At 58.5% G+C, this 68,260-nt stretch overlaps 3 protein-coding genes and 1 pseudogene across 12 annotated transcripts in view; 3 read left to right on the top strand and 1 right to left on the bottom strand.

The window, feature by feature from the left end:
* The window catches only part of ZFP41 (ZFP41 zinc finger protein), a 3,977-nt gene extending 3,650 nt beyond the window's left edge, over window positions 1-327 (top strand). For all 4 annotated transcript variants that reach the window (XM_047842133.1, XM_047842131.1, XM_047842132.1 and 1 more), the window contains one exon: window positions 1-327. This exon is cut by the window's left edge. In XM_047842133.1, coding sequence (XP_047698089.1) covers window positions 1-327 — 327 coding nt within the window.
* A 6,936-nt stretch (window positions 328-7,263) lies between these two features.
* Window positions 7,264-18,755, top strand: GLI4 (GLI family zinc finger 4). 7 transcript variants are annotated; one of them, XM_047842126.1, is made up of 6 exons: window positions 7,264-7,399; window positions 7,759-7,904; window positions 13,389-13,550; window positions 16,240-16,331; window positions 16,817-16,940; window positions 17,655-18,755. In XM_047842126.1, the coding sequence occupies exons 2-6, from the start codon at window positions 7,850-7,852 to the stop codon at window positions 18,584-18,586; spliced, it is 1,365 nt and encodes a 454-aa protein (XP_047698082.1). In that variant the 5' UTR covers window positions 7,264-7,399; window positions 7,759-7,849; the 3' UTR covers window positions 18,587-18,755. The 7 variants fall into 7 exon arrangements, with proteins under 7 accessions (XP_047698082.1, XP_047698080.1, XP_047698084.1 ...); XM_047842124.1 differs by lacking the exon at window positions 16,240-16,331; XM_047842128.1 differs by lacking the exon at window positions 16,240-16,331 and having other exon boundaries at window positions 16,817-16,936.
* A 3,429-nt stretch (window positions 18,756-22,184) lies between these two features.
* Window positions 22,185-38,876, top strand: LOC125156226 (basic proline-rich protein-like). The gene is made up of 9 exons (XM_047841980.1): window positions 22,185-22,318; window positions 23,101-23,836; window positions 27,848-27,886; window positions 28,239-28,511; window positions 29,452-29,739; window positions 30,444-30,517; window positions 30,980-31,636; window positions 33,339-33,445; window positions 36,048-38,876. Exons 1-9 carry the CDS (start codon window positions 22,185-22,187, stop codon window positions 37,115-37,117), a joined length of 3,378 nt encoding a protein of 1,125 aa, XP_047697936.1. The 3' UTR covers window positions 37,118-38,876.
* Window positions 38,877-44,095: 5,219 nt separating this feature from the next.
* Window positions 44,096-53,655, bottom strand: LOC125156227 (claudin-7-like; annotated as a pseudogene).
* Between the last annotated feature and the right edge of the window lie 14,605 nt (window positions 53,656-68,260).

The following is a 68,260-nucleotide window of genomic DNA, read 5'->3' on the forward strand; positions in this document are numbered from 1 at the left end:
GAGTGTGGACGCATCTTTAAGCATAAGACAGACCACCTCCGCCACCAGCGGGTTCACACTGGAGAGAAGCCCTTCCAATGTGATAGGTGTGGGAAGCTGTTCAGGCACAGCTCTGACGTCACCAAGCACCAGAGAATCCACACCGGAGAGAAGCCCTTTAAATGCAGTGAATGTGGGAAGGCCTTTAACTGCAGTTCGAATCTCCTAAAACATCAGAAAACGCACACTGGGGAGAAGCCGTACGAATGCAAGGAATGTGGGAAAGCCTTCGCCTACAGCTCCTGTCTCATTCGCCATCGGAAACGCCACCCGCGGAAGAAGCACTGAGTGTGGGGAAGCCGTCTGCCGAGAGTCGGCGTTCGCGCCCGTGAGAACCATCCAGGGCGGGCCTGTCCCGCCGTCCCCCATCCGACGTCTGATGGAGGCCGGGGGCCTGCGGGCCGTGCGCTCAGTGCACCTGTGCTTGTGGGTCTCCACCACCATCGGGACGGTCAGCCCAACCCGGTACACACGTGCTGGAGTGGGGTACAGGCCATCTCCAGGTCGAGACACCGTGATAACATGGGAGACGCGTGCAGCTGCGTCACCAGAGACGGTGAGTGTGATTGTGTCACGGCCGTCTGGGCGGGAGGGACAGCTGGAGCTTGCGAGCGGCCCAGCACCTCCCCCTGCGGCCTCCCTGTGGCACCCGCTCTGGTCTCTGGCTTTTCACCTGCTCCTTCGAAGACTTCAGGCTGCAGACTGCTGACCTGCTGGGTCCCGAGCCCATCCCCGCACAGCCTGGCAGGAGGCCTGCGGTCAGGTCCCCACGGCGCTGCACCAGACACCTGCTGTCCCCACTCGGCTGGCCGTGGTGACAGTCCTGTGGTTTGTGTCTGGCTTCCCTCCTTGGGCTGGAGCACCAGTCCTGGGACTCAGCTTCCCCTTCCCCCACTGCATCCCCAGGAACTGGACCCCCTGGCCCAGCCCCCAATCCCGGGTGAGCAGCCCGACTCACCCAGATGGACCACTCAGGACCTAGATGCTGCCACCGTGGGAGATTCCTGCCCTGGACGCGTGGTGGGGGCCCCAAGGATGTGAGGGCAGCTTCGAGCCAGCCTGCATCTGCCGTGGGGGTCTTCAGACATGAGGCAGTGTGTGTGCCCTGCCCTCCCGGGATCAGCTCTCCAGGTTAGTTTCACTTCTTAATGCCTGCCCTCCAAGTTCCATCTTATCCCCCGGCCAAGTCCACATGCTGTGCCCACCCTCCGTTTTCCTCCAGGAATGGTCTGGATGGGGTTCCATGCTCTGCAGAGCGGGGTGCGGTTTGTCCCAGAATTTCTTGACAGCACAGGGGGAGTGAGGTGACTGTCGTCCAGGCGGTAATACAGCTTTTTACTAGGAAAATGTTGATACCTACACTTGCAACTATTTGGACCCCCAAAATGGGGATTCTGTCCTGGAAGAAGGTCCTGAATTCGGATGCAGACGCGTTTCCCAAACAGGTGGTCCCAGACGCCAGAGCGCAGGTGCTCACGGAGGGAAGGTTTCTCCAGGTTAGGTGTTTGCTCCTGTTCTCTGTAAAAGCTATGATGTTGTACACGCGCCTTCCTGAGCTGAGCCCCCCACGCAGCAGGCCCTCCCACACCTGACCCAGCTCGCCCCTGGTGGGACAGGATGTAGAGGGGAGACACAGCGTATGAGCCTGGGCTGGAAGGGCAGCTGTAAAGGACACGCGTGGGACGTCTGTGAGACCTGTGTCCACACTGTCCACTGGGCAGCAGTGCCCTCGGTTTCAAGGCTCCCCGTGTTGGTGTGGCTTGTGGCCCATCTCAGACATCGTCCTTGTAAAAGGTGCACGCTAAGGTTTCAGGGGCACGGGGTCATGATGCCTTGAGTACACTCTCAAGTTCAAAGAAACAGACAAGTAAGACACGTATGTGTGCTGAGAGCAAGGAAGCAAATCGCTTGAGTGTCGGTCTGTCCTGAAGCCAGAGCAAGGCCGGCGGGTGTTTTCTGTTGAGAGCCGGATAGTAACCGTGCTTGGCTGTGGGGCCCCACGGGCTCTGTGTGCACTCAGCTCAGCTGTGACATGCGGCAGCACTCACAGACAACACAGGCGTGAACGTGTGCCAGCGGAGCTTTATTTACAGAGACCGGCGGCAGCCAGTTTGAGCCTGTTCTGGATGGAAAGTGTGTGAGGGCCACCCGTCGGTGCATGTCGCCGCCCTTCAGAACTGGGTGCTGGCAGGGGAAGCTGGGCGCAGAAGGTGGAAAGAAACCCTGTGGGGGGAGCCCATCTTGGTGTACTGGAAGGCAGGGTGTGGACACACGGACGTCAGCCATGGCCATGGCAGCGCCCACGCACGTCCAAGGGTGTCTGAGGCCACTTCACTTTAGTTTGGTTTTTATTTACTACAGTATTATAACACCGTGGGATGTGTATGTTAATACGTAACGTATCGTTACGTAACGTGTATGTTACAACACGTGACGTACGAGGGAGCGAAACCACCGCTTTCTCTGTTATCCTGAAGGCCGCAGCCACTAGCACACCTTACTTGTACCGCTGCCTAATGGTGCGTTGACGAGAAGGGTTAACGGTTTCCTAAGAAGGGCACGTAGGCTGTTTCTGGTTTAGGGCACTGTAAATCACGCTGAGATAAATATCTCGTCTGCATTTAGGGCCAGCAGGACAGATCCCCAGAAAGGGAATCGACAGGTGGAGACCATTCTGGCAAATCCCCTCCTCCTGGCCGTGCCGGATAGGCGCCCCCACAGCCCAAGGACGGCAGGCTTGCCCCGGCCTCTCCAGCAGCAGGCAGGTGGGTGTCCATAAAGAAACATACTCTGATTCTCTGGCTTTGATTTCTTGTTTTTTTTTTTTTTTTTTTTTTTTTTTTTGTTAATGTTTTTATTTATTTTGAAGGAGAGAGAGCATGAGCAGGGGAGGAACAGAGAGAGAGGGAGACACAGAATCCGAAGCAGGTTCCATGGAGACTCTGAGCTGTCAGCACAGAGCCCAATGCAAGGCTCGAACCCACGAACTGTGAGATCATGACCTGAGCCAAAGTCGGACGCTTAACCGACTGAGCCACCCAGGCGCCCCTCTCTGGCTTTGATTTCTGGAGAGGAAGCGAGTGGTGAAGGGCTCGGGCTCTCGGGCCAGGGACTGCCGTCCTGAGCCGGCACTGGCACCGTGGAGATAGGAGACCCTGGGCACATCACTTAACCTCCTTGTGCTGCCTCGGTTTCCTCAGAGACGACACAGGGATGCTGATGGTGCTTCACCTGATCCAGTGAGTTAGGACGGGACGTCCCGAGCGCAGGGCCGGCGCCCCCTAACTGTTGTAAGAACGTCAGCCCTTAGCGTGCCTGGCTGGCTCAGGCGGTAGATGGTACATTGTGCAACTCTCCCTCTCGGGGTCCTGAGTTCAGCCCCACGTTGGGCGTAGAGCTTCCCGTCACGTGTTGTGTTCTTAGCGAGGTGGATGTTAGCTCCCGTGCGTGAGCGGTGCCCGTGCCGCTGGCCCTTGGGGCCCCTCCCGGTAGGACCGCGGCTGATTTCAACAGCATCAGCCTGGAGAACAACAACAGAAAAACACTTAAAAAAAAATAGACTTGGAAATGTTTTTTAAATACAGCTTACAATCACGAGAAAAATCACGAAGTCAAACTCAACTCGGTTAGTGGCCACTTTTGCCTCCTGGCGCTCTGGTGAGGCAGATGGGCTGTTTCTTCTGCGTTTGCCACCGTGGTATCACACCGCCGCCAGGCCCCAGAGCCAGATCTCCCAGATTAATCTCTGCCTTGATGGTTTTTCTGTTGTTGTTCAAACGAAACTCATATCCTAGGGAAAAAACCCTCTCAATAACCTGACTCAAAAGAAAAAAAATACATAATGAAAGTTATAAAGTCCTCCAGCCTCCAGGACGCTGAAACAGGACCTGCCAGACCTCTGGGAGCCACTGCAGCCAGCATTGGGGACGCCAGCGGGCGAGCTAGGAGTCGGCTAGCTGGGCCTCTGGCTTCATAAGAACAGCAGCAGAAGGGGGCAAGTAACACGCCCGAAAGTGTCAAAACCAGTGGGAGTGGAGGCTGTCGAGAGAATTGCACAGGCAGAAGTTGGTTGTTTGAAAGGACTGTTGTGGCTTCTGGGCGCAGCTTGGTCAGCTGAGTGTCCGACTCTTGATTTCAGCTCAGGTCCTGGTCCCAGGGGCATGGGATCGAGCCCCGCCTCGGACTCCGTGCTGAGCGTGGAACCTGCTTGAAATTCCCCCCCCCATCTCTCTCTCTCGCTCTCTCTCTCGCTCTCTTCCCCTCTCTCAGCTCCTCCATCCCACTTGCACTCTCTCTATAATAAAATTTTAAAAAGGAAAAACGGATTGTTAAAGCTGGCATCATGTGACAATAGAGTCCAGGAAAAGGGAAGGAGCCGGTAAACTGTTATGGATGCAGAGGGAAGGTGACAGCAGGTCGTCGGAGGAAAAGACAGCGCACCGAGCCAGTGGATGTGAGCGCGTACGAGGCGGGTTTTAGGAGAAAGGGCAGGTGGTGAAGCCAGCACGAGAGGGCGCCGCCCAAAGACCCTGTCACTGCTGCACAGAGTGTGTCCCCAAAGAATTCAAGTCAGGTAGTGTGAGTTCAAGAAACAGAAAATTCTAGTCTTGTGTGGACTCAGACACTGGAAAGAAGAACCAGCTCACCTTTTATGAGCTAGTAGAGCCGTGACGTCAGCGCCACAGCCAGCGCCGCCTGCTCCCAGACGGGATAGCGACAGGCCGCGTCCAGCACAGCGGGGAAACGTCGTGGAGCATGACCAGACTGGGTTGTTTCAGGAAGGCCAATGTGGCTTAAAGCGGCTATCATTTCTCACACTAACAGATATTATTATCTTAACAGCTGCAGAAATATTTGCTAAAATCCAACATCCGCAAATAAGGAATACAATAGAATTTTCTAAAGTCGATGCAGAATATCTCCCCAAACCGTAGCAGCGCTGTGCCCTAGGGCTCCGTGGGGCCAGTGCCCCTCCCCCCCCCCCCCCCCCCCCCCGCCCTCGGGGTTTCCCCTTGGCACCACCTGGAGCCAGGCCAGGAGTAACGTGTGCGCACGGCCTGGAATGGGAAACCCCTCCTGGGCGTGTAGCAGGCGATGCTGCTGTCTCCGTGGCATCTGACAACAGTCCCAAGTAAGGCGTCAGCGAGGGTGTAGCCCGTTGTCACGTTGAAGGTCGGCGGAGTTCACTGCACTGTGTATGCAGAATCAAGCAGGTGCGTGGAGGCCCGGGGCAGCGTCGTTCGCGGTGGCCGTCAGCGGACATGCCCCGGGAGTCTCCCCAGATGAAACAGATCCACGAGACGTGGTGTAGCCGCACGACGAAATGCTACTCGGCCGAAAGAGGAACGAGCCCCCACGCCCGCCGCCACACTGCGGAAACGGTGCCGAGTGAGAGAAGCCGGACGTGGCCCTGCCGGCTGCTGTGCGGCGCGCAGACAGAACAGCAGAGTGGAGGTTACCAGGGGCGGGGACGGGAGACCTTCATGGGTGCAGCGTTTCTGACGGGCACGGTAACCAGGTTAGGGGTGTAGATGGCGGTGGTGGGTACACAGCGTCGTGGGTACTTGATGCCGCTGAATCGTGCGCTTCCGATGGCTGAAGTAATCAACACCATGTCGATTTTACCACGGGGACAGAAGCCCATTCATTGGGTTTGATGTGCTGGTAACAATATGCAGTTTTAAGAAGCTATCTATCTGTTCAGCACCAAAAAGAGCACGTCCTAGCAAGTTAAAGATGTGCCCTGTCGTGTTCATGTAGAAATTTCACTTCTTAAAATATCTGACAGAACTTTTGTGTGGGTGCCCAGAAAGCCACGTGCAGCGACGTCTAGCACGCGGACCGTCAGAAAAGTTGGAAATAACTCAAATGTGCATCAACAGTGGGCAGACCCTCACCACCACCCGTGCATCTCAGAACGCTGAGCGAAGTCAGTCGGTCACAGGAGGTCATTATTGTAAAGGCAGAACTGAACAGCATGTCGTTTGGAAACATCAGTGCAGCAAAACGAGACAGAGACGAAAGAACGGCTCACACCAAACTCAAGACAACGGCTCCTCGGGCAGGCGAGGCCACGTGGGCTCGGGTTTTTGGGTGGCAGCTAGTTCCTGAGCCGTGTGGATGGTAAGCAGGTGTCTGAGCTCTGTCCCGCGCCACATCACGTACGCTGCAAGTTTACGTGTGCTTGACACAGTTAAACCTTGGTTTGCAAGCATAACTTGTTCCAAAAACATGCGTGTAATCCAAAGCGAGTGTCCCCATAAGAAACGATGGAAACTCAGGTGATTGATTCCACAACCCAAAAACATCGGTATAAAAATGATTACAATATTGTAACATAATACAAAATAGAAAAATAACCTGCACTTGCCTTTGAAAACCTTTGTGCCTGGTATGAGGGAGACAAGACAGAGGAGGGTTGCTGTGTAGGACCCCTTTCACCATCACTAACGGAATCACTGCCACCTATTGGCTCAATGGGATCTTTCTTTTTGTGCCACTTTATTTTCTTTAATTTTTATTTTTTAATGTTTGTTTCTTTTTGAGAGAGACCAGAGTATGAGCGCGGGAGGGGCAGAGAGAGTGGGAGACACAGAATCGGAAGCAGGCTCCAGACTCCGAGCTGTCAGCACAGAGCCCGACGCGGGGCTCGAACCCCCAAACCATGAGATCGTGACCTGAGCCGAAGGCGGATGCTTAACCGACTGAGCCACCCAGGCGCCCCTTTTGGTGCAACTTTAACAAGGAACCTATCCAATGACACTCGCTTTCGCCTCCTTTTGAGGATTTCGCGGAAATGTGACATTGCATTCGTAACAGTCCCTCAGACAGAGAGAGAGAGGGAAGAACCATTGGCTCCGTTGTGATCATGTGATGTTCGGTGCCACTTGTGACCCTATTGCGAGACATCGCTCGTTTATCAAGTTAAAATTTATTGGAAATGTTGGCTCATCTTGCAGAACAAGTTCCTCACAACCCAAGGTTTTACTGTATTTTATCTTCTAACTTTCTTAGCTTTTTGAGAAACAGGGGGCACTTTTCCCCCGGTTCTGTCGCCTTCCAGGTCTGGGGCCCATCCCCCTGACGGCGTTGGCGAACACCAGCTTCCATGTGACGGAAGCCAGCTCCTTACTTGGGTAGTTGTGGCTTCCCGACAGCGAACCAGGTAATAATTGCATTTCTTTGTTCAGAAGGTTTTCCTTGTCCGTTTCCAGTTGTGAGAGCAGATCATCCCCAGTCAAGAAGGTCCTGATGCAATACGCCTAAACATGAACCTCAGGCCTGACAGAATTCCGGTCATTCCCGAGCTCCGAGGACGGACGGACGGAGATCTGTATGGAAGAGGAGAGGAAACCCCCGGGTGAGCAGAAAGAAAACGTCTAAGGGACAGGTGGGGACACGGGGCACAGACAGGACGGGCAGCTTGGCGGCGGAAAACCCACACCGGGAGATGCCTGCCAATGAGTGGGCGAACTCCCTGAGGCGGGGGGCGCCTTCACCTGGTTCCGAACCTGGACCCAGAAGGCCACAGAGTTCACCCCTCCGGCCCCGCCCCCCCAGGAGGCCAGTGCTGACACCACCGGCCTTCTAGGACTGTGCTGCAGGCAAAGTCCAGGACTCCCCAGCGCTCTGCTCCTGGAAAGTCCCAGAGAAAGGCCTTTTCCAAGTGTGAAAGCGCTGGGGTGGGGGGAGGGGCGCTGAGCACGGTTCCCGTGGCAGGAGGAGCAGTTAGAGGGCCCTGCCCTGAACGGAGGAGGGCTCTGCGACAGCAGGGGCGCCATGGAGGCCTTCAAATGGAACAGACACGGGGATGGCTGCGGATGTCCCGGGGACGCAACACCGATCGTCCTTACCACTGGCATCCCGTGAGTTGGGCCGGCATCTGTCCCTCCCAGCCTCGTCTGGCCTCAATCTGAGGGAAGGTGGGAGCCAGCACCGTGGGAGAGTGAGCAGTGAGGGCCACTGGTACTGCTCTGTGTGTTCAGGTGTTCACACGGTGGGGGGGGGGGGGGGGTCTGCTCCCTCTCCCCACAGATCGGGGGGCTGACCCGTGGCTCCAGACTCTAGTCTCTGCCAGGTCCCCTGCCTTCCTGGGGAGCCTGTAGGCACCGGGATGTCACCTGGGCTTGATTTCTAGTGACCTCTTGTGTCCATCCCTAGTCTGGACACCAAAGTGTCATTCCTTCCCCTGCAGGTGAGCTAGGCCCCCAGACATGCCACAGAGCGAGGCAGGACTGGAGGTGGTCCTGTGCTCGTGGCAGAAGCCTGTGGCACAGGGACACTTGGGACATGTGCTCTGGACCGGGGCAGGCGAGGGTAGGGTTCTCAGCAGGGTGGAGGGGTCGTCCAGGGAAGGGAAGGGAAACAGGATTGGGACCAGAAAGGGCCAGTTCAGGGCGGGAGTGGCCAGGACAGTGGTGGCCAGGCTCCGGGTCTGTGGCCTGAGGACATGGCTTTGCTCTGGGGCGGCCCAGGCCTTCGGGGACCTCTGTGCAGGGAGCTTAGAGTTCGTGGTCTCCTGGTGTCGTCCTTACAGACTCCAGCCGGCTGTTCCACAGACCACGAGCTGGTGGTCCCCCCCACCCCCACCCCCGAGCCCCGGGCCCAGAGTCCTGCCAGGGGGCAGAGCTCGGGGGCAGCCTGGCGCTGCTGCCCGGGGACTCTGCGGGTGTCCGAGGCCTGCAGGGGGAGTACCTGGGGGGCTTCAGCCCCAGTGCACACGTGATCCGGCGCTGGGGGCCCCACACGCCCCCTGTCCCAGCCCGTGTGCCCCAGGTCACTACAGCCTTCCCCGCGTGGCATTCCGGTGTGAACACGTGTTTGTTTCCTGGTGAGCTTGAGCACTGGGTGTACCGGGGTTCTCCTTACACCGCTGCTGAGGTGCGTGGCCCTGTCCACACGTGGCCAGGCGAGGTGGCCGCTGGACTGTTCGCACACAGGCTCGCACAGCTGGTGCCGGTGGGCCCGTGAAATGTAAATTTCCAACTAGTCACGTCTGTTGAACTTCCCTTCGGTCCTCGGTGAGTGTGTTCGACGTCTGGAGACCTGTTCTGTCTTGTTTTTATCCTGCTTCCTATGGTCTACACTTCACGCGCTTTCTTAATCCAGAAGGGTGTTGCCTGGGTTCTGTACTCCTTGCCGGCCGCTTCCCATTCATCCCAAAACGCTTCTGTGTCCTATTTCCTGTGGATACTCTGTTTCCCTGTAATAAACCTCAGTTCTGACCCATTCACTGGGTCCCGTTCATCTCCCTGCAGTTTGGGGGTGCAGTCGAGACTCCCCAGGGAGGCGCCGCCTCACATTCACCAGACTTGTAAGAGACTGACGCGTCAATCAGAGGAGGATTTGTGGACTTAGCAGGAGAGTGGCCCCTCGTGTGACAATGTACTGTGTCCCTCAATAGACACGGTCTTCTCGGCCCCAGATTCTGGGAAACTACCCGTTCCTTGGTGGCCTGATGCCTGCGGTCGTAGCCCTGGGGGGGGTCTGGGAGGTGCCCCGCCTGGGATCACCCCCTTCAGGCCCTAAGTCCTGAAGAGCTCAGGCTGGCCCACCCCCCACGCCCTCATTCACGTTGCCTTGCGTGGAACAGCCATCCTCCCGAGGGCAGTCCTGCCCCCAGAAGGGGATATGGTAGTATCTGGAGACGTTTTTGGTTGTCCCAGCTGAGGGGAGGTGCTATACATGTGGGTGGGGGCAGGGAAGCTGCCCAGCGCCCCGCAGAGCACAGGATGCCAGGTGGCAAAGGACCCAGCCAAGGACAAGACTCGAGTTAGACCCGAAGTCAGGCGATGGGCCGGGGTACAGACAGGGCTGTGGACGAGGCTTATGGGCTGGAAAGCAAGGTGAGGCAGCTTTGAGCAGAAACCTGAACACCGACAGGATGCTGTTGGGGCTGAGGAGGCTGGTGGGACCGCAGGACCGGGGCCGAGTCCCCGGAAAGTGGGGCAGGGGCAGGTGGGAAGCGTGATTGGCCAAAAGGCTCAGTAGCAGTACCCCCCCCCCCCCCCCCCCCCCGCCGCAGCTCCCCATCCTCCTAGGGAACAGGAGTGTGCCTGCCCCACTTTGAAACTAAACCGGCAGGGCCACACACGGCTGGCCAGGAGAGGAAGAGGGACAGACTGAGAGGGGAGCAGGGAGAGGTGAGCCCCCAGCCACCACTGGGTCACACGTGGGCCACACGTCCGAAACAGAACTTGGCTTGTGGCCAGCGACCCATCTCAGCAGACCTGTGGCCATACTCTGGACTGAACCCCGAGTCGCCATGCCCCACACCCCACCTAACTGCAGGTGCTGTCAGAATCTGATCCCCAACACGGGTCCTACCCAGCCTGGTCTCCATCTAAACCACCGGTCTCCTCCCACCTCCCTGCTGCCCCAAACCAATCTTAAAATGCACCTAAGATCTCACTCCCCTGCCCAGGACCTTCGGTACCTCCTGGTTCCTAATCGTGGCTTCCAGACTACTCATCCACCTGGATCCAGCTCCCAGCCTGCCTGGGCTCTTCCAAACCTTTGGCGACACTCGTGTCTCAGGACCTTTCACGTGCCCTTCTGCTTTGAATGCTCGTCCCTCCAGCCTTTGTGTGACCAGCTTGCCCTACTCTCTCTCTCCCTCCGTCCCCCCCCCCCCCCGTGATGTCACTTCCTTGGTGAGCTCTCCTTGGACCACAGAGCCCTCGTGTGCTTCCTTAAAGCTTTTACACCTGTGGTGTGGGTGTGTTTGCCAATTTGTTGTTTCTCTCCCACACGCACTAGAATGTGAGCTCCACTGAGCCCAGGAGCTGGCCTGTCCCAGGTATACCCCAGGGCCTGGCATTAGATCAGGCGGAGGGGAGCCGCAGGGGATTTTTACAGGGCCTGGCGGTTGGAACCCTGCGCGTGTGTGGGGAGTGAGGCTGGCGGAGCTGGGAGCAGGCAGCAGCTGTTCGCACCTTCTACGTTTTGGCAGGAGTCAACTGCTGAGGGCCGGTACCGGCCTGTCTCCCCCACCCCACCCCCACCCCCACACAGTGAGTCCTTCACAAGCCCCTGGTCTTCCAGCTTCTCTCCTGCCTGCGGCCAGTGTCCAGATGCTTGGGCTTGGTCTCCCCTCCCTCCGCCCCGAGCATCCCCGCAGCTGGGGGCTCCCTGGCTGTGGGTCTTCCCTTCCTGCCTTCATGCTGTCCACCCGCCGGGACTCAGGGCCAGCGCGGCAAGCAAATGCCTGGACGTCCATCCCTGCTGGGTTGGTTCACAGAAGCTATTTCCAGCTATTTGCTTTTCCTAACAAGAAGGAGACTGACGCCTAAATTTCTTTGGGGGGGATGTAAGAACGGGGCTGAAAAAGACTTCGGAGGAACAGCAGGAAGAATTCCATGTTAAGTTTGGGGAAATTTTGTAACAGCCGCTCCTCAGGCCCTAGGGTTTGGGAACATTTTGGTGGTAGGCAGTTTAGAGGGGCCCTTGAGACAGTCCAAAAAAGGAGAGTCTGTTTTCAGCCAGCTCCCCAGCAACCGGTGGCCGTCCAGAAGGAACACCGCGAGGGAAGAGGTGCCACTGAGGATGCTTTGGGTGCAGCTCTTCGGTGGACTAGGGGCTGTTGCCGCCGGGAGGGCTCGGGGACGGCGAGATCGCTGCGGGGCTGGGGGCGCCCGTCCCGCCCGGGTCAGCCGGGCCCTCCCCGCGCCACGGAGGCGCAGGTCCTCCGGAGCCCAGAGCGTCCCGGAAGTGCACGCGCGAGGCCGGGGCGGGGCGAGGGCGCACTTCCGGCCGGCGCGCGGGCGGCCGCCTCCCGCTCGGAAGGTGAGTGGGCGCCGGGTGGCGGCGGCGGCGGCGGCGGCGGCGGGGATGCTCGGCCCGGCCGCCCGCTCGCGCTCGCGTGTCGTCCCCGCGGGCCCCGCCCCGGGTGTCCCCGCGCCGCCGTGACCGGGGCCCGGGCTCGGCCGGTGGGGCGCGGGTGACCGCCCAGCCGGAGCGGAGGCCTCCGCGGGGTAGCGGGCCGCAGCGGGCTCACTGGCCCCTGGCGATCGCGAGGGTCCGCTTGCTGGGCGCCTCCCCACGCCCCCGGAACCCCGGCGACGGGGGTCGTCGCGGTGCCCACTTTGCAGGTGGGGAACGGAGGCTCCGAGAAGTCCGCAGTCGCGAGTGTGAGCGCCGGACCTCAGCCGGGGCGGGCGGCGCTCCGCCGCCTAGCGCCCCGAGAGCGGGCCCTTCCCCGCGGGGCGCGGGCTCCAGGCCGGGAGGAGAGCGGAGGCGGGGAGGCGGGGAGGCGGGGGGGGGCGGGGAAGGTCAGCCGCTGGCCGGGGCATCTCCGTCTCCTCCGCCTCCAGTCGGTTGCGGCAGTGTGGCCCCAGAGTTTGTGCTCGCGTCCGGTGGGCGTCCCTGTGTGAGCGCCACCTCCGCGCAGACGGCGCGGCGCGGGGGGGGGGGGGGGGGGGGGGGTGCGTGCCCTGTCCCAGACGAGTCCCAGCAGGTTAGCCGAGTAACAAGATGAGAGTTAGGAGCGTGGGGACCTGCACCCAGATGTCATGCCTGCAGCCCCACCCTGTGTCCGCTTATGGCCACTTCCCTGAGTGTCTGTGGCCCTTCCCATCGCCAGGGACGGAGGGCGGCCCAGGAGGCGGGGGCTGACCGGGATGGCCCAGGCGCCGCTGAGGAGCCCTGTTGGGGCTGCCTCCCCACTTCCTGGAAGCAGATACTGTTTGCAACTATTGCTTACTGTACTTTAACTTTTGTTCTTCCCATGCCCTCTTCACACCCCAGTAAGCAGTCCTGCTCCACCACAGTGTGAAAGCAAAGTTCTTCTCACGTGGGACCGAACCACTCTTGCAAACCACACCAAAGCAGAGTACCTTCCACCGCAAAGGAGGCTCGGGCAGTCAGATGTGGTTGGCAGCCTGCAGCCCCTGAGGGCTCTTCAGGGTCCGAGGAGGACGGTTTTCCTCCCAGGAATTGTGTTAAGATTTAATCTAGAATGTTTGTGCTCCAGCAGGCAGAGTTCAGTTTCCCACCCTCCTCCTCCTCCTCCTGCGGTTCAGTACACCCGCAGCCCGCTGCTGTAGTGTGGGAGGTTTTCAGGAAGGTGCAGCGTGCCTTAGGGTGTGGGCTGGGAGGACACTGAGGCCATCGCCGCGACGAGGGCTCAGGTCCCCACACGTGTGCTGGTGCCGCCCCGCGGTGGGGTAGACGAACCGGGGGCCCAGCTGCCTCTCACCCCGGGTCCCACACGGCACCCCTTGACACCCTTGCCCCTCTCCGCCAGCGAAGGAGCCCCCCCCCTCCCCATGGCTGATCGGCAGCCGGCATCGCCCCACCCTCCACACACCCCTCCGACCCCCGTCATCCTGCCATGGTTTTCATTTCCCCAGGTCCCAGGTGTGCATGCCTTCAGCAGGCCTTGGGGAAGATGGCGACCCTGGGGGACGGTCAGGAGCCCCCTCGTGTCCCGTCCCCTGTCAATCTTGCGTCACCAGGGACGCCTGGAACCCACCGCCTCGAGGCCCGGCTTCACCTCCACGGTCATCGACACGGTACTCACCCTGCGCTGCGCTCCCTCCGCCTCCCTGCACCACCCGCCCACCCCGCACCACTGGCGGCGCGGCCAGAAACAAGGCGGCTCACGGCTGCTGGGGCTCCTGCACCCTTGCACTTGGGTCGGGACACGGGCAGCCGAGGTCGAGGCCGGAGACTGAGCCTTGCGGGCAACGGCTCCCTAGGGGACAGTCCCCCAGGACCATGTTGGGCAGGCAGGGCCCTGTGTCCTCTTGTCTCCCTTTATGAGCCTTTGCTCCCACACCAAGAAAATAGAGCACCCTGAGTTCCGGGCCGGCTGGTCTGGGTTGGGGCCCCCAGGGACCTGCAGGGATGCAGCTGCCAGCCTTGTGCTACCCTCCTGGCGGAGCCTCGGGATATCAAGTCACGGAAGTAGCCAATGACTAGTCAGGCGGCCGGTGCAGAGGGGGTGTCCACGCCCCGTGGCATGCGGTGCCCCCTGGGTCTTGCTCCTGCTCAGCCGTCAGAAGTCCCGGGGTTCTGTCCACGCCCATGTTCCACAGGAGGCCTGGCCTTACAGCTCAGGACACACATGAGCTGATGACAGCCAGGTCAGGGTCAGCATGCGTTTCATCCCACCTCTGTCCTAGAGTGCGGGCACTGAGCCCAGGGGCGTGGCTTGGGGCATGGCTTGCCGCGTGCCCGGAGCCCTCCTTGTCGGGTCTCAGCGTCACAGTGAGCAATGGGGTGACGGTTGAGACATGCCAGGCTCTGTGCCAAGGGCTGTGGGTCATCTCGAGGTCCAGTGACCACACTCTCTGGTGGCCATTAACAGATGAGGACAGTGAGGTCCACAGAGGTCACGGGGTGGCATGAGGTCACACACAGCTAGGGAACGTGTCATTCACCCCCCAGGTCGGTCCAAGGCCGGAAGGGCAGCAGCGCCTAGCTGGCCCCTGCCCATCCCCGGGGTGGGCCGGACTGGCGGTGTGGGGTGGGTACGGAGCTAGGTGCTGCGCAGAAGGAGCCGGGACAGCACCCAGCACATGCGCCGCAGGCCTTCGCCGGGGCGGCCGCCTCCCCCCGCACGATGGTTCAGGGCCTTGGGCCGGGGCTCCCCCGTGGCTGTGCTCCTGCCCCGTGCGGTCGGGACTCTGAGGCCCCACCCTTAGCCTCCACATTTTCCCGCCACCCTCACCACCCCCTGCAAGGCAGGACCTATCCCCATGTTCCGGACAGGGACATGGGGGCCCAGACGGGAGCCAATGGAGGCCAGTGGGACTGAGAACACATCAGGCTGACTCAAGCCCATGCCCTCAACTCCCTCCCCTCACCGGGCCCAGCAAGCCGTGGCTCACGGCTCACTGCTCCTAAGTGGCATGGACGCGGGACCGGGGCGGGGCTGTCCTGGAAGCCATGCTGACCACATTGGCTCTGCGGGATGAGAAGGCTGGTGCCCAGGATGCAGGCCCTCGAGCCCACGCGGCTTGGGGCTGCCCCTGGTCCAGTCTCCAGGTAGCAAGAGCCCGGAGGGGCCCGCTTGGCCCCCTGAATCACATCCAAGTGCCTTGTGTGCCTGGGACTTTGCCCAGTGAGAGGCAGTGTTGGCCGCAACAGCAGCCTCAGCGCTCCCTGGACTGTCCAGGGGCAAGTGGGCAGGGCCTGCCGGCCAGGGAACGAACCGGGGTTGACCCTAAAGAAGAGAGAGGCAGGGCCTCCAGCAGGCCCTCCTTGCAGGCTCTGAGGGGTGTGGTCACTGAAGGAGGGGGCGTGGCTGGAGGGGATGCTTTCCTCCCTCCTGGAAACTGACCCAGCGTCGTCCGAGAACTGGGCCCCGCCACCAGTCGGTTATCCGGGGCAGGATCTACCCCTCGTGGTCTCGAGCTCATTTCCTCTGTTGGGGCGGTTCCTCGGTGCTCCAGTGTCTTCCCTGGAGAGACCCCAGCATTTCAGGAACCTGCCCAGGGCCCGCCAGCCAGGGGGGCTGGGACTTCTGGAGCCCCAGCTTCCCAACTCCCAGGCCGGAGTTGGTGAGGTGGGCCAGAAAGCACATTGGGGGTGGGGTCCACCCTGTGAAGCCTGGGGCCCCTCACACTCCCCCTCCCCCCCCCCCCCCCCCCGCCACGGGACTGGATCCCATTAGTCTCCCACGTCCTTACACAAGAGCCAGTTTCTAACTCTGGCTGAGCACAGTGCTGGCGGGCTGTGAGGGTGTCGGGCAAGCCGTTGGTCCGCCAGAGCAGGTGAAGGGAGCCACATGCGCACAGGGCACTTGGCTGGGCCCTGGGGGTGGTGTGGGCATAAAGTCGCCGAGGCTGCCCCTCCCTGTGCCTCCAGAGCAGGGAGCTGGGCAGGAGGGGTGCAGACACATTAGGAGCCAGATCTGTGCTGAACCAGCCAAGGGGCCTGCCACAACAAGGCTGTGCTTCCAGAATGCGTTCTGGAAGGTATGGTCTGGAGCCCTGCAGCTGGAGGGACAGTCTGTGGGCAGGAGCAAGTGACAGAGAAAGACACGTGGCCCCAGGGTGGGCGGGACGAGCTGTGTAGCGGGGGCAGTGCCACCCCCGCCCCCCAGCCAGGGGCTGGCCTTCCAGACCAGGCCCCTGGCTTTGGCACCTGAGACCTGAACTCTGGCTACCCCCCACCCCACTCACTCCTCCCCTCGTCCACACCCGAGCATGGACTTCCTGTACCACTTTATGAACAAGGAGCACCCCTTCCTTCTAGAAAAGTTCCTGTTGCTCCGTGGCCCCAGAGCCCCACCCACAGCCTCCCTCGCCCCCGGAAGGCCGGCCCCAGGCCTGGGCGCCTCCGCTGAGGTAGAGCAAGCCTCTCCGTGGTGCAGGTGCCGTGTCACAGCCTCCCCAGAGGCGGCCGGTGTCGGGGGACACGGCACTGAGCAGCGTGGGAGGGTGCTTCAGAATGGGGCCCCATGAGCAGGAACCAGCATGTCCACCTGGTGGGACGCAGCCCGGCCAGAGCCCGGGCCCTTCACGGAGGGTGGGGGGCGGTTGGGGGCCCAGGGAGGGGAACGTGTGGCCGGTTGCACCCCAGGAAGGCCCAGGCGGCTTTGGTTAGGGCACACACCCTTGCCCCTACTCCAGAGCAACCAAGCAGTGCCTCGGGACCCTCACGCTCGGGAGAGGGGTGTCACGTGGCTGCAGCATCTACCCAAATGGCTCTTGGAGAGCACCAGCTCCACGGGGGCACCACCCAGGAGCAGGTGGCACCTGCAGGCAGCTGATCGAGGCCTAGGCTAGATTGGAGAGGAGGGGGAGATGAGCCCCGTCCCCTGTGCCCCCAGACTCCCCTGGCTGCAGCCCTGAGGTGCTCTCCCAGCCACCGCAGGAGGAGGAGGAGCGGTCCCACCTGGATCTCCGAGATGTGGAGGAGGTCCGGATCGGCCGAGGTACCTGCTGGCCGGGTGGGTGAGCAGAACCCCGATCCCGGCCCTGCCCACGGGTGCGTCTCCCCACGGCTGCCCCGTGCCAGGCTCTGTGCCGCACCCGTCGCCGCCAGGACACTGGGTCCCACCTGTCCCTGGCTCGGCGTTCACTTCTGTCCCCAGTGGCCCCTACCCCGTTCCGTCCCGGCGTGTCGCTGACATTGCCCCAGGTTGTGAGTGCGGTCCAGAGCCCGTAGTCAGTCGGCGTCTTCCGCTCAACTGCGCTCCCATCCCCCTGCCAGCAGCCGGGGTGTCGCCCTGGGCCCCCTCTTTCCCCTGTGTAGTGCCCTCAGCCTCCACTTGTCCGCTGCTCTGGTCCCTCAGCCCTTTGCCACCCCCCACCCCGTGTGAAGCCGGCAAAATGCCTCCTCGGGGGCTCTGTCCCGTACCCTGAGCTCTCCGGAGACGCCGGAGGCTTCAGAGCTTGGATCCCTAGGAAGCCGATCCTCCCTGCCTCAGTGTCAAGAGGGGCGTGGAGGAGACAGCTGCCCCCCGAAGTGCTCCGGAGGGGCACGGGCCTGCGGAGCCTCGGGAGGGGGCGAACCCCGCATTTCTGCCGGGACCCTGGGCAGTACTTTTGGGAGCGGGGGAGGGGGGGTGGGGCTTGGCTGCCTCACTCTGGATCTGCCCTCGCCCTGGTCCCCAGCACTGTGGCGCCCCCTGCTGGTGCCATCCCGCTCTCCGTTTCTGATTCCAGATTCCGAGGCGGAGCCGGAGCCGGCTCCCTCCTCTCCCCACCCCCGCGACCCTGAAGAGGAGGTGCACCAGGACAGGGGGCCCCTGAGGACCCTTCTCAGGAGCCTTCCCCGTAGACCCAAGTGTGGGGACAGCTTTGGGCAGGAGTCCAGCTCGGAGCGGCCCACGGGCCAGCCGCAGGGGACCGGGCCCTGCCCCCAGAAGAGGGGCACCTGGCGCGTGACGCCGCCGCCGCAGGGAGCCTCCGGGACCGAGGGGGACCCCGAGCGGGCCGCCGAGCCGGAGGGCGGCTTCGGCAGGGGCCCGGGCCCCGGGGTCCGGCAGGGCGGCCCGCGGGCCGGGAAGCCGCACAGGTGCGAGGCCTGCGGCAAGAGCTTCAAGTACAAGTCGCTGCTGCTCAAGCACCAGCGCATCCACACGGGCGAGAAGCCGTACGCCTGCCACGAGTGCGGCAAGCGCTTCCGCGGCTGGTCGGGCTTCATCCAGCACCACCGCATCCACACGGGCGAGAAGCCGTACGAGTGCGGCCAGTGCGGCCGCGCCTTCAGCCACAGCTCGCACTTCACGCAGCACCTGCGCGTCCACAACGGCGAGAAGCCCTACGAGTGCGGCGAGTGCGGCCAGGCCTTCAGCCAGAGCTCCAACCTGGTGCGGCACCAGCGGCTGCACACGGGCGAGAAGCCGTACGCCTGCAGCCAGTGCGGCAAGGCCTTCATCTGGAGCTCCGTGCTCATCGAGCACCAGCGCATCCACACGGGCGAGAAGCCGTACGAGTGCCCCGACTGCGGCAAGGCCTTCCGCGGCCGCTCGCACTTCTTTCGGCACCTGCGGACCCACACGGGCGAGAAGCCCTTTGCCTGCGGCGCCTGCGGCAAGGCCTTCGGCCAGAGCTCGCAGCTCATCCAGCACCAGCGGGTGCACTACCGGGAGTAGCGCGCGGCAGGCGGCCTGCGGCCCCGGGTGGGGGTGGGGGGCGGCGGGTCGGCCCCCGATGGAGGGGGAGGCTCCGGAGAGAGGGCCCCCGCCTCCTGCCCCCGTCCTGCTCGGCGCCGGCAGCCCCGCGGGCCGAGTGGCCCGAATAAATTCTTTTTGATTGACGGAAGTAGGAGTCGCCCCTGCCTGTCCCTGGAGAGGAGTGTCCCGCGTCTGGTCTCCTGGGACCTCCTGGCGGTCCTAACTGACCTGGGCCTGGAGGCCTCATGACTGACCTGGAGCCACAGCCGGGTGTTTCCAGACGCAGAGAGCCAAGGCGGGGCGGGCGAGGTCGGGGCTCACCCTGCCTCTGCCCCAGACGGGGTGCCTCCTGTCGGTTCCCGCAGCCGCAGCCACGCGCCAAGTGCTCCAGACACCAGAAGGTGGGGCCCGGACCGTGCACCTCCAGACAGGCCTAGGCCTCTGCAGCGGCAGCCGGGCCTTGCCTTCGGACTTCCAGTAGGTACAGAGCTCAGCCGGGTGGGGAAGCAGGCACCTGCCCCCTCCTGACCACTTGCGACCCCGCTCCGTCCCCACACTGAGGGGCTGCCTGGCCCTTCCCCCAGCTCAACTCCGAGCCTCACCTCCCCAGCTCCAAGCCTTTCGGCCGGGACCCTGTCCTGAGGGCCCTGCGGTTGGGCTGCCTCACCTCTCTGGGCCCCACTCCCAGGGCCCCGTGGCCACCAAGCACTTTGGACTCTCACCATGCGCCCCCGCTCCAGGGGAGAGCAGCTCTAGGGGAGAGGAGTAGACGTCAGTCTCAGGACATCAGCTTGAGGCGCCTCTGCTGGTGGCACTGTGGCCTGAGAGAGGAGGGACGGCGACCTTCTTCGCACTCTTTGCCCTCCCTAATACCACAAGGGTTTTCGGGGCCTCTGCCCTCCAGCAACCAGGCCGCAGAGCCTGCACGCATAGACCCCAGGGCATCCCGGGGAGCAGTGGCATCACGCCGAGCACTGGAAGGGTCATCCTGCAGCCTCTATGTGGAGAGTGCACTTGGACACTAGCACCAGGACCCGGCCCGGCAGGCAGCCCCCAAGAGCAGAGCCTGGCGGTCCTCCACACCACCCTAGACTATCCCACAGACACCTGTGCCCTGCACACCTGTCTAGAAGGACTGGATGGGGCAGCGCCTGCATGAGTCAAACCGGACCTTTTTGTTCTAGTCAGGCTTTCAACTGATTAAATGAGGCCCACCCACACTGAGAGGCAGCCTGTTTTACTCAGTCTACTAAATGAAATGTTAATCTCATCCAGAAACAGCTTCACAGACATACCCAGAATAACGCTTGACCAAATTTCTAAGCACCCCGTGGCTTAGTCAAGTTGACACACAGAATTCACCGCCACAAGCAAGGATAAGAATTGCACCTGATGCCATAGCGTTGGCCCAATGCCTCCTGCTACAGGTGTGCTCTCTCACCAGGACACAGAGCAGAGCTTAAAGCAGGCCCAGATCCAACTCCTTCCCTTGTAGCCACCAGAGGGGCAAGGGCTATTCCCAGCCCCAGGCACCTCGGAACCATCCTGAGGAGGGGGCTCTCCTGGGGGCCCTGCCATTCACCATCCATCCCCGGGGCCAGTGGCTGTGACCAGGGAGATGGGCCTTAGACACTGCCTTCAGCCTGACTCCTCAGTCACGCCACCTGCCTGGGCGGAGCTGCCGGGATGGGCAGAGGGAACCAGAAGCGTCCCCTGCACGTTTCCAATGCCAGTGTCATCCAGACACTTGTCTTTTTCGGTTGATGTGCAACATCCCGTATTGGGCTACCTCAGATCCCCGGGGGTTTCAGTCTGAGAGACCCTGATTCATGGGGGAGAGCCCAGAGGCAAAACCAACACGTGGTCTGTGGAGCCATCTGCTGTGTGCCACGTGCCCCTCAGCAGGCGGGGAGGGATCTCCCAGCATCCAGCTTCTAAGGACATTCGATCTACTTTGTAGCCCAGCTCTGCCACTCGCCCTGGGCCATCTTGGGCAAGGTACATATGGGTTGCACAGGTCTATTGGGGGTGACTCCACGTCACAAGGTTTCTGTGAGCACTAAATGAGATTGTGTGAAGAAGCGGCAGACACAGGCCAGAGTCAGAAGTTAACAAGTATGGGTTCCTAACCCTCATGGCCTACCATCTGCCAAATAATTATCTTCTCTCCCATGATGGTTTGTCGCATTGTGTTCCTGATTCATTCATTCAAGAAACCTTTCTTGGGCCCCTGCACTGTGCTGGGCGTGTCCCCACCTGGGAGACTGAGTACGACACGGCAAGTTTCATCCAACTCGGTCCTCAGGGTGCAGCAGCACAGTGGTGGCTCTGTGCCTCTGCTGCACGACTGAACAGTCACTAGGAGTCACCCAAGTGTGTCAGCGGTCGGATCCCCCGGCTCTATCTCCTAAACCCAAGGCTCTCCACTAAAGCACATGTGGCAGGATCCCGTTAGTGAAAACCAGGCAAACTGTTCTTCCGGAGACCCCTGTAGAGGAGTACTTCTGGCCGGGATCTGGGGGCTGGAGGAGGGCCGAGCTGGGTACAGACCCCGCCGAGAGGGTTTCTCCGGCCGGGGTCTCGGGAGCTGGGGAAGGGCCGGGCTGGGCCCAGACCCCCTCGCGGGGTCTCCATTATACTAGTTGCGACGCTGGAAAAACTGCAAGCCAGACAGGCAGTTGCGGAGAGGAGCGCCTCCGCCAAGCCAAAAAGCGGCGCCCGGACGCCACCGAACCGGACGTCGCGAAGAGCAAGCCGGAAGTGCACCGGAAGGAGCGCGTCCCTACCTCCTCCCCGCGCCGCCCGCCGCGTCCCGCGCCCCTAGCGGCGGAGCCTCGCAGGGCGGCACCGGCGAGAGGAACCGGGGCGTGCGGGACCGGGGCGGGTGGAGGGGGCTCGTTTGGGAGCTCGGGTGGAGCTGAGGGACCAACTCTAACGTCTGGTGCCACGGGGCACAGAGGCCTCCTGCATTTGAGTGTTATTCACAAGATAGATTCTAAAGGCCACAATCCACTCAGTGCTCAGATGGCCTCAGCCAAGATTTTGCGGAAATCCTCACCCACACGCAGCCAGCGTTTCACAAGTCCCGCCGGTGTTCATAAGACCCGGGGCCGTGGATGCAGACAGCCCGTCGCTCAGAGCTGGAAACCGTGGGGCGCTCGACAAGGGGATGTGGTGACCGTGGAGGGCACGGGCGGAGCTCTGGCGTCATGAAGCACTATGTAAGTAAGCACGTGTAACCAAGGTGGACGGAACCTTCGATGTAACAAAACGTTAGAGCTGGGGGGCGAAGACCTCTGGAACGTCGTGACTGTGGGAGGGTTCGGCACAGTCAGGCCAGGTTCAGCATCGGAGAATCTACACTGCAGAGAAGCCAATGAGTGGACTAGACCTGGCACAGCCTTGGGTAGAGGGTCAAGTTGTCGGGGTCAGAGTTCACATGGAGCGAGACCCTGTGAATGTAGTGAGTGTGGAAAAGCCCGCTGGGCGCGCACCGGAGTCAGGAGGGGATTATGGAGGCAGGCCAGGTGGACACATCATGTAATCCGGGCTGGAGAGGTACCTTGTCACGGTCACCATGCAGGATACCACGGTCACTGAGCACGTCCAGCATCCGAGAAATACCACCGACAGGACCCCACCCCGCGGCAGTGCAGCGGCACAGCAAAGCCCTGAGGCAGAGATCTTCCTCGGAAACGGCACCTTCACCAGGCGGGCAGCAGGAGGGGAAACTCTCCTTCTCTCTGTTCACACCAAAGCCACAGCCAGGGCATTCACTCCACAGTGAGCGGGTGGGAGAGGACTCTGCAGGCCAGAGGGTTTCCTTGGGGTCATGGTCTAGAAAGGGGGCACATTCCTTGGACACTTGGGTCTGTAGGGTGTTTTTGGAGCAGCTTCTGAGACATCGTGTGCACACAGTGCGTTGACAAGGTCACAGAGATCTCCACACGCACACAGCCTGCAAGTGTGCCCGTTGCGGGGAAAACCCATTTCGGGGACTCAAGATCGAGAATGGAGCCCGTTCCATCCTCACACCCTGGAAGTGCCATGTGCCGGACCCATGTGCTGAGTCCAGTAAACCTTGTTTGGAGGGGCTCAGAACTGTCTCCTGTAGCTGCCACACGCCCCGCCAAGAAGTCCAAGAGAAGGAGGCTTCTTTGCAGAGTCTTTTGAGACAATGGATACACTTCCAACCATCTTCCACCGCCTCGCCCTCCTTTTTGCTCAAGCTGTACCTCTTCCTTGGAGCGGCTTCATACACCGCCTGTCTTGGCTTTGGGGCTCTCATGCTGAGCTGAGCAAATTCTTCCGAGGCACTGGCCTCACACGAGACCCCCTGCCTTGCATTTTCATGCTTGTGCGAACCCACTAAGGTACCAGTTACATCACCTGGAGAACCTGCGGAAAAGCACAGGCGCCCAGGCCCCGTCCCAGGGGAGAGACTAGGGCCTGGGGTAAAGCTGGGAATCCGGGCTCAGTCCCATCACCCGCAGTGCCAGTGACGGCGCCCCAGGGTTGGGAACCTCTGCTCTCATCAGCCCTCAAAGGAGGAGCACCGACACAGGCAGCTGCCTAGGGGAGACCCTGGCGGCCAGGCCCCTGGAGCGGAGCCTGCCCTCACGCCCGCGGCGGCTCCGGCCCCGCCCTCTGCCCAGCCTCGCCGCGCCCCTCTTCTGCTCCTGCGGTAAGACCTCGTGGTCGCCCGGGTGTCAGTCCGGGCTGCAGCGCGGCACCGGCCTCCGCAGGCCCTTCCTGCTGCCCTCGCCACCCGCCGCAGGCCACTCCCGCCACCCGCCGCAGGCCACTCCCACCACCCAGGACACGCTCCGCGTCCCACCCCCACACCCGAGAGGTCCTCTGAAGTCCCACGCCGCATGGGCTCCCTCACTCGCTTCACAGAGCCCTTCCGACGGCCTTCAGGCCCCTCCACGCCAGGTCCCCTCGCCCATCCCCTTCCGGCGCCGGCCTCCCCGACCACTTCCAGAGGCTCCCTCGCCCCGCGCACCCTGCCCCTCGGACCGCTGCAGGGACGCCAGCCCGCCTCGCGCCGGTCCCCGGGCGAGTCCTCCGAGCTTCCTAGAGCGCCCGGAAGTGCCGGCGGCGTGGGGCGGAGCTTCCGGGGAACGCCGCGCGCGCCCGCGGTTCGGCCGCGTCGGGGTCAGGGGCGCTATGGGGGCGTGGTTCCGAGGCGGCGCGCGCAGCCTCCTCGGACCGGACGCCTCAGCGCCGGTACCGCCCGGTGCAGCCGCTGGGCCGCGGGAGCCCGCCGGGCTGGAGCCGCGGAGGGGCGTCCGCGCAGCCGCAGCCCGGGGCGGGCCGATTCCCAAGGCCCTGTGCTCCGCACCCTGCGCACTTTGAGGCGTTCTCCCGCTGGAGGACTTGACGCTCGCGGCCAGGCCGGGTCCCTCCGGGAGCGCGCGCCCGGGAGCGCTGGCACAGAGCTGCCTGAGTCCCGTCCGCGCGCCCCGGGGGCACCGAGCTGCCTGACCCCCACCCAGGAGCGCTGGCCGCGAGCTGCCAGAGTCCCGGCTGGTGCGACCCAGGGAGAGCCCGAGGGCTCTGGGCGCCGTCCCCGTCCCGCCGGGACCTCAGGACAGGCGGGCCCGCTTCGTCCGCGATGGCTTCTCTGGCGGCCTCTGGACCTCGGCTCCTGCGTCCCCTGCCCAGGAGACACGGCCAGGCCCTCCTCTCCCAGAACCTGGGATCCGGGGTGGGGTGGGGGGCGATGCTTCCCTCTCAAGTACCAGTCCTTGTCGCTGGGGCCACAGGTGCTCACCGTGAGGCCCCCAGCCACCCTGTCCCCTGGCTGTCCGCCTCACCCCAGAAGTCAGCCAGGCCCCACATCTAAGGGAAATTTAAGTCTAGTCTTCAAGGAGCACAGATTTTAATATCCTTTTTCTTAAATAGCCTTTGGGAGTTTGTTTTCATGGTGAGAGTCATTTCTGCTCTTTAAAGACAATTTGGAGTGGTGCCGGGAGGGGGGGGGGCACAGTCGTTTAGGCAGCTGACTCTTGTTTTGGGTTCAGGTCATGTTCTCACAGTTCCTGGGTTGGAGCCCTGCGTCAGGCTCTGTGCTGTCAGCGCCCTACTTGTGATTCTCTATCTTTGCTTTTCCCCTGCTCTCACGTCTCTTTCTCTCTCAAAGTAAACATTTTTTAAATAAATAAAGACAATTTGGAAAGCGTAGGAAAAATAGAACTCTCTCTGCCCCCAAAGAAATCAGTCATCAGCTGCTCTAGGGAGGGTTTGCATGGATTGTCAGCCGCTCATTTAGGCTGCGGGTGGTGACTTACTGTTACAGCTCTTTGAACAATTGAGCCAAATGCTTAACCTCATCCTCAAGTAACATTCACATCTTGAAGCGCTCTGGTTGGCCGGGAGCGGTGCTAGAAGTCCTATGCACCCTATCACCACCCCCCTCACTTCGTCTCGGGCACCGGCGGCCCTCATTTACAGGCAGGAAGCCAAGGCTCAGAGAAGAGTTACCACAGGCTCAGTTTGAACCCAGATCTGGGACTCTGAGGCCCCTGCTCTCCCACCGTGCTTCCAGCTGCCCGCCCTGGTTCTCCCTCACAGTTTGCTGTAACAGTAAACCACCGCCCAGAGCCTAAATGAGCAGCTGACAATCTGGGCAAAGGCTCCCTAGAGTTGCTGACGACTGATTTCTTTGGGGGCAGAGAGTGTTCTATTCTTCCTACGCTTTTCAAATTGCCTTTATTTTTTTTTTTTTAATGTCTATTCATTTTGAGAGAGAAGCGGAGAGAGAGAATCACAGGTAGGCTCTCCTCCCAGGCAGAGAGCACAGCTTTCCATCCTGGGGCCTGGCACACAGTGCTGATGGCTCGTCGGCCGCCCACAGCACGGGGCAGTGAGAGAGGACAGGTGTCCATACGTGCCCGTGGCACAGTAACTGAGGGCTTCAGCCCCGTCTTAGGTCTCGGGCAGGTGAAGTCATTCGCCCAGATTATGCAGCTAGTACCTGCCGGTGCCGGCATCTGACCCAGGTGTTCCTGACCCCGGGTTCGGGCCTTCCTACCCTGCCACCCTGCAATCCGTGTGCAGCGCCACTGCACGGCTGTCCCTCTCTGTTACACCTGACCCCCAGGGTGCCCCACGGGTTTACAGGGCAGCAACCGGCCAGAGGATGGTGGGTGGTGAACAGCGCCCGAGAACGAGATGGAGCGACATGTTGGCACAAAGGCCAGACTGCTTCCCTGGACTCTGATCCACTTGTCCCCCCAGCAGGACCCCTCTGGCAGCTCCTGCCTGCGGCGGAGGGCTTCGCGGCTCCCTTTCTGTGTTGGAAGGACTGTCTCACGGTCCCTTTGCTGGTCTTCTTCAGAAAAGCCATCTGGAAGTATCCCGCTTGCCCGTCTGTCTCCCTCCCCTTCCCGTCTTCTCCAACTATCGTTCTGTTCTTTCCCACCTCACTTTGTGAGGCTCCTTAGATCCGTCCTCCGCGCCCCTGACCTGGCCTTCTGTTGTGTTCGTTCAACTTCCCCTTCTTCTCGCGTGGCTTTTACTTCCAATATTGCCTTTTCGTTCCATAGGAATAGACATTAAGTAACCAAATACATTTTCCTTTTTCACAAAGCGGTCTAAAGGGAGAATGGCCAAGAAATTAACAAGGAACAATGAAAGCCCCGGAAGCTATTCTGGCTCCTGCTTCAAAGAGGACTTTACATCCTAAACAGCTTCTCAACACACACCTGTTTGCTTTGACCCCTTTTTACTTCGCCAGGTGGTGTCTTTGCTGGAACCCGCTGGCCGCCCCTGGGGGATCAGGCCCAGGCCCTTCCCCACGTTCTCTTCTGCAGCGGAGCCCCCCCCCCCCCCCTCCTGCGGGCGCTTCAGGACCCGCTCTGGCGGTGCCCGCAGGCGGCTCTCCCTGCGGAGTCGGCGGCTCCGTTGCCTCCGGGGCTGGGGAAGCGCTCTGCGCACCGCTGCCGGCTCCGATGGTCTCCCTTCTTCGTGAGCCCCCAGGGGTGGGCGTTGAGCTGCCCTATGTGTGCATCCCCAGCAGTCCTCAGGGCAGGTTCCCCAGGATCCCACAGGCATCAAGCGGGTGGAGATGAGCCTGGGCAGCTGCTGGGTCTCAATGTGCTGCAAATCCTACCCCCCCCCCCCCCCCCCCCCGCTGAACTGGAATTTTCTGCTGTAAAGCCTCCAGGGTGTCTCCCCACCCCCTGCCCCGCCCCAGCTCTCTCCCAGCCCATTTGTTATCACTCAGACTCCGGGTGGGAAGTCCAGTGGGGGCTGCCTGGGGCCTCCCGCTGGCCGCACGTCCTCACCTGCAGCCCTGCTCTAACCTCTTCGGGTGCTTGAAGGATTCAGGTCCTTGGGGCTGTGGGGCTGATCCCTCGGCCCCTGGAGGCAGCTCGCCGGGGCTCCTCTCTTCTGCTTCTTCCTCCAGGACACTGGTGATGCCTCTCCTTCCATTTCTTTCTGCGTTCTGCTGACTCAGCCCCTTCTGTGCCACCAGGTTCCTTTGCGTGGGCTCTTCATTTTTGTTAGTGATGCCACTTGTGATTTCTTCATTCTCGTTTGAGGAGCGATCTCAGGGCATCCCAAGTCCCTTAGGTCTGCCCTGGGGGAAGGCAGGGGTGAGGGGCAGCAGGCAGCTGGGTCAAACCCACCCTGACTTCAGCTCATCGCTCTGTCGCCTGCTCCGCCGTGTCCCTGCTGGAGGCACCTGTCCTCCAAGGGGGAGTGACCTCAGATCTGAAATACTGTGCCCCCCTCACCTGGGGAAGTCTTCCGCAGCCCGCAGGCACATGCTGGCGCACGCACGCGCACTGGGCCCCTCAGGGCTGGGGCGGGGGGGGGGGGGGGCGACGCTCAGCCACACCTGCCAGAGACGGGGCCTCTCGGGCCGTGGTTCTGGGCTTCCTCTCGCTGCTCCCCATTCTTTACTATCCCTTTAGGTTTGAGGGGAAAAAGGAAGTAAAAGGTCTCTACACAGTTATCTTTGAACAGAAGTCCTGGTTTATTTTAGGAAAAGTAAGCCGATTCTAGATAACTCTTAGTGATGTTGCTTTGTCACATCAGCACAGAGAGGGCCAGAGACAGACACCGAAACACGAAGCCGCACGGGCATCTCTTCAGTCTGCACGCGGGACACAGGCCGTTCTGCCCGGTGCCCTGGGCCGGGCCCGGAGCCGGGCTCCACGCAGCACAGGGAGCGGGCGCTCGCTCCGGCCGCTCAGCGCTGTTTCTGCGGCTTCCTTGTCTTGCCTCCAGGGGGTGCTGCACCTTCTCACTGGCAACCTGACCGCGCCGGTCAGCCCTGGCGGGTCGGCTCTCTTACCACAGCCCTGCAGGAACCCATGCGTCCAGCTCATGGATCTCCCACGGGAGGCGCATCTGGGAGGGAGGCCAAACTCCGGGATGCTAAAGCTGCACTGACTTCCGTGTGGGAGTCAGGATGTTCAGATGCACACCGCCAGCCCTTTCCCGTGCCCTGCCACCTGGCCCTGTGCCCTTCCCCGCCTGCCTCTGGCCTGGCCTCCCCGCCCTCACCTCAATCCCTGCATCACCCACCACACACCCCTTCCCACCCTGGGAATCTGTCCATGCTTCCTTCCTCCCTCCCCCACCCCGGCGCCCCACCCCCCCCCTACCCGGCCCCCAGCACCGGAAGCTTCCCGGCGGGGAGAAGCCTCCCGAGTGCGCTGAGCACGGGAGGGCTTTGGGCCGGAGGCCGGCCGCGGTGGAGCATCCGCACGGGCGCGGGAAAGCCTTCGTGCCGGCTCGCACTTCCCGCCGCCGGCGGCCGGGAGCCTGCTGCCCCGAGTGCGGCCGCGCGGGGCGCGGGGCCCTCCGGACAGGCTCCCCCTCCTCCCCACCGCTGGCCGAGCCCTCGACCGAGGCTCAGCCGGCCCGCCCGGCGCCCACGGGCGCTTTTGTACGGCCACCGGGCCACCGATGTCTTTACAGGATTATTACAAGAGGCTTAAAGGATTATTACAAATCGCTGGTACTGTCTGGCCCCTTACGCCAAGTGTGCGGGATTGAGCTCCGGGGCCTGTCCCCCACACAGTCCCGTCCCTCCATCGGGGTGGCTGCGGGAACCGGCACTAGGCAGCTCGGTAGCCCTTGGCCGCGGAGAGGGCGGGAGTGAGGGCCAGGCGGCCTCTAGGTCGGGGTGGCTCAGCCCCCTACCATCCGGTCCCAGTCCCTGCCGGGACGCGGGATGGAACCCGAAAGGCTGGGGACAGCGAGGGGCGTGTGCGGGGCGGGGCCGAGCTGGACTGTCCAGCGGGCGGTGGGAGCCAAGGCTTGCGGGCAGGAGGCAGGACTTGCCGTTCGCAAAGTCGCCTGTGGGAGGAGCAGCTCTCCAGAACACCCGAGGTATTTCCTTGGAAGGCAGAGGGAAACCTGTTTCTCCACTGAGATCATCCTTTTAAATGTTTTAATTTTTACGTGTTTTTTTAAATAATTATTTACAAATAAGTAATACAACATACATACACAACATATAGTGGGTGTTTACCGATGCCACCTGCCCTGAAAAAGCTTCTGCACAGAGGACGTGGGGGGTGGGCTGGCCGGCTGCTGCACTTGGGGCTTGTAGGAGAGGCGCCAGAGGGAGCCGGGGTCTGGGGGAGGCCAGAGGCGGGAAGGTGGGGGGCTGCAGGGTACTGAGGGAGCTTCTGGGTCTCCCCGCCTGGGATCTCCATTCTGCCCTCTTCTCTTGCATTCTGAAGCTCCTCTGGGGCCAAAAGAGGCAACTGTCCTGGCAGGGAGTGTGGGTTCAGACCACCGGGGCTCATTCCCTCCTGGCACCACTGTTGGCCACCGGCCAGTCCTGTCCTCTGTGGTCTTGACTGTCATTTTTTCTTCAGGCCACGGTAGGATCGCACAGCCCAGTTCACCTGGACCTGGCTGTGCCTAAGGCCTGTACTAAAAGGGAACCACGAAGAGCCCGCAGGCCTCCCCGAATTCTTTCTGCCCTCCGTCTAGTGACCAGCCGTGTTCCAGCAGCACCCGTGCTGGGGGCCCAGCCCCGGAATGACAACGACCGACAGAGCAGAGCCCACCTACTAGCAACGCACGTGGGCCGCCGTGGTTTCCAGCCACAGAGACTGGGTGCCTGTCTGCTGGTAGAAAGTAGCCGGGATTATCCCGGCCAAGTGAGGCGGGTCACTTCCTTTTTCTGTGTGCCAGCTCGTTCTTCTGGAAATCCAGATTTCCTCGTCTGCAAAGTGGCATCTCTCTCAGGGTTCTTAATACTCGAAGAGGTGGTTGGCACAGTTGGGGCTACAGACGGGCCGCATCAGTGGAGGGACAGGTCACATGCACTGGCTGGGGCCACAGGCCAGTCAGCGTGAGTTTGGGCCTATTCCCTCAGCACCTGCCCGGCCCTACTGAAGTAGCCCCTTGGCTCCTCAGGGCACTTGCCAGCTCTTGGGGGCCCAGGGCCTGGACCCTTGAAGTCAAGTGGACAACCGCCAAGGCAACAGCGTCGGCAACAGGAGCTCTTTGGCACCACTGGGGGCACGCACAGGCTTCGAAGGGCCTGGGGCAGCCCACGCGGTCAGGAGCTGCTTCAGCAACCCAGGGAATCCAGGCTTCCTGGCCGGGACCAGACCCTTGATGTGACCAGGTCTGTCACTTTCCTCTTCTTTTTAAAAAATGTTTATTTATTTTTGAGGGGAGGGGGAGGTGGCAGAGAGAAAAGGAGAGAGAATCCCAAGCAGGCTCCGTCCCTCAGGGTTCCATCCCACGAGCCATGAGATCATGGCCCCAGCAGATCAGGAGCCCGAGGCTTAGTCGACTGAGCCACGCAGGCGCCCGACCCCCGACCCCCATCGCCTTTCCACTTCTCATCCTACAGGGCTCGGTGTGGCCTCGGCTCCAGAATGATCTAGGGGGGATCGGAGGGAAGAGGAGCACTCCCCAGAGGGAAAGGTGCGCTCTCATCAGAACGCATGAGGGAAGGGATCCTGAGCAGAAGCAAACAACAGCCACCCTCAGATGCACCCCTGAACCTGCTGGAAAAGAAAAATAACCCGCAGCCCAGGACGAAGTCACCGTTCCAGCAGGCAAAGAAAAAGCCCTCTTGTGGCACCTGGTTGTGGGAGCAGCACACGCAGGACAGGACGCGACCCGGACACGCCTGAAGAAGAAAACCGTTCGCCATCTGTTTTGATGATTTATAGAGTAACACCCGTTGTCCACCTGGCCTTTGGTCGGACCCTAGCCTAGATTCCCGAAGCAACAGTGCCCTGGGCCCCTTTCCAGTGTGAGCCCCTCACCCCACGCGACGGGGAGAACCCCTCTCCTTCCCGGGCCCCCCGGACGCTTCGCGGCTACCGTCTACCTCTGCTCAATACGCCGTTCGCACTTTTCTCCGGCTCGCGTTTGATTTAGGTCCTGCGTGAAGCCTAGAGCCCCCTCGGCCGGTCCTGCGGACCCTCCCCCGGGTCTTCGGGCAGCGCCCGCCGCCGTCAATGTGAAGCCCCCACTGCAAGCCGCTGGCGAGGGAGACCGGGAGCAAGAGGGGGTCTCCGCAACCGGGAGGAGGGCCGCGATCGCGAAGCCGCCCCGCCGCGGGCGCTCCCGGCCCCTCTCCGGGGAGCGGGCCCCCCGGGCCTCCCTCGGACGGCCCTCTGCCCCCGCGGCGCCGCCACCGCTCTCCACCCGCACGCGCCTCGTCGGCTCGTTCGTTCGCCCCGCGGCCGCCTCGGCCACCGTCTGGCCTCACCCGGGCCCGGCTGCAGGCGAGGGAGGCAGGGCTCGCAGGGGGTCGCGGCTCCGGGAGGCGGGCGGGGCGGGCGAGGTCCCCCGGACACCGCCGCGAGCGGAGCCAGCGTCCTGCGCGCGCAGCCCACACGGGGAGCAGCCGGGGCGCGCAGTCCCCCCCCCCCCCCCCCCCCACCGCGGCCTAGAGCGTCACCGAGAGCCGCCCGCGCCGCGCCCTCCCGGGCAGCCGAGCGTACAGTCCTCCCGCGGCCTAGAGCGTCACCGGAAGTGCCCGCGCCGCGGCGCTGGGGACGGCGGCGCTTCCGGCGGACGGCGGGGCTGCAGGTGAGTGGCGGCGGGCGGCTACGGGCTGTGCCGGGGCGGGAACCTGGCGTCCGGCCGGGTGCGTGGGTGTCTGCCGGGCTCTCGTTTGGAAGGAGCTGCACGTGCGCCGTGGGGAGTGACAGCCTCAGGGGCGTCTACCCGGACCGGCGTGACGGCCTCGGGAGCCCCCTGACCAGTGAGATGGCCTCAGGGGTCGCTTCATTACCAGCTGCTCACGCACTTGAACCTTCCCTTGTTTTTAGTCGAAATGGCGTCATGTCCAAGGTTTCTTCCCGAGCAAGTTGGAGACGAAATGTCCGTACAGGCAGGTCTCTGCCAGCACCCGTGATCTCACTGTTGGGGTGACTCCCCAGAAGCGAAGTCACAGTAGGACTGTAAGGCCTTTGTAAGTTGTCCAGCGCCCCCCACCCCCCCAGCGGGGCACTTACTCTCCAGCGTTGGTGGAGGACCGTGCCTGTCTCCCCCAACCTTCTCCTCGCCCCCAAGGTGCTGCCACATTAGAGTCAAAAGTGATATTTTAAATTCTATTTCTTCAAAAAATTTTTTTAACGTTTATTCATTTTTAAGAGACAGAATTTGAGCAGGGGAGGGGCAGAGAGAGAGGGAGACACAGAATCCGAAGCAGGTTCCAAGCTCTGAGCTGTCAGCACAGAGCCCGACGCAGGGGCTCGAACTCACAAACCACAGGATCACGATTTGAGCCAAAGTCGGACGCTGAACCGACTGAGCCACCCAGGCGCCCCTAAATTACATTTCTCAATTGCAAATGAGGTGGGACAAATGAGGGACTTATATTAAAAAATATATTGGCCACTTGTCTGCTTTGTTTTTGTGGTTACTTGTTTGTGACTTTTACCAATTTTCACGTTTTCTCATTAATACGTAGTGGTCTTTATACATTAAGGATATGAATCTTTATGTTACAAACATACCCCCACCCAGTTTTTTTTTTTCATTTCTTTGTTTATCCTAAATTTCTTTGTGTAGTTAAATCTGTCAGACTTTAGTATCAAGCATAGCAAAGTCACTTCTCAATCCAAAAGTGCACCAGTCAGATAACGTTTGTAAGTTTATTTAGTTAGTAGAGCACGTGAGAGTGGGAAGGGCAGAGAGAGAGAGAGAGAGAGAGAGAGAGAGAGAGAGAGAGAGAGAGAGAATCCCAAGCAGGCTCTGCGCGGTCAGCACAGAGCCTGATGTGGGGCTCGATTCCACAAACCATGAAATCATGGCCGGAGTTGAACTCCAGAGTCGGATGCCTAACCGCCTGAGTCACCCAGGCGCCCTCAAATGACTTTTTATTTTTGGGGGGTTCATATTTTTATATTCAAATCTTTACGATTATCAAGAAAAAAGTAATTCCCTAGACACGTCTCCAGACGTTTGAGCGCTGACCGGAGGCCTTGTGGGCTTGTTCCTCATGGAGCGAAGGCACTGCAGGCAGCGAGCGAGCAGGGGCTGCCACACCCAGCTGCGCTCTCCGTCTGCTGGGGACAGGACGGGGGAGCATTCCCAGGGGGTATCCTCCGGGACACTAGTTCCTGGGGTGTCACGATTTTGATTTCTAGTGGCAGAAACAGGCACAGTGGATGAGGTGGCTCCTTCAGGGTCTCCAGGAGCAGCTCTGACCTCTCTGAAGGCATTCTGGGCTTGTCCCCACTTTCCAAACTGGCATTTTCCTCCCCGTGTCTTCTTTCTTACTCAGGCAGGTGTACCCGCTGCTGGCGTTCCCACAAGGCACAGCGAGGCGCGCCCCCAGGTCCGGTCTCCAGCACACCAATGAGACGGCCACCCTGATGGACACACACACAGGTGAGGGGTGGACAGGCAGGTGGGGCTGGGGGGGGACAGCTTAGGAATCGGGGCCCCCAGAGGCCACCTGCCCAGCGGCTAGGGATGTAGCTGGGATGGGGCAGCACCACCCCATCCCCTCTGCCCGGCCCGGTTCCCACCCCGCTGCCTGCTATGCTCGCCACTGTCTGCTGTATCCCTTTGCTCTCCTGGCCCAGCTCTGCAACCCCTGTCTTTGTCTGCCCCCCCCCCCCCACCCCCCCCCCCCCCCCCCCCCCCCCCCCCGCCTGGAGACTTCTGAGAATGAGACTCTTAATTCTGGCCCTGTTTCTCAGCACCCCGGCTAGGCTAGCTTGGGCCCAGACCAGGTGGCCGGAAGAGTATGATGAGCGAGAATCTGGCTAGCCTCCCGCCCACTGCCCTCTCGGGCTCCGGGCTCCCTCTGTCCTGAAGACTTAAGGTCATGCTTGAGGGCTGTCGAAGCTGAGGACTCCTATCCAGTTTACTGCTGTTGCTGCGGTGTGGGACAAGTGGCGCTCGGGACAGCACCGTCTCCCCTCCGTGCAGACACACGCGCTGCCTCGGGCTCTGCCACCACATACGCTGTCTGCTGCATCGGGGGGGGGGGGGGGGGGGGGGGGGCGGGGCCTGGGTGGAGTGTGGCCACGGCTGCCAGAGCATTCTGCAGAACCCCACATACCTGCCTCTATTCTCCCTTGAGATCAAAGAACCCCAGTGTCCACGAACAGACACTCACCCCTTCTTTGGGCCCTGCCTTGATGCTGCCCTTCCGAGTCCCGGACGTCCAGGCTGGGCCTCTCCCTCCCCCACCTGACCTTAACCCTGGCCAGATCCGGTCCACACAGGGCTCTTCACAGTCCCTCGCTTTGGGATGAAATGATTTTAGCAAATGCCAACGCACACAGAGCGGCGGAAGAGAAACGGGTTACAGCAGGACACACATTTTCAGGGAGTAAAGAGCACCCTGTGTTGGTTGCTGGCCCTGAGCGCAGGCCGTGAGATCTCTGGCCTGCAAGTGGGATATGGGCGAGCGTGAGGCCAGCGCCGCCCGGATGGGCCTCGTGCATGTCAAGCTGGGGACAGTTCTCCAGTTACAACCATTCGGGAAGACTTCCTTCCGGCAGGGTCTGTCAGCTCTGGCATGTAGACATTCTGGGACAGAAGACGCCTTCTGTAGGGGTGTTCGTGCGTTCTAGGATACGTCCCAGCACCCCTGGCCTCTCCCCACAGGATGCCAGGATGACCCCCTCCCAGTTTTGACAACCAGAGATGTTTTCTGACAAAGCCAGATGTGCCCCGGGGGCAAAGCCGCCCCCCGGCGAGAACAAGTGCTCTGTGTTCAGGGGTCCTCAGGGACCCCTGGGAGGTTGTCACTGGGAGGGCCCCCTGCACAGGGCTGCCCCAGGAGGCAAGCAGGTCACAGGACCGGAGGCCTGACCGAGTGGAACCGGAAAGGGTGTTCATGCCCCCTCCCTCCAATTCTAATTCTGAATGACCCTTGCCTCATAACCAGTGCCTATGAGACCCTTTCTTGAATTTCTAAGTCTGCCAAAGCACAGGTCAGTCGGGGCCTTCCCAGGGGCCTCCTGTTTCTTAGCCGTGGGCCTGGGCCTGGCCCCACTGCCCTTGCTCAGTTGGACGGCTCCCTCGTTAGGGAACCCATGGGGAATGGCTGTGGTGCCCATGGGCCCTAACCTGCCTTGCCCCCGCCCCAGCTACGCAGGGGGCTTTATCACCTGTGCCCAGCTCTGGGGGCAGAGCGGAGACGGGAAGTGCCCCAGTCCGGCAGTACAGGCACAGCCTTCTTCGGAAAGCTGGTCTGCAGGCTGATGGGCTTGCCCTGGGGGCTGCCCTCCACTGGGCCACCTGCAGGGAAGCATCCTTGTCCCCCTTCCCAGGTGCCCCCTCCAGGCCCTGTGAAGGTGGCAAGAACCGCCCCGCATTGTGACCTCCCAGTGTTCTGCGACCACGTCCCTAAAGGCATTTGTCTAAGTGGGCGTGTGGTCTGTGCCCGGGAGCCAGCAGGGCCTAGAGCTGGCAGCAGCCTCCCGCTGGGCAGCCGGGCCCAAGTGGGAGCGGGAGCGGGTTTCCTCAGCCCAGCGGCTCTGTCCCCCGTGGCTGTTGCTTACTCTTGGCACTGATCTCTGAGTAAGCCTTCTGTTGCTTGTGCGGGCCAGAGGCCCTGTGGGTTGTGGGGAGTCTGGGGTTGTAGAAGTGAGCTGGGACCAGGACGTGGGCCACCAGGCGCTCTTAGCCCGCTCCTCCCGGTATCTCTACTTTGGTGATCTTCTGGCTTGCTGCCCGTTTAGTCTGCCTCCCGGGCCATACGGCAGACCCCAGGCGTCTGTCCCCTGCCCTCCTGAGACTGTGGGTAGAGGCTCAGGCCACCCTGGAGTCACAGCGGAGGGTCCCGATCCGCCCTCTCGTGGCCTTGCCCACTCCTAGGAGCACGGCTGTTAAGGAGGGGGGAGAGCTGGCAGGAACCGCGCCGGCAGCGCGCAGGTGTCTGCTCTGCGCTGTGACCGCGCCCCTCGCGTGCATGTGCGCTGTCCTTAGAGCTTCCTTGGGCCTCAAGTCACACGTCTCTGACCCTCTTTTCCAGCGTCCCTGGCGCCGGCGGCCGGCGGCCGTGCCGCTTCAGTGGCGGAGCGGGGGGCTCCGAGCACAGTGCCAGCGCCGAAGCAGGAGGCTTCCGAAGAAGGGGGGTGCCGCGGGGAGAGCGGTCCGGGGCCGGCCCGGGGGCCTGCGCGGGCGCCGCGGCTTCCGGACGGTCGTGGGGACGAGGAGGCCGGAGGCTCCCCCGGGCCACCAGCCGTCTCCGAGAAACCCGGAGGGGGGGCCGGCCGGGACAGCAGCGGGGCCGCCGCCCCCGACGCAGGCTCCGCGGCGGGGGGGAGAGGCCCCCGGAAAGGGCGGCCTTACCAGTGCGGCGCGTGCGACCGCAGCTTCCAGTGCCACTCGGACGCGGCGAAGCACCGGAGCATTCACTCCGGGGCGAAGCCGTTCGCCTGCAGCGACTGCGGGAAGGCCTTCATCCACAGCTCGCACGTGGTCCGCCACCAGCGCACGCACCACGGCGAGCGGCCCTACGTGTGCGAGGAGTGCGGCCGCGCCTTCGGCCAGAGCTTCAACCTGGTGCGCCACCGGCGCACGCACACGGGGGAGAAGCCGTTCGGCTGCGCCGAGTGCGGCAAGGCCTTCGGCCAGAGGTCGGACGCCGCCAAGCACCGGAGGACGCACACGGGCGAGCGGCCGTACGCCTGCGGCGAGTGCGGGAAGGCCTTCGTCCACAGCTCCAACGTGGCCCGCCACCGGCGCACGCACCGCGGGGACAGCCCCTACGTGTGCAGGGAGTGCGGCCAGGCCTTCGGCCAGAGCTCCAACCTGCTGCAGCACCGGCGCGTGCACACGGGCGAGAGGCCCTTCCGCTGCCCCGAGTGCGGCCGCGCCTTCAGCCGCAGCTCCTTCCTCAGCGAGCACCGGCGCATCCACACCGGCGAGAAGCCGTACGCCTGCGGCGAGTGCGGCCGCGCCTTCAGGGCCCTGTCCGGCTTCTTCCGGCACCGGCGGGTGCACAGCGGCGAGAAGCCCTTCCGCTGCGGCGAGTGCGGCCGCGCCTTCCGCCTGAGCTCGCACCTGATCCAGCACCGGCGCGTGCACGGCGCCGAGTGAGCCCCGCCCCGCCGCGGCCCGGGGAGGGGGGAGGGGGGAGGGCGCAGCGCCGGGAGACCGCGGGCCGGGGAGGCGGGGGCGGCCTCCGGGCTTTCCGTGCTGTGCCCGCGGCCACCCTGGCCCGCGCTCGGAAGAGGAGGGGGGCCTTAGGGGAGGCTGGTCTTCCCGGAGGGGACGCAGGCCTCCCCGAAGACGGGGCTCTGATGGGGACGGGGCGGGGGGCCCACCGGAACTAATCCCGCGTCCACACGCCTCTTGCCGAGGTGTGACTCGCGTACGGCGCAACGCACGGATCTCGCGTGCGGGTTTTCGGAGACTGGACAAACCATCTGATCTGACCTTTAGAACCATCATTCTGTCCAGATTCTAGACTATGTCCGTCGCCCCCTTCAGCCGTCAGCGTCAGAGGCGAGCAGCGACCTCGTTTCTGTCACTATAGTTCTGCTCGGTCTAGAACTTGATGTAAATAGAAGAATGATTTAATACCTACTTTTCTGTCTTCCTTCTTTCCCTCTACTCCAGGTTTTTGAGATCCGTCTATCAGTGTTTTGGTTTGTTTTTGTTCTTGTTTAGTTCTTTTAAAAGGCAGGAGTCACTGTCGACTTTGTATCAAAGCTGTGTTTATGTCTGTGTGTCTCCACCCAAGTACAGCCCTTGGTACAGAAAATGCCAGAGCAGAATAGACTCCACGGAAGAGGGAAACGTGTAGGGGAGAGTGTGAAAGATGGCACAGGGAGGAGAGCGCAGGCTGGCGGGGGGCGGCGAGAACACAACTCTGCTTTCGGTGAGCGCAGCTTGGAGAGCTCTCTCTGCTCAGCCTCGGAAACACAGTGCAAGAAAAGGGAGTTTAAGATACCGGTACTTTCAACAAATGTTTCCCCAGCACACACCTGTCCAGGCTTTGTGCCACTCTGCTGGGACAGATTCGTGTGACATCTGCACGCAGGGACTTCGCAGGTTAGAGAGGTTACAGACCAGGGTAACAAGCCGTGCGGTGCCCAACAAAAAGTCCAGGAACAGAAGTTCCTCCAGGGGACGAAGCACAGGACAGAGGTGCACACCCATGACGGGACAAGGTGAAGACGCCGGGAAGGGCTCCCAGGAGAGGTGACGCCTGAGCTGGTTCTTCAGGAGTTTTAATCAACAAATGGGCTAAATGTGTTCAAAGCAGGTCAGGGTGCACTAGGGGGTGTGAAGGGGTATGAGAAATGTGCTCACCCACAGGACCTCACAATCTGCAGTCAGAAAAGGCAGGAAGTAAAATTTAAGTGAATTCACTGTTCTTGACTTAACCTTTCGTATCACACTGTGACAGCGTCGTGGATATATGTGTCACCTGCCAGGTAAGAATGGGGAGATGTCTTTGTCGCATGTCCTAGAACTCTGCCGTAATGAATTGAGTGAGGTCCCTGTTGTTGAAAGTTTATCGTGGAAGATAAATCTGAGCAGCCACCTGGCCATGAGTCCTGGGGTCCAGCTTCATGATCCAAATCTATCTGGTCAGGCTGTGGTTTGGTGCCACCTCATGGTAATCGTCTGCTCTGCTTTAACTACTGATGGTGAATCATTTGGGGTCCTGTTACTGGCTGGGACCTCAAAAATCGTACAAGTCTAGGGCTCTTGAGGGCACCTATTGAATTCTTTGAGAGAGTGTGTGCACATGCCAGTTGGGGAGGGAAGAGAGAGGGGGAAAGAGAGAGAATCCCAAGCATGCTCTGTGCTGTCAGCGCAGAGCCCGATAGGGGGCTCAGTCTCATGAACTGTGGGATCGTGACCTGAGCTGAAATTGAGTTGGTCGCTTAGCCAACTGAGCCACCCAGGCACCCCTCCACCTATTTCTTTTAAGATGTGAGTTTTAGGGGCACCTGGGTGGCTCAGTCAGTTGAGCATCTGACTTTGGCTCCGGTCATGATCTCCTGGTTTGTGAGTTTGAGCCCCACGTTAGGCTCTGTGCTGACAGCTCAGAGCCTAGGGCCTGCTTCGGATTCTGTGTCTCCCTCTTTCTCTGCCCCTCCCGCACTCAATGCTCTGTCTGTCTCTGTCTCTCTCTCTCTCTCAGTAATATAATAAATAAATGTAAAAAAAAAAAAAAAAAAAAAAAAGACGTGAGCTTTGGCCCAGGAGTGTGCAGCCTGTAGGGGCAGAATTGCCCTCAGAGTGTATTCAGTGGCACCACAGCTATTGAGCTGCTGGCTCTTGGGCCAGTGAGGTGGGAAACCGAGCGTGGGATTCCCATGCTGAGCCGAGATCCTCAGATAGGCTGAAGGGTCCCAGGTTCATGGTGCCTCTCAGATACCAGTGGAGGAAAGCTTCCCTACTTAGATCTGTAGTGTTCCTGTTTATAAAGTCAGGCGGTGAGCTTACAGAGATCACCAGGCACACAGAAAGCTCTCACTGAATGAGGGTCAAAGAAAACAGCAAACAGTGCACATCAACCTCAGAATTCAGATAATGAAATTACCAGATAATGCAGGCAAGGGAGTAGTTCTGTATGAAGTGTGTACAGGAATGAGAAAGCAATAAAAGGCTATATCAGGTATGAGCAGGCACAGTTTTTAAAAGACAACTTTTAGAAATTAAAAGTATAGTTGTTGATAGAATTCACTGGGTAGGTTAAATAGCAGATTAGACACTGCTAAAGAAGGCATTAGTGTAGGGGAAGATACATCCAAGGAAATCCAGAATACCACACACACAAGGGGATGGAAAATGTAAAGGAAATGTTAAAGGACTTGTAAAGCAGAATAAGGTCTGGCATGGACCTGACAGGAGCCCCAGGAGGAGAGAGTGAAGGAGAGGACACCCAGTGAGGGCCTGCAGTGACAAGCCTCACGATTAGGCAAATTCCAACTTCATCAGCGGCTGGCTGCCACAGCCCACCCGGTCCCTCTGCTCCAGCCAAGCTCAAGCTCTCATATTGTGCAAGGTTAAGGATGGAGGTGAAGGTAGGTCAGGCAGGGAGATGTCATCCAACCCCACCAGGGGAAGATGAGTGTTTGCACTCCCAATTTTAACCAGTCCAGTCTCCCCATAATTGGGCCAACAAAATAATCAACGATAGGAAAAGGACATTGAAATCATTACCAACAGCCTGGAAGTTCCAGCCACCCTCAAGACCCAAAACCATCACCTTCGATAGTTAAGTCATAAAAGGCAACTGCAAACAAGTAGTGCCAATCCACAGCTGAGAGCCTGGAGGGGGCTGGCATGTATGCAGACTCGCTCCATTCTTCACGAGGATGCTGCGCTTCACAGGACTGAACTGTTTTGGAACCCCATTTACAGTATTCCTACGAGCTTTTCTTTATGTAATGAAAAACATAAATTCGCAGGTCTGGGAAGCATGATGTAGAGGAAGCAGCATAAATAAAGAGAAATCCACACCTAAACACAACACAGTGAAAGCACAGACCAGCAAGAAGAGATCTTTATGTCCAAGAGACTCAATCACCCACAAAGCAGCCATGGTCACACCATCGGTCGAGTTCTCAAAGCAACAGAGGCAGCAGTCGGTTGGTGCCTTTGACGTGCTGGGAGGAAACCCCTACAACTGCATGCCCGGCAAAATTATTGTTCATAAAGAAGGTGAACATGGACATTTACAGACACATAAAATATAAGACAGTTTATCACTGGAGCTTTGACTGAAACAGCCTCTCCAGTTTACCCTGCAAAACGAAGGCAAATGATAGAATAATGGTCTTCGACACGAGGTGGAGTGGTGAGCAAACAAAATGACTGATATGAACTAGGTCCAAGCACCACATGTTTCGAAGAGGGATGTCGACTGAAACACTAAACAACAAAGCACGTCTGCTAGAAGGGGGTGTAAATGCTCTGAGATCCTCCTACAGTTGGGAAGGGGGGTAAGACTCTAATATTTGATAAATATGTGTAATATAGGGGTTCCTGGGGGCTCAGTCAGTTAAGTGTCCAACTCTTGGTTTCGGCTCAGGCCACGATCTCACGGTTCATGAGTTCGAGCCCTGCGTCAGGCTCTGTGCTGACAGTGCAGAGCCTGCTTGGGATTCTCTCCCCCTCTCTCTGACTCTTCCCCATTTGTGCTATCTCTGTTTCTCTCAAAATAAACTTTAAAAATAAATAAATAGAAGCACCTGGGTGGTTCAGTCGCTTGGGTGTCTGACTTCAGCTCAGGTCATGATCTCAGGGTTCGTGAGTTCGAGCCCTGCATGGGATGAGCCCCACTTCTCTCCCCCTGTCTCCACTACAGCACAGCCACCCCTCCAGGGGTGCAGAGGGGCCTACTGGGGCCAGCCTCCCCAGACACAGCCCGAGTATCCACCATGCAGGCCTCATGGGCGACCCGGCCATGCTCACACCTGACGAGCGGGCTGAGCGCCTCGTGGGTGGGTGGACACAGGCAGCCTGATGCTCAGGGTCACCACACCACACAGGGCTCCCTGTCCCCCTTCTGGCCTTATACTGTTCCACAGTTCTCGGGGAAGGAAGACAGGTGACAGGGGACTTGGTGTCACAGGCATGCTAGTCAGAGAGGTGCCCATCCTACGAAGGGCCTGTGCTGACCGTGGGGGCCCAGGAACCCAGACGACGCTGACCCAGGCCGCCTGCTTTCCCTCCTTGTCTGTGGCCTGCACGCTCAGTCTCGTGAGCCGCTCCCCCAGCTTCTGTAGGAATCTGGCGAAAGAAGGGCCACACTTCCCAACTGGCCCCTGGCCCGCCCACCGGCCAGGTAAGGCGTCAGCCCACGCGCCTCCTTCGCTGCCGCCCTCCCAGAGTGGAGGGTGAAGCCCCGGGGCCACAGGGCCACTGCCTGCGCCACCAAAGAGCCCTCCACAGGATGGAGGGAGAGTCATTCCAGACTTGACTTCACAGAAAGGGACAGTGCAGGCATCTGAAACACGACAGGCAAAGGGGCAAACAGAAAAGCCTTTCCACGCTTGAGAAGATGCTCAGCCCCCTTCCACCTTGTGTGTGTGTGTGTGTGTGTGTGATTTTTGAGAGAGAGAGAGAGAGAGAGTCTGAGCGGGGGAGGTGCAGAGAGACAGAGACAGAGAATCTGAAGCAGGCTCTGCACTGACAGCAGCCAGCCCAATGTGGGGATGAACACATGAACCCCGAAATCGTGACCTGAGCTCAACCGACTAAGCCGCCCAGGCACCCCCCACCCTGTTCCACCTTTTTAATCAAACGTGTGGCAACTAAGGCCCCCTTACCCTGCTCCACACTCCTTGAGAGATGCTGGGTACCGCGGCCCTGGGATGGCACAGGGCAGACGACAGCGGTGCACATGGGCTTCAACCCCAGTCCTCCTTCCAGGAACTCACGTTCAAATGCGCCTGGACGTGGGTACGAGTGGACGTGCTGCCGGAGCGGTGTGAAGAGACACTGCGGCAGAGCAGCTTGGAAAGTGGGCATCTGTCCCCAGGCAGTCGAGGAGTGTGGGCTCCGTGTCCAGGGGCTGCTCTGGGACGGCTGCCAGGACAGCACAGGTGAAAATGCCAAGGTGCCCGAGGGAAGAGGGAGGACAGAAGGCATTGGGGGGAGAACAGAGGGAGGAGGGGGCAGACCAGAAGCCTCCAGCAGCTGCCTCTGGGGATCCGGAGGTCAGGAGCGCATGCAGCCTTATTTATTCAGATGAATGTCCTGTGGTCTAATCACTTGGCATTCCTTACACACATCCCACTATGAGAAACTCCCCTCTGCCTGTGAGGACACTCGTCACAGTGAGAAAGCTTCTAGAACCACAGCCATGGCAACGGAGAATAAAGGGAACACTTCGGTACAGAAACAGGAAGGGTGAGAAGGGCAAACCAGGAGCAAGTATGCCGACAAGTCAGATAGTCCAGGAGAGAGGGACTAGCTGAACAGATGCGAACCACCAAAACTGATGCAGGAAGAAATGGAAAATCCAAAAGGCCTATCACAAGTAAGGAGGATGAATCGGCAATTTAAAAACTTCCCACAAAGAAAAGCCCAGGCCCAGGTGACTTCACTGGCGAATTCTACAAAACACGTTAAAGAAGAAGCAACACCAGGACCCCTAGGGGCTCCGTCGGGTAGGCGTCCAACTTCGACTCAGGTCATGATCTCGCGGTTCGTGGGTTCAAGCCCCACATCGGGCTCTGTTGCTGACAGCTCAGAGCCTGGAGCCTGCTTCCTATTCTGTGTCTTCCCCTCTCTCTGCCCCTCTCCTACTTGTGGGCATGCTCACTCTCTCTCTCTCTCTCTCAAAAATAAACATTTAAAAAAATTTTTTAAGAATGAACACTAATGCTTCACAAATTTTCACAAAACAGAAAAGGAAAGAATACTTCCCAACTCCGAGACCAGCATTACCCTGATACTAAAACCAAAGACATCACAAGAAAACCGTGGGCCAGTATCCGCTGTAAATAAGAAGCAAAAATTCTCCAGACAACACTAGTAAACCAAATCCAAGAACATATAAGAAAGGCTACACCACGACCAAATAGGACTCGTCCCAAGGACGCGAGAATGGCTTAGCCCCAGACAGGCCGTGAACGGAACGCACCCTACCAACGGGAAAAAGAAATACACGGCACCTCAGGAGACGCACAAAGAACATCTGCCAAAATCCAGCCCCCTTCCACGAAATCCTAAATCTGGGCAAACTAGGAACAGAAAGGGACGTCCTCCACTCGGTAAACGTCATCTGAGAGAGCCGGCGCTGGCAGCGGCCTCCGGAACGGGACTCGGCCGCCTGGGTGGACACCGAGCAGGAGGCCCAGCCAGAGCGCTCAGACGAGAGAAAGGAATAAAGGCACCAGACTGGAAAGGAAGCAGTAACCGTTTGCAGGTGACGTGCTTCTAAGTCCCGAGGAACCCGTCAGAACAGCACTAGCGCTCACAACGGAGAGAAGCAGCACTGCCAGCCGCGGGACCCGTGAGGCGGGCGGTGGGGGCAGCACGGCCGGCCTGCCCGCCCCGGAGAGGCCGTGCCCCCAGGGCTGCACCGCGCCGCCCTGGCTGGTAAGAGGGCCCCCCGGGCCCGGAGTGTCCACACGCACGCACTTTACGCCGAACACCCGCTTTCCTTCCGGGCGTCCGAAGTTTGGTGCGCGCCAGGCGGAGGGCGCCCGTGTGCCCAGCCCTGTGAACGCTCCGGGGGCCGAGCGCCTAGCGAGCGTCCTGGTGGACGGTGTCCCACGCGTGTCGTTGCAGATCACGTCCTGCGCGACTCCGCAAGCTGGCACATCTCTTCCCGTTGCTGAGTTTGCTTCGTATCGTTTCGCTGCATGAAGTCGTGGCTGTGACTCTGTGCCGAGTCCTGGGCTCCTACGGAATCACCACAGTGAGAAGTGCTCCTGGGGACCCTTGACAGGGTGGCTGTAAAAGCGGGGTTCCCTAGCGCTCAGACTCACCGACTCGTGTGGAGAGCCTTATTTGGTAAAGGAAGGATGAAGGGGTGAGGCGTGACATACCTCTGGTGCCCGGGTGGCCGTGAAATTGTCCGTGGCGTGAAACAGCGGCTGAGCTGCTGTCTGTAGTGAGGGTCCAAGTTACCTGTGGGACCCGGAAATGACAGATCCAGCCCCAGCAGAGCGGGCTTGGGTCCCCTGGCTACCGGGAGGGGGACAGTGCCACGCAGGTGATGCTTGGGCTCCTCTTCTCCAGGTGGGTGGGAGGAAGCGTCCCGAATTCCCAAGAGTGGGGCTCGGATGGGCCGAAAATGTTCGAAGTGTGCACTGCCCTTCTCTCCGAGTGGGAGAAGGAATGTTAGATCAGGTCCCTGGCCTGGAACAAAGTTTTAGATAAGACTGCTGCTGCGTCCCCCCCCCCCCCCTCCTATTCCAGCTGGGATCTTTCCAGAAGCTGTAAGGTTAGCCCTGGAAAGACCGTAACTGTTAGGGGTGTGAGTAAATTTTCAGTAAGAAAAAAATGGAATTTTGGGGCATCTGGGTGGCTCATTCAGTTAAATGCCGACTTCGGCTCACGTCATGATCGTGCCATTCCCGAGTTCGAGCCCCGCGTCGGGCTCTGTGCTGACGGCTCGGAGCCTGGAGCCTGCTTCGGATTCTGTGTCTCCCTCTCTCTCTGCCCCTCCCCTGCTCACGCTCTCTCCCTCTCTCTCTCAAAAATGCTGGTAACTTCATAAATGCTAAAGGGATCGTCCCACTCAGAAAAAGTGCCAAGAAAAGACATTAGTGGGACCCCACAGCCTTGTGTCGTGCAGCCAGTGGGAGGGTCAGAATTTAAGCTCCGAGTGTTGGAAACTCGAGTCTCCCTAAATGATGGCTTTTTACCATCATTTCCCCTACTGGAGCCTCTGGGGACACAGGTGCGCCCTGCAAACGGAGACACACTTGAGTCTGACAAGCTGGTGGGGCGGATGATGAGCCCTTGGCGGTGACTCTCTGGCCTGAGGCGTGTCTCTGTGAGCAGGCGGGTTCCGACCTCTGGACAGACGCTAACGAGGGCCGGGGAAAACCTTGCGCTTGGACTCACAGGGTCTCTGCTGTGCCGCCGTGGAAGGAAAGCCGCCCGTCCGCTTGGGACCCTAATTCAAAGGTCTTGTCTGGACTGGCCCCCAAGCAGAGACCAGACACTAGTGGCTGTGGGAGTTTCAGCCTCAGCAGAACAGGGCTGACAGAAGGCCCCAGGCGGGCCTCAGACCCGGGGACGACGCAGATTCAGGCCACCGGCGCGTGGGGTGCCAAACTGCACAAACGTCAGGGCTGCGGCTGGACAAGCCCACAGGAGAAGGCCTGTGTTCTGGAGGGGCCAACAGAGGTCAAGTGTGACGGGCTGTGTGCTCCGGACACAGCCTGAGTGCATCCCCACCAGAGTCTTGCACATCTGCCAGAGCAGGTGGGCACGGCCTCCACACGTCTCGCCTTTCGACCTTGGGCTTTGCAGGTAAGTGCACTGTGCAGAGGGGGAGGCAGCGCCGGCCTCCACCTCAGCTGCCCCTGCTGCTGCACACACGCAGTCGGGCGGGGGACTGTCAGATGCGGCCGCTCCCTGGGTCAGCAGAAGAGACCCACGCACGTTTAGAACTTCTGTGGAAATTGAGCACTCTGTCCTGCCCAAGCCCTGGAAATGTTTTTCTGTGGACATGCTTTTGCCCCCCGTGCACAAAACCCAGACGAAAGGGTCTGGGGGAGAAACAAGGGTGACTGAGGAAATGCCAAGTCATGATGACTGAACACGAGCTCCAAATCTGTAACAATGACAGCGAACGTGGGGTGGGGGCCGTGACCATCTCGGAAACCAAACAGCCACACCTGAGTTATCTGGGCCGGCCTGCGAACCCAGGGCACCGGAAGCTCGCAGCTGGTCTCTCCGAGCTCCGTGCCTTTTTCCTTTCGCCGCAACCCATCTTAGTGGCGCCAGGTCCCGGGAGGCCTCCCAGAGAGTCACTGAACTAGGGTGGTCTTGGGGACCCCAACAGAGCTGGCAACAAACATCCCAAAAAATGAAATCAAGAAAACAATTCCATTTACAACAGCAGCAAGAATGAAAATACTCACGATGCTTCCCGAATCGATCAGATTCAAGGCAATCCCTATCAGAATCCCAGCTGGCTGAACCCTCAAGTTCAGGTGACACTTCAGCGACCCGGAAGAGCCAAAAGAACCTTTAAAGAGAAAAGCAAAATTGGAGAACGCACACTTACTGACTTCAAAACTTACAAGAATCAAGACACTGTGGCACTGGCATGAGGACACACACACAGATAAACGTGCACAGGACTAGGGTCCGGAAGTGACCCAAACACCTACATGTAGCCACCTGGCCCTCAGCAGGGGCCACGACCCTCAGTGGAGAGAGGAGAGTGTTTCCAGCAAACGAGGTTGAGACAGCTGCACGTGCACGTGCAAAAGAACGGAGCTGGAGCCTTACCTCACACCACATGCAGAAGTTAACTCGAAATGTATCAATAACCTCCACTTAAGCATTGCAACTATAAAACTTGTCAGAAACTGGGGATATATCTTCATGGCCCTGGGTTAGGCAAAGCTATTAAGCACCACACCTAAAATAATAAGCAACAACAAAAAAAGATTAATTGGCTTCATCAAAATTTTAAAAATTTGTGCTTCAAAGGATACTATCAAGGAAGTGAAAAGGCAACCCACAGAATGGGAGAAAATATTTTCAAATCATATGTTTGAAAAGAGACTTGTACCCAGAATGAAGAATGAGCCCTTACAGATCAACAGTGAAACAACATCCCAGCTGAAAAGTGCACAAAAATGGGGCACCCGGGGGGCTCAGTCGGTTAAGCGTCTGACTTCGGCTCAGGTCATGATCTCGCGGTTCATGGGTTCAAGCCCCGTGTCCGGCTCTCTGTTGTCAGCGTGGAGCCTGGAGCCTGTTTCGGATCCTCTGTCCCCCTCTCTCTCTGCCCCTCTCCTGCTCCTGCTCTCTCTCAAAAAATAAACTTAAAAAATGCACAAAGAATCTGAAGAGACATTTCTCCAAAAAGACTGACAAATGGCCAATAAGCACCGAAAAGATGCCCAGCATCATTAACCACCGGGGAGGTGCGATTCAAACCCACAGTGAGACACCGCCTCACACCCATCAGGCCAGCACTCTGCGTTCTCTCCAACGCGTTCCCGGACTTCCCGCCGCCCCGCCGTCTTTGGATTACGGCTGGCGCTCGGGAAGGACGCGCAGAGGGGGTGGCAGCGCTTCAGAAACAACGGTGCTGAGAGGCGAGGCTGTGCGGCTGCAAGACTGACACGATGGGGGAGGGGGTGCTGAGCAGAGGCGCCTGGGAGCAGCAGGCCCCGCAAGGGAGGCATGGCGACCAGGCCTGGGGTCCCGCTGGCCACTCAGCTGAGACAGGCACATCCCGACCCTTCCTACTCGGCTCGATCGTGGACGGTCCCCTCAGGCCAGACAGGCTCCACTCCTTCCCTGGACGCTGGCCATGCAGCATCCTCCCCCGGACCAAGCAGCCGAGCACCAGCGCACAGCCAGGACACCTTCTCCTTTGACGGGTGGGGACGTGCTCCCCTGTGCTCAGCGCCCACAGCTGCTCCTGCAGAGAGACGCCGGCCTTGCGGATACGGAGCTCTTTGGTGGTCAGGCTGTCTGTCCACCGTGTCCTGAGGTGCTTGTTCAGGCTGGTGGTCTGAATGCCAACAGGGAAACAGAGTCACGTGTGTTCATGCAGTGGAGGACACCACCATGCAGTGGTCAGCAATCCAGGGACAGAGCCACACAGGTGTCCTGCCGAAGGAAGCCTGGGAACAGGCCCAGAATGTTCTTTCTCTGGGGGAGTCCCATGGGCGAGCACCTACGGAAAATGTGATTCAGCTGGATGCCCAGGTTAGTGCTGACCCATGCATAACTCAATTTTTTTTTAATGAGAAAAGAAATAAAAACAACGTAGCACCTCATCTTCAAAGAGCTTCCCGCCAAAGCTTTCCGTTTTCCGGGGGCCAGAAAGTGCCCCTCCTGGGCTCCTGCGATCCCCCGCTCTGTGGCAGCCGTGGCCACTCTCACAGGTGCACCTGAAGCAAGGTGGCCCCACGCCCTCTGCCTGCCTCTCCAGCGCCCCTGAAAGACAGTGGCCAGTCAGGGGGACGTCGAAAGAGCACTAGGCCTTCCTGAGAAAACCGGGTGGCCTCAGAGGTCAAGAGGCTGCGAGAGGCAGCAGCCGATGGCACCCAGCCCTGGTGTGGTGGGTCCAGGACGGCTGCCACGGCCACCTGCACCACCTCCTTCGGCCAGGTGCTGAAGAAGTTATTTTGGGAAACTTCTTTGGTTGTACATTCACGGTCCAATGCTTTCCCATAAAACGCGGTAGCCTCCCGGGCAGCTGACCTCAGCGAGAGCACACGTGCGGGTGTCCATGCCAAGAGCGCACGGCACGTCTGGTCTCACCGTGGACGCGAGCCCACCTGCACACCCTCAGCAACGTCCAGCTCTGCCGTCCCCACTGACACCTATCGTCTGGAAGCTGTGGCACACGGCTGTGCAGCTGGCTCTCAGCACCTAGGCAGGCCCTGGTGGCGGTCACCATTCAGAAGGAGCCATGCAGCCACTGGCCGGACACGCAAGCCCACCGTGTGCCAGGCGTATTTAAGGTTGGCACACATTCTCCCCTGCCGTCCTTCTAAAACCCAGAAGTCAGTTCTAGCAAAGGCCCACCATTCCATCATCAGAATGCTGAGGTCACTGTGCTTTCAAGTTCAGACTACGAATGACAGTGTGGCAGGACAAAAGCCGTAAGATCTCTAAACAGACGCAGAAAAGGCACCTGCCAAAATCCCACACACTCGTGATAAAAAAACAATCACACTCACCAAAGAGCACATAGGCAAGAAAATGATATAAAAGGTATCCAAGTTGGGAAGGAAGAAGTAAACTCTCTCTGCAGGTGGCATGATGGTGTACATAGAAAACCCAAAAACATCTATCAGAACATTATTAGAGCTAGTAAGTGAATTCAACCGAGTTTCAGGGTACAAGGTCAACACAAGAAAGTCGGTTTTGTCTGTTTACGCCTATAACAAACAACCCAACTAGAAAATTAGGAACCAGCTCAACTTCCAATATCACCAAACAAGAAAATATCTAGGAATGAATTTAACCAAGGAAGCAAAAGACTTACACACTGAGAGCTACAGAACACTGGCGAAAGAAACCAAAGAAGGTCTAAACAAATGGAAACTCATCCCACGTTCATGGGGTGGAAGGACTTCATTGTGCTAAGAGGGCGGCACTCCCCAAAGCAATCTGCAGATGTGACCCAGTCCTCACCCCAATCCCCAAATTGTTGAAGAAACTGACAACCCAGATACAAGATGCCCAGAAGAGCCAAACTAATCTTGAGAGAAAAAAAGTCGGAGGACCCACACATTCTGACCTCGCAACACACTACAAGGCTTCGGTAGTCGAGGCAGTGTGGCGCTGGCATCAGGACGCACACACACAGATCAACGGAGCAAAACTGAGTCCAGGAATGAACTCACAGGGCTTTTGTTTGCAAATCCCTTATCTGGCAAGAGTCTAGTGTCCAAAACATGTAACTATTATGTCTCCACAATGACAAATAAGCCGATGAAAAATGGGCAAAGAATCTGAACAGACATTTCTCCAAAGAAGATGTACAAATGGCCAACAAGCTCATGAAAAGATCAACGTCTTCAGCCGTCAGGGAAAGGCAATCGATCGCACACCGAAAGACACCCTTCACCCCCCACAGCCCTTCACATGCACCCTCACGCTTGACCCTGCTCCGCAGATGAAAGAAACGAGGCTCAGGATATTTACATCATGTCCCCCAAACAGCTGCTGAAGGCGAGAGCCCATACCAAGAGACACGGAGACTGCTGGGACCCCGAAGGCCACGGCTGCACTAGGGCCCCCCGCCCACCTTCACGGGGTGTGAGTCGGTGCGCCCAGCACAAACGTGACAGCCATATGTGGATTCTAAATGGTCTAGAAGCCAAAAGAATGTGAATGGGATTTTTAAAACATGCTTAACTTTAAACAATATACCCAAAACAATGTCATCTCAATGTGTCATCAACATAAAAAACTGATGCATTAGTTCATACTTTGTATCCTAGTGAGTCTTCGAAGTCAGCATGCATTTTACGCCCACAACGCAGCTCCATGGGGACCGGCCACATCTCGGGTTCAAAGCCACACGTGGCTGCTGGCAGCCGCCGTCTGATCCTCTGCTTAGTGGCCATGTGACCTTCAGCAAGTCCCTTCTTCTTGTATTGTGAATTGTGTCCTGTGTTATCGTGTGTACTGTGCTTTCCTCACTGAAAGATCGTAACAGGACGGAGCTCATCAAGGACTGGCCAGAAGCAATGCAGCCACGGAACAGGTGCATCAGTGGTGGTTCGCCGGTACCTACACTCCATTTTCCCCCCAAAACATACCTTTTTATTCCTGTATAAAAAGCACAGCCTCTCCTCTTTGTGTCTCCCTCACCCAACCCCCCAGGGGCACTGTACGTGGTGTGCAGGGCAGGGGTGACGAGGCTTCTGCTCCGCACCCTGCCCACGGGCTGAGCTCTGCCCCAGGTCATTTCAGGTACCCGCTGGGCACACCATAGGCTGCCAGGCCGGGCCAGGGGTCCCAGCTCACACATACCGCATGGCAGAGTTGCGTTTAGGGTAGGAGCGGGGTACCCGGTACCCATCTTTGCTGTCACTCCCAGAACAGGAGCAAGTGAGCAGCGCACCTCCCAGAACGACCAGGGCAGACCCCACCCAGCCAATGAAGACAGCAGGACGAAGCTTGTACCTAACATTCATGGGGGGGCACCGGTTTATAAAAGTCTGTGACAGGGGTGCCCGGGTGACTCACTTAATCATCTGACTCTTTTTTAAAAAAGGGTTTTCTTGGTGTTTACTTATTTTTGAGAGAGAGAGAGAGAGTGTGGGTGGGGGGAGGGGCAGAGAGAGAGGGAGACACAGAATCTGAAGCAGGCTCCAGGCTCTGAGCTGTCAGCACAGGGCCCGACACGGGACTCGAATGCGAGATCATGACCTGAGCCAAAGTCAGACACTTAGACGACTGAGCCACCCAGGTGCCCCTAAGCACCTGCCTGTTGATTTCAGCTCAGGTCATGATCTCATGGTCCTGAGATCGAGCCTGTGTTAGCCTTGGGGCCTGCTTAAGCTTCTCTCTCTTCCTCTCCCTCTGCCCCTCCCCTGCCCTCTCTCTCTCTCAAAAAAAAAAAAAAAAAAAAAGTCTGTGACAATCTGGTGGCCACGCCAGAACAAGCTGTCCTGTTGGAGGCAGCAGGGCCTTTCACGATGAAAATAATGCCTCCGTCATGGCTACCCGGGCCTTCTTCACTTGATCCTCTCCCCTGCAGCTTGCACACCTCGTGCCCATCGTGTCCGAGCGTGGCCAGGAAGCCCAGCGCCCGGGACACCGCCATCAGGTGGCCTGTGTGGCCGATCTTGCAGCTCAACACGCCGGTGCCCTGCGTGACGCAGTCCATCCACAGCCCCTTGTACCTCGCCTGGCCGGTGATGCTGTTGTCGCCCTCCTGCGAGCTCACGCGCCACTGCGGGATGGCGGTGCATGCCACCAGGCCGACCCAACCCAGCAGAGCCACAAAACCTTCATTTCAAGAGCGGCTCCTCCACTAGAACCTTCTGTAGTTATCCCTCACGCCTCCCCACAGCCCTACCGCCGGCAGGTAGGGTTCCCTCCACTGGACGTTGATAGTGCTCCGCACCCACGCAAAGGCCTGAGGTGGGCGTGGGCTCTGCCTCTCCTCCACGCCGCCCCACCCCGCACCCTCCCAGCGCTCCTCCCTCGCCACGCCCCACCTCCCCATCGCCCCTCCCAGCGCTCCTCCCTCGCCGCGCCGCCACCTCCCCTCCACCCCGCCCCCTCCCAGCGCTCCTCCCTCGCCACGCCCCACCTCCCCTCCGCCCCGCCCCTCCCAGCGCTCCTCCCTCGCCCCCGCCCCGCCCCCTCCCAGTGCTCCTCCCTCGCCCCGCCCCACCCCCTCCCAGCGCTCCTCCCTCGCCCCGCCCCCTCCCAGTGCTCCTCCCTCGCCCCGCCCCACCCCCTCCCAGCGCTCCTCCCTCACCCCGCCCCCTCCCAGTGCTCCTCTCCCGCCCCACCCCCCTCCCAGCACTCCTCCATCGCCCGCCCCGCCCCCTCCCAGTGCTCCTCCCTCGCCCCGCCCCACCCCCTCCCAGCGCTCCTCCCTCGCCCGCCCGCCCCGTCCCAGTGCTCCTCCCTCGCCACGCCCCCCCCTCCCCTCCGCCCCTCCCAGCGCTCCTCTGTCGCCGCGCCCCACCCTCCCCTCCACCCCGCCCCTCCCAGCGCTCCTCCCTCGCCCCGCCCCCACCTCCCCTCAGCCCCGCCCCATCCCGCCCCCTCCCCCACCCCGCCACCCTGCCCCACCCTGCCCCCACCCCAGTGCTCCTCCCTCGCCCCGCCCCGCCTCCCCCCACCACCCCTCCTGTACCCCTCCTCCGCCCTCCTCCCACCTGTCTCACTCCTCCCCGCGATCTCTACCGCTCTTCCGGCAGGCTGCGGTCAGCTCCTCACTCCCAGAGAAGGCCCCCCGCACCGCGCCTCCTCCGCGCTGCCCTCCGCCCCGTCAGGTCGAGGCCCTGCTCCAGGGCTCCTCCTCAAGCCCTTGCGGCCCTTTCCTTCCCGATGCTTGGCCTATGATTTCTCGTTTGCTTTTCATTTTCACCCCATCCCTGCCTTGCGTCTACCTGCCGTGGTGCTCTCTCCGTGGGTGCTGTGCGGCACTGCCTGCAGGGCTCCGTCCTCGGGGACCACCTCATGTCCACTGAGGGCCTCCTGCACCCCGGCCCCAGAACACAGGGAACACACCGGCGGGCCACCTGCTGGAGCTCACAGGGAGGGACAGGGGTCCAGAGAGCACACGCCACCCCGCAGTGCCCACCGCCACCCCGCAGTGCCCACCGCCACCCCGCAGTGCCCACCGCACCCGACGGGACACAGCGCCCCTGTCGGCGCGCCACACGAGCCGAGGCTGTGTGTTGCTGCGGCCTCGGAAAACGGCTTGTGTCTGAGCCCTCGTGGCCGTTGCCAGGAGTGGCCCGACCAACCTCCGGCTTCATCCGCACGGCACCCCCAGGCTCCGCCACCCCAGGCACAAACACCGTTCCTTACCCCCATCCGGGCTCCACCCATTTACTTCACGAAGGAGTCTCTACTAGGTTTATCCCCTGCCTTCTCGCATTCGCAAGAATCGCCATCACGCCCCGTGTGACGCTTATAAAGTTGGCCACGAGAATCACACTTCAGGATGCTTACGTGGCTTTTTTTTCCCGGATGGCTTTTTATCTTCACTGGCTTGGTGGTCTGTGCCGACCGAAAACACAAATTGAGGGCGCCCGGGTGGCTCAGTTGAGCGTCTGACTCTTGATCTCAGCTCAGGTCATGATGCCCCAGGGTCATGGGATCAAGCCTCCCATCACGCCTGTTTGGGATTCTTTTTCTCCCTCTGCCCCTCTCCCCCACTCGTGCTCTCTCTCTCTCTCAAAAATAAAAAGTAAAAACAAAACACAAACTGATACATAAATATATGGATCTGCTGCTCACTCAGCAAGCTGCCGTTTCAAAAACAGAGGGAAAGATTCAAAGTCTTGTAGAAGTCTCCAATCTTTTCAATGGACTTTGTTCTCTTTTTACGAATGTCTGGTAAAGAGCAAATCTATGAGCACAGCCCCAGTCGAAGCACAAAGAGGGAAGCCACAAAAGCCGCTCTGTCCCGACCTCCTGGGGCTTCAGGAGGAGTGACAGCAGAGTGATCCATCAACACTATGCCTGCCTGGAAAGCATCGGTTTAGAAAACGCTCCTTCAAAAGTGACTTTTAAAGAAATAATCGGAGTGAGAAAATATACACAGGAACAGACCCCAGACCAGACAGAGAGAGGACCAGGTGCGATGGCTTGCGCAGGTGACAGGGCGTCACCTCACTGCCACCCAAACACGCGTGCCAGTGGGGCCGCGTCGGGGGAGACCCGGCACCAGGTCACCCGCCAAACACGAGCCAGGCATACGCAGCCACTCCTCCGCTCCCCGAACTACACATCCGGTGGGATGGTGGGAACGAAAAAGACAGAAAGTGACAAGTGCTGTCAAGGGTGTAGAGAAAACAATTCCTTGCACACCGTTGGTAGGGATGAAAACTGGTGGAACCACTTTAGGAAACAGCGGGCAGCTCCTCCGTGAGGCAAATGCAGAATCACCACGAGACCCACAACTCCACCTCATGGTGTCCAAATAAACACCTGTACGTGAATGTTCGCGGCAGTAACGTCCACAAGAGCCCAGAGGACGAACAACCCAGACGCTCCTCAACAGACGAACGGGAAAGTGACAAGTGGTATATTCTCAGCCACGAAAAGGAACAGAGTACTGATCTATGCTGCACCGTGGGTGAATCGCGAACACACGACAAGCGAAAGAACGTGGACACGAAAGGACAAGTATCGTACGATCCACTCTGTAAAATATCCAGAACAGGCAAACTCACAGAAACAGAAAGCTGGTAAGTGGTTGTCAGGAGCCGGTGGCGGGGGAGAGGAGTGTGGGGTTTCTGTTCCGGGTAACACGGGGTTCCGGAACCAGGCGGAGGCGGTCGTGACACCAGACTGCAGATGTGCTTCCTGCCGCGGAACTGGAGACTTGCAGATGGTTCAAGTGATGAGTTTTCTGTTATGTAAATTTTGTCACAATTAAAAGCAGCACAAAATGAAGGTTTCCAGAACTTTCTGCCATTTTCCATGAGAGAACAAGAAGAGTCGGGACAGAACATGAGGCACAGAGAGAAATCCCACGTCCACGCGCAGCAAGCGGCCGAACACCGTGGCCCGTGAGCTACATGTGGGCCACACGCATTTCTGTTTGGCCAGCCAGGCATCTTTGTGCAATTTCAGCAACGTCTAGCATTTGGATCATTTCAGCGTAACAATCCCAGTTCCTGCAACCTGGACAAATCAGCAGCCTGGCCGTGAGGGCCACCACACCCGCATGTCCTCTGAGAGGTGGCCAGGCCGCTCACGGCGTGGACACGGTTGAAGCAGCAAATGGCAGACCATGAAGGGAACGGCCCGTCTCCCCCCCAGGACAGATTACAGACAACTAGGAGATGCAACTCGACACTGCTCAGGGAGAACATCACGTTAAACGGCTCCCGAATTCCAAGGCCAGGCGCTGCATTCAAAAACGGAAATGTATTGGGGCGCCCGGGTGGATCAGTCGACTAAGCGTCCGACTTCGGCTCAGGTCATGATCTCGCGGTTCGTGGGTTCAAGCCCCGCTCTGTGCTGACAGCTCGGAGCCTGGAGCCTGTTTCGGACTCTGTGTCTCCCTCTCTCTCTGCCCCTCCCCCACTCGCACTGTCTCCTTCTGTCTAAAAAATAAACAAACATTTAAAATCATTTAACATGATTTTAAAATCATAAAAATCATAAAAAGGATTTTTAAAAAATGGAAATGTATTTAGAACAACACAAGCCAAACTACCTGATTCTAAAACTTCATTCCAGGGGTGCCTGAAGGGCTCAGTCAGTTAAGTGTCAGACTTCAGCTCAGGTCATGATCTCATGGTTTGTGGGTTCGAGCCCCGTGTTGGGTTCTGTGCTGACAGCTCAGAGCCTGGAGCCTGCTTCGGATTCTGTGTCTCCCTCTCTCTGCCCCTCCCCCACCCATGCCTGTCTCTCTCTCTCTCTCAAAAATAACGTTAAAAAAATAAATTAAAAATATAAAACATCATTCCCTTCCCCATGAAGCGATACACAAATCCCGTCACGGAGCCCTGTATTCATTACAGCACCACGCTTTTCAAAAGCAAAACCTACCTCAGTCTTTTCCATCAGGTTTTTTTCTTTGTTCCACTGGACAAAGGGAGCTATTTACACCATCATCCGACACAGGAAAGAGGGAGAAAACAGATAGGAGAGGTAAAGGAAAGCCAGCAACAACGACACCTAGTGCCTTTTAAACCATTTTTGGTTTTACTCTTGAAAAAGATGTGGCTACACTGTTGCCAAGTTCACAATTAAACTGTGACAACATCATTTATTTAAAACAAAAACCCTACAAAGGGCCAAGGGCAGCCAAGAGAGGGCTGGACCTCAGGCCTCTGTCTCAGCTGTCACGTGAATGTGCAAGGCACTGACACCCAGTCCCCAAGCAGCAGTCGTTACCAACTGTTCTATATCCCACTGGATTCTGACTTCTGCTTGAGTCAAAGCAAGGCCTCAGTAAACTCAGGGAGTGCAGGTCTCAACTCCATTGCCAAGGCCACACTGAGGACCCCTTTGACTGCACCTACCTCATTCCCCTCACAATCCCTATAGCCCCCCCTCCACAGAGGAAAGGGACTGAGAACAAACCCTACCTGATAATACCATTTTCTTGGCCTGGATTTTCTTTCCAGATGGAGAACGTAGTTTCTTTTTTTTAGTTTAAAAAAAAAGTTTATTTTTAAATGTTTATTTTTGAGAGAGAGAGAGAGAGAGAGAGAGAGAGAGAGAGAGAGAGGGAGAGCGAGCATGAGCAGGGGATGGGCAGAGAGAGGGAGACACAGCATCCGAAGCAGGCTCCAGGCTCCTAGCCGTCAGCCCAGATCCCGACGCGGGGCTCGAACTCACGGACCGCAAGATCGTGACCTGAGCCAAAGTCGGATGCTCAACCGACTGAGCCACCCAGGCGCCCCTAGAATGTACTTTTTTCCAAGCACTGCTACAAGCCACAGATAACATTCATTTACTGGGAACATTTCCGGATCATGATAAATAGTTAGAACTTCTGTTAAAACACTAAGCGGACCATCACCAAAGTGGCCCCTGGGAAGACCAAATATGGCGCCTGGGACGTGAGATCAGGTCCAGGTGGCCCTGACACCCCCAGCCCGTGGCTGCCGGTCCTCAGAACTCACCAAAAGGGTTCACACTGGCAAATAACCACACCCACCCCTCCTAGGACTGATTCCAATCCCAACCCACAACACAGAAAAGCAGCGTACCTTATGAAATTTGAAATAAACGAACTTTAAGCGAACACAAAGTACCTAGTTTTAGATTGATCAAAATGACATGCAAACTAAGAAAGGCCCAGGGGCTACCCAAATTAAAAAATGTAACATACTGAAGACTGTGCCTTTAAAAATGAAATAGTAACAGCAAATAAAAGACTCAAATCTGGTGTTCCCCCATCTTCCCTGATTTGGGGGGTTTGGTTCCTTTTCTTTCTACTTTGAGTTTCTAGCTTCATCTGTTCAGTATTCTCTCCTTTTAATCAAAGAAATCTTTCAACGTGACTCCCAAGGGGAGAAACGCAAAGCCAACGTTGAAACAATGTCTTTGATGGGAAGAAACTGAAACTACATGGAGAAGTGATAAGATCACCTCCTCCGTCTCCTTCTCCAGTCTGACACCAAAGCCCTTGCTCCAGGCCGCCTGTGCGTGTCTGTGTGCACACGCTGCCCCGGTCCCGTTCTCGACACTGCAGGGGGGGCTCGATCAGACTAAACTACTACCAGAGCCAAGCCAGCTTGTGAACAAAAATCACAACCTGCCCAGCAAAGGCCACCTTTTCTTCCCAAAACTATTCTGTTATCTCATGAGGGCAACTTTATCTTTCACCCGGACAGCTTGGAATCGTGACCATCTCCCATGGCCCCGCCTTCATCTGTAACTGTAAGAAAACACACAAGGCTGGGCTGCATCGTGTAAGGCCCCAGGGCAAGCAACAGGTCGGCTCTGAGGGCCAGCTGACGTGGCCCTGACGTCCGATGACCTGTCATGCCCGGAGCCCATGGTGTGTACAGCTGAGTCTACACCTAAAACACAGCAACAGCAACCTTACGTCGGCCCGCAGCCAAGAGAAGAGCAAAGACACGCCGCCCACAAGGTCTGTATTGGACCTGACAGTCCACGGATGGCATTCGATCTTGACCCCCGTTACTATATTAATCTCTCTAGGAACAGTTTCAGTTAACAGGTCCTGAGCATTTTCCTGGGGGGTTATATGTCTTCATGCTCATGTTTTGCTTAAAATTTTTTAACGTTTATTTTTGGGAGAGAGAGAGAGAGAGAGTGCGAGAGCAAGAGCGAGCGAGTGGGGGAGGGGCAGAGAGAGAGGGAGACACAGAATCCCAAGTCAGACTGTGCTGAGCTGTCAGCACAGAGCCCAATGGGGCTCAAACCCACGAAAGCGAATTGATGACCTGAGCCGAAGTTGGACGCTTAACCAACTCAGCCGCCCAAGGGCCCCCTCCCGCTTGTAGTTTTAAATATTGCAACCAAGTCTTGGGGAGCCTGTGTGGCTCAGTCGGTTAAGTGTCTGACTTCAGCTCAGGTCATGCTCTCACAGTCTGTGGGTTCAAGCCTCGCGCCGGGCTCTGTACTGACAGCTCAGAGCCCGCAGTCTGCTTCGGATTCTGTCTCCCTCTCTCTCTCTCTGCCCCTCCCCCGCTCATGCTCTGTCTCTCTCACTCTCAAAAATGAATAAATGTTTTAAAAAATTTTTTTTAAAGAAATATTACAACCAAGTCCTGGGAATGCAGGCATACACTCCACTGCGAAGAGCCCGTTTGCCAACTCTAGCGGAGAACTTACCGATTTAGACGCATCAGACTGAAAGAAAAGGGAAAAAAACCCTGTAAACTCAAGGTGTTACAAGATTCCGGGGTGTTACCAGCAAAGTGACGAAGAGGAGGGCAGGTCTGAAGGCAGGCGGTGAGGAGCCCCCTAAGGTAGGCCGGGAGCTGGGCAGGAAGACTTTAGCGTAGAGGAACGGGGTCGGGGGGGGAGGGGTGAGCGCATCCACAGCATCTCCCCAAGAGGGAGGACAGCCCTTGGGGACAAGCGGGATGTCCCTCCCCCCACCCCACCAGGGCTGGCCCAGGCGCTTTCCCTGCGCGGTGGGCGTGGCGCGGGGCAAGGGCCGGGCCGGAGCAGGAGGCCGGGCGGGCAGGGCAGCTCGCAGAACAGAAGGAGCACGTGCGAGAGGGGAGCACGGTCACGGAGGGCACGGCCGGGGTCACCGAGAGGAACGAGGTCAGCAACAGGAACAGCTCGCTGAGGCCATGGTCGGGCCTCCTCTGGGCCCCTTTGCGCCCACGGACCGGGTCCCACCGCCCCTGCGGCTCTTCCGGGTTCCCGGACACCCCCTCCCCCCCCAAAACGACCGGACACACTCCCGGGGCAGCGCAGCCACGACGTTCAGCTCTGCGCGTGCGCAGCTGCCATCCCCCGCCCCCTACCGCCGCCACGTGCCACGCCTCGCGCTGCCGCTGGGGGCCTCCGGGAAGGCGGGCGGGCGCATGCGCGCGTCGGTGGGCGGCACGGGAGAGGCCTGCGGTGGAGCCTCACGCCTTCCGCCCCGCGCGCGCTCGGCTTCAGACACTCAAGGAGCGCAGACGACGCGGGGCTTTGGCCGATTGCACGCCAAATGGGAAAGTGTTGGAGAAGAGCTCACAGAGGCGCTGTCGGTGGCCAGGGCCCACGTGGTGCGGTGGGCGCGTGACAGGAGCGAGGTGTGCTGGGCGCCGGGCCGCCAGCTGGGGCGGGGAGGCAGATGAGCGTGTTCTGCGGGGTTTGGGAGGAGGGGAGCACCCCAAACACACAGCGGGGTCGACTGAGTGTGGGGAGGCCGCCCGGAGAGGCGACGGCGGACGCCTGGCGGACGGGGAGCTGTGGGCACAGGGCACAGCCAGGGCCGGCCGATGATGGGGTGATTCTTGTGGGTGCGCCCACGCGCCGGGCGTGCAAGCGGAGGCCGGGTTCCCTCAGGAGCACGGCCTTTGTGCAAATGCTTGGTTTGGGAGGTGGGCCCGGGAAGCACGGGCAAGGGAGCAGCCCCGGGGGCGGCGAGGCCAGGCCCCGGGGTATTGACGAGCTGGTCGGTGCAGGGGGCTTGGGGAGGACGGAGACGACGCCCCCAGGGTTAGCTGGCCCCCACTCACCCTCCGCTGGGGCACGGACTCGTGGGCCCAGAGGGGCCCTAGCGAAGGCGCTCACACGTGACTGTGGAAGGAAGGCGCGCAGGGGAACAGCCGGTGCTAAGGATGCGCGGCCTGGGCGGGTGCACCTGTACGTGCCTGCAGGGGAAGGGCTGCGCGGGGTGGCGTGTGTGTCTGTGTAGGAGTATGGGCGCACCAGCGGGTCTGGGAGCATATAACAATATCCTAACGTTAGCATTTGAGAGGTCACTGGGCCTTGGTGGGCAGACGGCGCACCGGGCAGGGAGGCCTACAGGAAGCTGAGGTCCCGTGGGAGACCGAAGCGAGGTGGCCAGCCCAGGATGGAGGGAGGTGGAAACTAGGAGCTGAGGGCGCTGCGCAGGGTTCCGGTTGCGCGGCTGGCAGACTAGGGCTGTCTTCTGACCCTGAGACCCCCGTCACGGGAAACCACCTGAAAAAATACGGAGGAGGCTGGGACAGGTTTCTTTTGCGTTACAGTTTGATTGTTTTATAGGTTCTAGTGCCTTTGTTCGAGATGATTAAAGATGCCGTTTTCCTGCCTTCTGAACAAATGGACGTTAAGTAAATAGCTGTTTTCCTGCTTTGGTGAGTAATGGCCAGACAGAAGCCTTCTGTCGTGGTGCTGGCCTCACGCTGCCGTCCGAGTGTGTGCCCCCAAAGCTTTGCATAAAGATGGCATCTAATCTACAATTGTGCCTGGATTTGCTCGGGCCCCACGGAGGCTGAACTCATTCTATTCAGAGCGCCACAGGAACAATAACCAAAAAAGGATACCATGAAGGCAACATCTATCATATGCTTCTTAAAAAACCCCATTGTCAGCATCAGTGACAATGGCATTACCGCTCAGTCACTAAGATTAAAAATTAGTCATACGTGGAAAATAGAAACAGGTTTTCAGGGAGAAGGAAGCTTTGGTTCCACTGAATAATGCCCCCTTTTTTGCTTGGTAAATAAATGATGCATATTTTCTGATGATGTATATTTTTGAGGGTAGCTATGTCTAGGTGGTCCCAGGTTTGGGGTAGACGCCTTGTTGTCAGTTGACTGGCTGGGCAGATGTCAAAAATATTTTATAAATTATTTCCCAAACTATCTGACGATGAGGTATTCAGCAGTGACAGCAGAGTAAGCTCCATCTAGAATGTGAATCTTTCTGGCTTAGGTCACAAAACGAATCACAGTTTTTGGAATTAAGGGTTTTTTCCCTACATATCACGAGTTATCAGTGTGGCACAGTCATTATCCAGGGCAACATTTGGCCGGCCCGTGCCCTCTCACCCGTGCAAACCACCCACCCACCCACAGAGCCCTACCCCCCTGCTACTCCTCTGCCTCCCCCCGCCCCGCCCAAGCCCACGGTCAGTGGGGGACCTTGCTCCCTCTACCAGCAACACATAGAAACAGTCCACGGGGAGCCCCTGTACCCTCCCAACGCCGCACGTGCCAGGCCTGTGTCTTTCCTCTGCCTTCTGTGCTATGGTCAGACTGTCGGTACTTGTGTGAAAGGCCGGCCGGCCATATGGCCCACCCCGACCCTATGACCCGGTGTCACGCCAGTCCTGTGCTCCCGCTACAGTAGAACTCCCGGCCATGTGTTCATTCCCTGTGTCCACTTCCTCCCCTTCAGCTCGCTTTTGATCTCGCTCAGCAGCCTTTTGTCCACACCCCTCTTAGAGGTCTCCTGGCAAGGTCTCCACTGGCCTCATCCCTCAACCCGCATGAGACGAGGCGTCCGTCGCTGGCTGACTTTGGGCTCGGTCCCGGCAGCCCCTCTTGCTGACCCTGTGGTGAACCAGCCGGCCCTCTGCCCAGGACTGTTCTCTGGTGACTGCACAGCACAGATGCCCACACGGGGCTTGCCCGCAGCCTCACCCCCAGGCTCCAGCTCAGCAGCCTGCCCCCCTCCTGTCCTCTGCCCCTCCAGAGCTCCTCCCGGCCCAAGGCGGCTCTTCAGCAGTAGGATCCCCTGCAGAGGGTTATGGCGAGGGCTCAGTGGCGGGAGACCTACAGGTGCTTCCCGCTGCCGGCCTGTGGTCAGACCAGTAAATGCCAACTACCTACAGCAATGCTCGGGGCCAGCCCTGGGGGTCTCGCTTGCGCTGTTCTGAGGACGAGAGTTCCCCACAGTGGTCAGAACAGTGCCCGTGGAGCCAGGCCGCTCTGCCAAGTTTACGAGAACAATAATTTGTCGCCCCGCTTTCCTTGGGCCTCATCCCCCAAAAGTGCCCGTTCCTCAGAGGCCGGCAGGCAAGCCACCTTCCTTGCCCAGAACATGACTTCTCCCTCCCTCCCCATGTGCGTGCCCAGCACCTTTATGTCCAGAAGGGAAAGGACAGAGACGTGGCCTGTGAAGATTCTAGAGTGTGGTGGGCATCCAGTGCCCACAGAGCCCCCTCTCACCAAGGCACCTCGAAGAAGGGGACTTTCAGTTCTCTCGGTTCCCAAAGGGCTTTTTATACTGTGCCCACTGCAAGCCGGTCCTCAGTGGCTCTTCCCGCTCCCCTCCAACCGCCTCTCAATGTGTCTTCAAATAAGAATAAATACGTGTGTCTGTTCTCTGGGGCCTTTGACAGCCCTGAGCTGGCCCCGCGACTCGGGTGGGATTGATGGCACCGTCTCACCAGGAAGCCAGGTGCATCTTTTACTAAGGGTGGTTTCCAAATGATGAATGGCTCTCTCACAAACACAAAATTGTTGATAGTATTTACAAACAATTCATTTTTCACGTTCTGTTGATTCTTCGCCAGCCTCCCTCGGCGACCCCCCCACCGCTGATGCATCGGTGGCTATTACTGCCATTGATTAAGGCTTCCTGTGGTCCCACGCAGCCTGTTACTTCATTTGTCACAGACAAGCGGCGCACGCACGGCAGTATATCATGTACTTTTCGTGCTTTACTGTTATTTGTTTTTCAATTTATGTCGTGTGCTCTCCGAGTACAGGTGCGCACCCACACTCCAGAGTCTCGGCCACGACTGCGAACACAGACACGCGTAATTAAACTATCCGGCTCTGCCCAATCCTGTGCCTCCAAAGCCTGACTCCTCCGCCTCCCATTCTGGAGAAATGCAAATGTAAACAAACAGCGGCAGCACTGCCACCTAATTGAGACTTGGGGACAGGAAAGAAAGTCACTTAAGTGCCACCACCTGTTTGTCATTCGAGATTGAACCAAAAAAACCCAAACCCAAAATTTTCAGCACCTGCTAGGGGAGAGACACTCATCGAAGCAGCCCAGTCCAGGCCAGGTGAGGGTTTTCTAGAACAGCTAGCTGATTTCATCGTATTTCTCCACTACATCCCGATCGCATTTGTAGTTCACTTACGGCATTTCCCATGGCCAGGCCCTCCCAGGAGACGGGCTGGTGTGTGCAGAAGGTGCCAGACCCTGCGAGGGTCCAGCCTTCAACTTCCTGCTGCAGGGCCGTTGCGTTTCCGGACAGCCCGGTCCTCATTTGGGACTTGCAGAAGCTCGCGAAGGAGCCTGAGTTTCCTCCCGGCCTGCGAGTCCGAACGTTCATGTTCACATCAAGAGTCCACTGGGCTTGTATTTGCCAAGTATCTGTACCCGGGTGTAAGGCAGACTCCCTCAGCACTTCCTGCCCCCATCCGTGGAAAACCCCCGTGGTGGCCCGCGTCCCCCTCCGCTAATGACCAACGCCATTTGCCTGCCTTTTCACACCAAAAGTTTCCACTTCCTCACTTTCCATTCTTTCATTTACCTTCTAGTCTTTTTTTTTTTTAATTTTTTATTTATTTTTGAGAGAGAGAGAGAGAGAGAGAGAGAGAGAGATGGAGTGTGAGCGGGGGAGGGGCAGAGAGAGAGGGAGGCACAGAATCCGAAGCAGGCTCCAGGCTCCCAGCTGTCCGTGCAGAGCCTGACGCAGGGCTCGAACCCATGAGCCATGAGATCATGACCTCAGCTAAAGTCAAGACCCCTAACCCACTGAGCCACCCAGGCACCCCATCTTTTTTTTTTTTTTTTTAACTTCAAAAGCACAGTAGTACATTCTTGCTCAGAGAAGTCCAATAATACAGACGTGTGTAGGGAGAAGACCCGTCATCTCCCTGAGCCCAGGGGCCTAAGGAAGCCAGACTCAGCTGCCGATTCTGCCGGCTCCCCAAAGAGGTGTATTTGGAGCGTTCTTCCTTGCCTTTCTTTTTAAAATGCTAATGTGGGGTTTTCCCCCACAGACGTGTTACTCTGCGGTTTGTTTTGGTGAGTCATCGGCCGGACATGGGGTCCTGGAACCCGTGGCCTGTGGGCTCTGGGGCGCCCCACCTTCCACCTCAGCGCCCCCACTCTGTCCCATAGCTTCAGACCGGTGGCCGTGTTCAGTCTCCTCTTTTTGAAATACCCAGGGTGGCGTCTGCTCGCCTGTTTGGACACGGACGGACGCATAACCTTTCCTCACTTTGCCTGCGGTTACCTTTGACTCTTTGAATCAGTTTTTAGGAACAGTTTTACTTGGGGCTCTCACTTCCATTTGTCACACGTGGATCGTTTTTTTTTTTAAATCCCTTCTTTGTCTTTTGACTTTTTCCTGATGTCTTTTGTTATATAGAAATATTAAGTCTTAAATTGTCCCATCTTCGAATCTTCTCCTCTATGGTATCTGGATTTTCTGTTTTGATGTAAAATGTTCCTTCAACCCTGAGATTATTAAAATTATTCCCCTTTTCTTCTAACATCGTTGGTACTTTACTTGTTCACACTGAATCTTTAAGCCACCTTTGGGGAGAGGGACGTTTTTACAGTAGTGCGTATTTTCATCAAGGTGCACAGTATGTCCAAACACTATTGAAGTCTGGTTCTATGTTGCTGAGTAAAAATTGTATACATCTTGGGGCGCCTGGGTGGCGCAGTCGGTTAAGCGTCCGACTTCAGCCAGGTCACGATCTCGCGGTCCGTGAGTTCGAGCCCCGCGTCAGGCTCTGGGCTGATGGCTCAGAGCCTGGAGCCTGTTTCCGATTCTGTGTCTCCCTCTCTCTCTGCCCCTCCCCCGTTCATGCTCTCTCTCTGTCCCCAAAAAAATAAATAAACGTTGAAAAAAAAAAAAAAAATTTAAAAAAAAAAAAAAAAAAAATTGTATACATCTTGTAGATCATGTGATTTTCTTACTAAATTTGTTCCTAGACATCGTATAGTCTTGTCACATTTGTGACTGAAAATATTCCTGATTTCTATTTCTAGCTGTGTGTGTTTGTATGTGTGTATGTGTTTTAAGCAATTGGTCCTTATATAGTGTCTTAATCTGCTCAGGCTGCTATAACAAAATACCACAACCTGGGGGATTTAAACAATAGAAGTTTATTTTCTCACAGTTCTGGAGGAGGCTGGAAGTCTGAGATCAAGGTGCTGGCTGATTCAGTTCCTGGTGAGGGCTCTCTCCCTGGTTTGCGCACAACTGCCTTCTCACCGTGTGCCTGCCTTCTGGAGAAAGCGGGCAAACTCTGGTGTCTCTTCTTAATGTTTATTTTTGAGAGAGACAGAGACAGAATGCGAGTGGGTTGGGGCAGAGAGAGGGAGGCACAGAATCCGAAGCAAGCTCCAGGCTCTGAGCTGTCAGCACAGAGCCCGACGTGGGGCTCGAACTCATGAGCCGTGAGATCATGACCTGAGCCGAAGTCGGACACTCAACCGACAGAGCCATCCAGGCGCCCCTGGTGTCTCTTCTTATAAGGGCACTTATCCTGCTGTGGGACCCCACCCTCACAACCTCACCTGACCCTAATCACCTCCCCCAAACCCCTCTTCTAAACACTGTCACATTGGGGCTCAGGCCTCAACATATGAATGGGGGGGGGGGCACAATTCAGTCCATAACATATAGTTAGCTTAAAACTAGATATCTCTTCTAGTATCTGAGTGCTGTGCTTAAAAAAAAAAAAAAAAAACAACTAGATATCTCACCGGGGCACCTGGGTGGCTCAGTCAGTCAAGCAATTGACCCTGATTTCAGCCCAGGTCATGATCTCGAGGTTCATGAGATCGAGTCCACTTGGGATTCTCTCTCTCTCTCTCTCTGCCCCTCCCGTGCTCACACTCGCTCTCTCAAAATAAATAAACTTAAATTTAAAAAACTAGCCACCTTACCAAATTCTCTAATCAGTTTTAATAGTTCTTTTAGTTGATTTTCTTGGTATTTCAAATTACACAACCATGTTCTCTGAACATAAAGATAATTGTGTCTCCTTTCTCTAAGATTTTGTTTTACTGCATTATTTCCTTAACTGGGAACTCAAAAAACCTCAGATGAATAGGGGTGGTAGCAGGCATTCAAATCTTGTTCCTGATTCAAATGTCGATGGCTTCAAGATTTCAATATGTAGTGTACTCATTATCTGCATTCGATGCATCGCCTCTCAAGTTTAGGCGCCCCTTTCGCTCCCGTTTTGCTTAGAATTTCTTGTAGAATAGCGGCTGAGTTGTGCGGATGTTTAAGGGGCCACGTGGAGATTACTGCACAAGCTTTTCTTCTGCTCCTCTGCTGGTGAGATCACCCCGGCTGGCGGGTTCCTAATGTGGGACCTACTTGGTCATGGGGCATTAAGCATGAACACACTGCCAGACCTGACGTGCTGTTATTTATATTCAAGCTGTATATCTGTGTTGAGTGAGGACACCTTTGGCTTTAAACATCAGGAAGCCCAACTTGCGGCAACTGGGTTGAAAAGAAGATTGGTTATGTCAGCAAACCGGAAACCAGAGGAGTCTCAGGGCCCCAGTTCTCTGCCACCCTCAGTATGTCTGCGGACATACGGTCGCAAGATGGCCACACGGTTCTGGGCGTTGCACCCAGTAATGACAGCTTCCTCCTATGGGCCTCTCCAGGGAGTACCCTGAAGACTCCCCTCTTGACCAACTGGGCAAAACTGCATCCTAAGCCTATGGGCGCAGATCAATCACTGGCTGAAGTCCTAGGGTGACCTCTGCAGATCACTATGTTCTACTGGCATTCGGGACAGTGAGTCTGTACTGGTGTGCACAGGCATTGCAGGACATCTAACGTCCCCAGCCTCTGACAGTGTCTCCCCCACCGCCATGGTTCCAGTACCCTTCGTTTATACACCAGTGGTCTACACCTTCTGGGGCTGAGACTGGCCATCTTTCCGTGGAGCACGTGGCTTCACTAAGGAGGTGGTCCACGAGATTTGGCAACGACAACGATGGGTGGGGCACGTGGATGGGGCCAGGCCATCAACAAAGTCTGCAGCTTACGTTTGTTGATGAAACCCATCCACGGTGTCTTGTGGTTTCTTTTCATCAGATTTGGCGTTTTAGCCCGGCAAGCTGAGTCAAGGACACCGGCATCCCTTGACAGGCGACACGTGCTGTCTGCAGACTGGATAGACTGGATAAGCTGTCAGAGTCTGTGTCCCCTTTAGCAGTTTAGAGTCTGTGCTATTGGTCTCTTCTTGTCTGCTCCCGTTTCTCGGGTCAACTCTGATCACTTAAGTCTTGATACATCCATTTCTCCAGACCTTGCAGTTGACATTCATGGCGTTTTCTAAGTTTGTAAAATCTTCCCTGAGGCTTGGTTAGTGTTCTTTTTCCTTTCTTAATGTGCTGTACTTGTGTTTTCCCTCCGAGGCAGCCACGGCTCGTGGTCCTGAGTGACAGCCCGGTTGTGTTTGGAACAACAGTGTGTCAGCTGGAACTCCTGGCCTCCCTGTGGCAGGTGTGGCCATGTGACCAAGTTCTAGGGGAACTGGGGGAATG

This window comes from Prionailurus viverrinus, chromosome F2, assembly GCF_022837055.1.
Source record: "Prionailurus viverrinus isolate Anna chromosome F2, UM_Priviv_1.0, whole genome shotgun sequence".
In the NCBI taxonomy this organism is placed as follows: Eukaryota; Metazoa; Chordata; class Mammalia; order Carnivora; family Felidae; genus Prionailurus; species Prionailurus viverrinus.

Excerpts from the sequence above, each read along its gene's own strand:
- GLI4 (XM_047842123.1), top strand. The coding sequence starts at position 11,584 with ATGCTTTGGGTGCAGCTCTTCGGTGGACTAGGGGCTGTTGCCGCCGGG. Across the intron at positions 13,551-16,816 it reads CCTCCACGGTCATCGACACG|ACTCCCCTGGCTGCAGCCCT; the intron begins GTACTCACCCTG and ends CTGTGCCCCCAG. Across the intron at positions 16,941-17,654 it reads GGTACCTGCTGGCCGGGTGG|ATTCCGAGGCGGAGCCGGAG; the intron begins GTGAGCAGAACC and ends TTCTGATTCCAG.
- LOC125156226 (XM_047841980.1), top strand. The coding sequence starts at position 22,185 with ATGCAGGATACCACGGTCACTGAGCACGTCCAGCATCCGAGAAATACC. Across the intron at positions 23,837-27,847 it reads GACCGGACGCCTCAGCGCCG|GGGGTGCTGCACCTTCTCAC; the intron begins GTACCGCCCGGT and ends TCTTGCCTCCAG. Across the intron at positions 28,512-29,451 it reads CGGCGCCCACGGGCGCTTTT|GCCACGGTAGGATCGCACAG; the intron begins GTACGGCCACCG and ends TTTTTTCTTCAG.